This window comes from Triturus cristatus, chromosome 7, assembly GCF_964204655.1.
Source record: "Triturus cristatus chromosome 7, aTriCri1.1, whole genome shotgun sequence".
NCBI classification, from domain to species: Eukaryota; Metazoa; Chordata; class Amphibia; order Caudata; family Salamandridae; genus Triturus; species Triturus cristatus.
The window spans coordinates 1,808,329,272-1,808,401,360 of record NC_140590.1 but is presented as its reverse complement, the minus strand read 5'-3'; positions in this window follow the sequence as shown (position 1 = coordinate 1,808,401,360).

Below are 72,089 nucleotides of genomic sequence, written 5' to 3'. Positions count from 1 at the left end.
CACTTCGTAGTCACTGCACAGTAACATTATTAATCTTGTTTTTTCTAAGTTTTCTGATCATCATAACTAGTGTACTGCTTCATATGTATTACCCTATTTCTAAACGTGCTTACAATGTTACTGCTGAACATTCTTTTAGCGAATTACCCCCGCATGAGTTGTTCTATAGATTTGCGCTGCGCAACAACACTTTCATTAATATGTTACATCATTCTCATCAGACCAGCAATGCTACCAATTGTTGGATATGTGGCCGACTCCCTCCCTATCAGAATTATAAGGGAGTTCTGCCTCTCTTTCCATATCCGTTCACACACAATGGCTCCTGTGGAGCATGGTTTAGTTTGATTAATTCCTTAGATTCAAATTCAGTAGTTTATCAAGACAATTGGGTATGGGGAAACCTGAACCTAGTTTTACTTAAAGTCTGCTACCCTAACAAGGAGGGACTTCCCAAAAGAACAGGAACTGATCTAGAAAATGAAGTATATGGATTAGGTAATTTTACACTTAACCTCATGATCCTGAATGTTGAATCCGAAGCTGCACCAATTTTGCCCGCTATGTCAGTATTTCCAGTTAAAGGTGAATTATGTGTAAGAAAGAATGGTTCAATACATATGGGCCATAGTAAATGCACCACTGTAATAGAATTCAGTGATCAAGGCAAGTCTGCATTTAGAGCTTCCCGTCATTCCTACTTCGTATGTGGTCAGACTGCATATATACGTCTACCCCTAGATTGGGATGGTACCTGTTACATCGCATTCCTTCTGCCACCTGTTTTCCTAGCCCCTCCTGATTATCACAGAAATACCCATTTAGTACACAATAGACAACAGAGAGATCTCCCGATTGTCGATTACACTGAAACGGCATGGGAACAATATACAGATTTCAATAAAGGTTTCTTTCCCTATATAGGTACAGTCACTAATAGTAAGCTGATACGTAGATTAACTAGAACCCTTGAAGCAGTAGTAAATGAAACTACTTCCGCCTTAGGTGACTTAACAGAGGAGCAGTCTGCGATGCGGATTGTTGTTCTTCAAAATCGTCTTGTCCTTGACGTCATCCTGGCTGATAGGGGCGGAGCTTGTAGGGTCATCGGATCAAGTTGCTGTGTTTTCATACCAGAAAACTCGCCGTCAGTATATAAAGCCATAACTCGCCTTCATAAGATTGTAAGCCAGATACACCAGAGCCCAGGCACCTGGACTTGGTCCAGTTGGTTCTGGAGCATGTTGTCAGCCTGGGGATGGAGGATCCTATCCTTCCTAGGTATTAGCTTTCTCATTCTATTCAGTTGCTGCTTATGTCTACAATGTGGACCAGCGATTTGTGGTCTGTGTGCCACATCGTGTATTCCACCTCCAAGTTTTCGCTCAAGATCCCGGAAGAAGAAAGAAGAACAAATGATGCTATATGAACAGATCGATGGATTGATGAAGATTGATATCTCCTGAGGGTCCGTAGGGGACAAGGAGGGAATGAGGAAATATGAATTTCGTGATCAGTTATGTCCCCTATCTTAGACCCCAACGGCTCCATGTATATGTTACAAGTACATGTATGTTCCCTCCAGTTCCAGTTATGAAGACGCAAACACATGTGCGTCCATCGTCAACATGTCCTCTTTTAGATCCGCCATGAATGGGCCGGATATTCTATTCCTAAGTATGAAAGGCCACCGACTTTATATGGCTCATTTACTCCATTTTGCAGTTCAGGCGAGTAGGCCCTGAATTCTACCATCAAGCCTTTTCCTGCCTTCTACCTCTGAAAGCTCCAGTCTGAGCTCGCATCTGTATTCATGAACTTTGTCCTACTCCCTGCGCGGCTAACGGTGCCTGACTCGGCCTGTTCGCCTGCCAAAATCTGTATTTCACCTTCAAGATTATCTGCTCCGCTCCTCATCCAATACATTCCTGTCTAGTAGTTTAGGTAAACATTTTTTCAGCTACCGAGCAAGGGGCCCGGTTTCTCTGTCCTCATACGAGTAATTCATAGCTCTGTTACCATGAAAGATTTCTGCCCCCTCGCATCTCACGTAGACACTTAGACGCTTGTACACGCACTCTCAGTCAGTATAGAATAGATTTCATCCGAGAGACCTTTCCTTTTGGATAACACAGTTCTTTAAACATAGGATATTAGATATGATTTGGGATTAGGTTGACTTGACCCCCCAGACTTCTGTCTCCACATGTAGAGCTAAATGTCAAGTCCCCTTCACCCTCTAGTTGCACGTCAATCACACGTCATGCGGCTGCGCGCGCATCTCTGTCAAGTATTTCTGCTGACATTACAGGATTCTCTTATGGATCCACCCACTTGTGACATCATGTATAAATGACGTTTTCTAAGTTACGCCTATATGTCCGCCTTTTTTGGTTACGTATGCATATTTTTATCTATCTTATCAACTGTTACGCCTCCTGCATCTGTTTTCACTGTAATGGACTTCTTATAAAAATGATTACCTGTCAATAATGTATTGCCTTCCCTTCCTGAACCCCTGTGGTGATGGAATACGATGCCTGCAGTTCGAACTGTAATTCCTTTGTAGAGGAATAAAGCCCTTTAGAACCTCTAATACCACGGGTTCTGCCTCTTATTTTACTGAGTTATTCTTACTAGATTTTACTGCATCAAAAATAGTATCGGTAATTAAAATATTTACCACAAATTCACAGTGCCCCAGTGTGTAAAGCACCCCACCTGGCCATTGCATATATTGCATTGGTATAGAATTCACAGTGCCCCAGTGTGTAAGGCACCCCACCTGGCCAGTGCTTCTATTGCTTTGCTATAGAATCCACACTGCTCCAAGATTTAAGGCACCCCACCTGGCCAGTGCTTCCATTGCATCGGTATAGAATTCACAGTGCCCCAGTGTGTAAGGCACCCCACCTGGCCATTGCATATATTGCATTGGTATAGAATTCACAGTGCCCCAGTGTGTAAGGCACCCCACCTGGCCAGTGCTTCTATTGCTTTGCTATAGAATCCACACTGCTCCAAGATTTAAGGCACCCCACCTGGCCAGTGCTTCCATTGCATCGGTATAGAATTCACAGTGCCCCAGTGTGTAAGGCACCCCACCTTGCCAGTGCTTCTATTGCATCGGCATAGAATTCACGGAGCCCCAGTGTGTAAGGCACCCCACCTGGCCAGTGCTTCTATTGCATTGGTATTGAATTCACAGTGACTCAGTGTGTAAGGCACCCCACCTGGCCAGTGCTTATATTGCATTGGTACAGAATTCACAGTGCCCCAGTGTGTAAGGCACCCCACCTGGCCAGTGCTTCTATTGCATTGGTATTGAATTCACAGTGCCCCTGTATGTAAGGCACCCCCACCTGTCCAGTGCTTCTATTGCATTGGTATAGAATTCACAGCGCCCCAGTGTGTAGGGCACTCCCACATGGCCAGTGCTTCTATTGCATTGGTGTAGGATTCACAGTGCCCCAGTGCGTAAGGCACCCCCACCTGGCCAGTGCTTCTATTGCATTGGTATAGAATTCACAGTGCCCCGCTATGTGAGGCACCCCCACTTGGCCAGTGCTTCTATTGCATTGGTAAAGAATTTACAGTTCCCCAGTGTGCAAGTCACCCCAACTGGCCAGTACTTCTATTGCATCGGTATAGAATTCACAGTGCCCCTTTATGTAAGGCACCACCACCAGGCCAGTACTTATATTAAATTGGTATAGAATTCCCAGTGCCCCTGTATGTAAGGCACCCCCACCTGGCCAGTGCTTATATTAAATTGGTATAGAATTTCCAGTGCCCCTGTATGTAAGGCACCCCCACCTGGCCAGTGCTTCTATTACATTGGTATAGAATTCACAGTTCCCCAGTTTATAAGGCACCCCCACCTGGCCAGTGCTTCTATTGCATCGGTATAGCATTCACAGTGCTCCAGTGTGTAAGGCACCCCACCTGGCCAGTGTTTCTATGGCATTGTTATAGAATTCACAGTGCCCCAGTGTGTAAGGCACTCCCACCTGGCCAGTGCTTCTATTGCTTTGCTATAGAATCCACACTGCTCCAAGATTTAAGGCACCCCACCTGGCCAGTGCTTCTATTGCATCGGTATAGAATTTACAGTTCCCCAGTGTGTAAGGCACCCAACCTGGCCAGTGCTTCTATTGCATCGGTATAGAATTCACAGTGCCACAGTGTGTAAGTCACCCCCACCTGGACAGTGCTTCTATTGCATCGGTATATAATTCACAGTGCCTCAGTGTGTAAGGCACCCCACCTGGCCAGTGCTTCTATTGCATTGGTATAGAATTCACAGTGCCCCAGTGTGTAAGGCACCCCACCTGGCCAGTGGTTATATTGCATTGGTATAGAATTCACAGTGCCCCTGTATGTAAGGCACCCCCACCTGTCCAGTGCTTCTATTGCATTGGTATAGAATTCACAGTGCCCCAGTGAGTAAGGCACCCCACCTGGCCACTGCTTTTATTAAATTGGTATAGAATTCCCAGTGCCTCTGTATGTAACGCACCCCCACCTGGCCAGTGTTTCTATTGCATCGGTATAGAATTCACAGTGCCCCAGTGTGTAAGGCACCCCACCTGGCCAGTGCTTCTAATGCTTTGCTATAGAATCCACACTGCTCCAAGATTTTAGGCACCCCACCTGGCCAGTGCCTCTATTGCATCCGTATAGAATTCACAGTGCCCCAGTGTGTTAGGCACCCCACCTGGCCAGTGCTTCTAATGCTTTGCTATAGAATCCACACTGCTCCAAGATTTAAGGCACCCCACCTGGCCAGTGCTTCTATTGCATCGGTATAGAATTCACAGTGTCCCAGTGTGTAAGGCACCCCACCTGGCCAGTGCTTCTATTGAATTGGTATTGAATTCACAGTTCCCCAGTGTGTAAGGCACCCCACCTGGCCAGTGTTTCTATGGCATCGTTATAGAATTCACAGTGCCCCAGTGTGTAAGGCACCCCACCTGGCCAGTGCTTCTATTGCATCGGTATATAATTCACAGTGCCTCAGTGTGTAAGGCACCCCACTTGGCCAGTGCTTCTATTGCATTGGTATAGAATTTACAGTGCCCCAGTGTGTAAGGCACCCCACCTGCCCAGTGCTTCTATTGCATTGGTATAGAATTCACAGTGCCCCTGTATGTAAGGCACCCCACCTGGCCAGTGCTTCTATTAAATTGGTATAGAATTCCCAGTGCCTCTGTATGTAAGGCACCCCCACCTGGCCAGTGCTTCTATTGCATCGGTATAGAATTCACAGTGCTCCAGTGTGTAAGGCACCCCACCTGGCCAGTGCTTCTAATGCTTTGCTATAGAATCCACACTGCCCCAACATTTAAGGCACCCCACCTGGCCAGTGTTTCTATTGCATCGGTATAGAATTCACAGTGCCCCAGTGTGTAAGGCACCCCACCAGGCCAGTGCTTATAATGCTTTGCTATAGAATCCACACTGCTCCAAGATTTAAGGCACCCCACCTGGCCAGTGCTTCTATTGCATCGGTATAGAATTCACAGTGCCCCAGTGTGTGAGGCACCCCACCTGGCCAGTACTTCTATTGCATAGAATTCACAGTGCCCCAGTGTGTAAGGCACTCCCACCTGGCCAGTGCTTCTATTGCTTTGCTATAGAGTCCACACTGCTCCAAGATTTAAGGCACCCCACCTGGCCAGTGCTTCTATTGCATCGGTATAGAATTCACAGTGCCCAAGTGTGTAAGGCACCCCACCTTGCCAGTGCTTCTATTGCATCGGTATAGAATTCACGGTGCCCCAGTGTGTAAGGCACCCCACCTGGCCAGTTCTTCTATTGCATTGGTATTGAATTCACAGTGCCCCAGTGTGTAAGGCACCCCACCTGGCCAGTGCTTATATTGCATTGGTATAGAATTCACAGTGCCCCTGTATATAAGGCACCACATCTGGCCAGTGCTTCTCTTGCATCGGTATAGAATTCACAGTGCCCCAGTGTGTAAGGTACCCTACCTCGCCAGTGCTTCTATTGCATTGGTCTAGAATTCACAGTGCCCCAGTGTGTAAGGCACCCCCAGCTGGCCAGTGCTTATATTGCATTGGTACAGAATTCACAGTGCCCCTGTATGTAAGGCACCCCCACCTGTCCAGTGCTTCTATTGCATTGGTGTAGGATTCAAACTGCCCCAGTGTGTAAGGCAATCCCACCTGGCCAGTGCTTCTATTAAATTGGTAGAGAATTCCAAGTGCCCCTGTATGTAAGGCACCCCCACCTGGCCCGTGCTTCTATTGCATTGGTATAGAATTCACAGTGCCCCGCTATGTGAGGCACCCCCAATTGGCCAGTGCTTCTATAGCATTGGTATAGAATTCACAGTTCCACAGTGTGCAAGGCACCCCACCTGGCCATAACTTCTATTGCATCGATATAGAATTCACAGTGCCCCTGTATGTAAGGCACCCCCACCAGGCCAGTACTTATATTAAATTGGTATAGAACTCCAAGTGCCCCTGTATGTAAGGCACCCCCACCTGGCCAGTGCTTCTATTAAATTGGTATAGAATTTCCAGTGCCCCTGTATTTAAGGCACCCCCACCTGGCCAGTGCTTCTATTACATTGGTATAGAATTCAAAGTTCCCCAGTGTATAAGGCACCCCCACCTGGCCAGTGCTTCTATTGCATCGGTATAGCATTCACAGTGCTCCAGTGTGTAAGACACCCCACCTGGCCAGTGTTTCTATTGCATCGGTATAGAATTCACAGTGCCCCAGTGTGTAAGTCACCCCACCAGGCCAGTGCTTATAATGCTTTGCTATAGAATCCACACTGCTCCAAGATTTAAGGCACCCCACCTGGCCAGTGCTTCTATTGCATCGGTATAGAATTCACAGTGCCCCAGTGTGTAAGGCACCCCACCTGGCCAGTACTTCTATTGCATCGGTATAGAATTCACAGTGCCCCTGTATGTAAGGCACCCCACCTGGCCAGTGCTTATATTGCATTGGTATAGAATTCCCAGTGCCCCTGTATGTAAGGCACCCCCACCTGTCCAGTGCTTCTATTGCATTGGTATAGAATTCACAGTGCCCCAGTGTGTAAGGCACCCCACCTGGCCAGTGCTTCTATTAAATTGGTATAGAATTCCCAGTGCCTCTGTATGTAAGGCACCCCCACATGGCCAGTGCTTCTATTGCATCGGTATAGAATTCACAGTGCCCCAGTGTGTAAGGCACCCCACCTGGCCAGTGCTTCTAATGCTTTGCTATAGAATCCACACTGCCCCAACATTTAAGGCACCCCACCTGGCCAGTGTTTCTATTGCATCGGTATAGAATTCACAGTGCCCCAGTGTGTAAGTCACCCCACCAGGCCAGTGCTTATAATGCTTTGCTATAGAATCCACACTGCTCCAAGATTTAAGGCACCCCACCTGGCCAGTGCTTCTATTGCATCGGTATAGAATTCACAGTGCCCCAGTGTGTAAGGCACTCCCACCTGGCCAGTGCTTCTATTGCTTTGCTATAGAGTCCACACTGCTCCAAGATTTAAGGCACCCCACCTGGCCAGTGCTTCTATTGCATTGGTATAGAATTCACAGTGCCCCAGTGTGTAAGGCACCCCACCTGGCCAGTGATTCTATTGCATTGGTATAGAATTCACAGTGCCCAAGTGTGTAAGGCACTCCCACCTGGCCAGTGCTTCTATTGCTTTGCTATAGAGTCCACACTGCTCCAAGATTTAAGGCACCCCACCTGGCCAGTGCTTCTATTGCATCGGTATAGAATTCACAGTGCCCCAGTGTGTAAGGCACCCCACCTTGCCAGTGCTTCTATTGCATCGGTATAGAATTCACGGTGCCCCAGTGTGTAAGGCACCCCACCTGGCCAGTTCTTCTATTGCATTGGTATTGAATTCACAGTGCCCCAGTGTGTAAGGCACCCCACCTGGCCAGTGCTTATATTGCATTGGTATAGAATTCACAGTGCCCCTGTATATAAGGCACCACACCTGGCCAGTGCTTCTCTTGCATCGGTATAGAATTCACAGTGCCCCAGTGTGTAACGCACCCCACCTGGCCAGTGCTTATATTGCACTGGTACAGAATTCACAGTGCCCCAGTGTGTAAGGCACCCCACCTGGCCAGTGCTTATATTGCATTGGTATAGAATTCACAGTGCCCCTGTATATAAGGCACCACACCTGGCCAGTGCTTCTCTTGCATCGGTATAGAATTCACAGTGCCCCAGTGTGTAAGGCACCCCACCTGGCCAGTGCTTCTATTGCATTGGTCTAGAATTCACAGTGCCCCAGTGTGTAAGGCACACCCAGCTGGCCAGTGCTTATATTGCATTGGTACAGAATTCACAGTGCCCCTGTATGTAAGGCACCCCCACCTGTCCAGTGCTTCTATTGCATTGGTGTAGGATTCAGACTGCCCCAGTGTGTAAGGCAATCCCACCTGGCCAGTGCTTCTATTAAATTGGTAGAGAAGTCCAAGTGCCCCTGTATGTAAGGCACCCCCACCTGGCCCGTGCTTCTATTGCATTGGTATAGAATTCACAGTGCCCCGCTATGTGAGGCACCCCCAATTGGCCAGTGCTTCTATAGCATTGGTATAGAATTCACAGTTCCACAGTGTGCAAGGCACCCCACCTGGCCATAACTTCTATTGCATCGGTATAGAATTCACAGTGCCCCTGTATGTAAGGCACCCCCACCAGGCCAGTACTTATATTAAATTGGTATAGAACTCCAAGTGCCCCTGTATGTAAGGCACCCCCACCTGGCCAGTGCTTCTATTAAATTGGTATAGAATTTCCAGTGCCCCTGAATTTAAGGCACCCCCACCTGGCCAGTGCTTCTATTACATTGGTATAGAATTCAAAGTTCCCCAGTGTATAAGGCACCCCCACCTGGCCAGTGCTTCTATTGTATCGGTATAGCATTCACAGTGCTCCAGAGTGTAAGACACCCCACCTGGCCAGTGTTTCTATTGCATCGTTATAGAATTCACAGTGCCCCAGTGTGTAAGGCACCCCACCTAGCCTTTGCTTCTATTGCATTGGTATAGAATCCACACTGCTCCAGGATATAAGGCACCCCACCTGGCCAGTGCTTCTATTGCATCGGTATAGAATTCACAGTGCCCCAGTGTGTAAGGCACTCCCACCTGGCCAGTGCTTCTATTGCATTGGTATAGAATTCACAGTGCCCCAGTGTGTAAGGCACCCCACCTGGCCAGTGATTCTATTGCATTGGTATAGAATTCACAGTGCCCCAGTGTCTAAGGCACTCCCACCTGGCCAGTGCTTCTATTGCTTTGCTATAGAATCCACACTGCTCCAAGATTTAAGGCACCCCACCTGGCCAGTGCTTCTATTGCATCGGTATAGAATTCACAGTTCCCCAGTGTGTAAGGCACCCCACCTGGCCAGTGCTTCTATTGCATCGGTATAGAATTCACAGTGCCACAGTGTGTAAGTCACCCCCACCTGGCCAGTGCTTCTATTGCATCGGTATATAATTCACAGTGCCCCAGTGTGTAAGGCACCCCACCTGGCCTGTGCTTCTATTGCATTGGTATAGAATTCACAGTGCCCCAGTGTATAAGGCACCCCACCTGTCCAGTGCTTATATTGCATTGGTATAGAATTCACAGTCCCCCTGTATGTAAGGCAACCCCACCTGTCCAGTGCTTCTATTGCATTGGTATAGAATTCACAGTGCCCCAGTGTGTAAGGCATCCAACCTGGCCAGTGCTTCTTTTAAATTGGTATAGAATTCCCAGTGCCTCTGTATGTAAGGCACCCCCACCTGGCCAGTGCTTCTATTGCATCGGTATAGAATTCACAGTGCCCCAGTGTGTAAGGCACCCCACCTGGCCAGTGCTTCTAATGCTTTGCTATAGAATCCACACTGCTCCAAGATTTTAGTCACCCCACCTGGCCAGTGCTTCTATTGCATTGGTATTGAATTCACAGTGACTCAGTGTGTAAGGCACCCCACCTGGCCAGTGCTTATATTGCATTGGTACAGAATTCACAGTGCCCCAGTGTGTAAGGCACCCCACCTGGCCAGTGCTTCTATTCCATTGGTATTGAATTCACAGTGCCCCTGTATGTAAGGCACCCCCACCTGTCCAGTGCTTCTATTGCATTGGTATAGAATTCACAGCGAACCAGTGTGTAGGGCAAACCACATGGCCAGTGCTTCTATTGCATTGGTGTAGGATTCACAGTGCCCCAGTGCGTAAGGCACCCCCACCTGGCCAGTACTTCTATTGCATCGGTATAGAATTCACAGTGCCCCTTTATGTAAGGCACCCCCACCAGGCCAGTACTTATATTAAATTGGTATAGAATTCCCAGTGCCCCTGTATGTAAGGCACCCCCACCTGGCCAGTGCTTATATTAAATTGGTATAGAATTTCCAGTGCCCCTGTATGTAAGGCACCCCCACCTGGCCAGTGCTTCTATTACATTGGTATAGAATTCACAGTTCCCCAGTGTATAAGGCACCCCCACCTGGCCAGTGCTTCTATTGCATCGGTATAGCATTCACAGTGCTCCAGTGTGTAAGGCACCCCACCTGGCCAGTGTTTCTATGGCATTGTTATAGAATTCACAGTGCCCCAGTGTGTAAGGCACTCCCACCTGGCCAGTGCTTCTATTGCTTTGCTATAGAATCCACACTGCTCCAAGATTTAAGGCACCCCACCTGGCCAGTGCTTCTATTGCATCGGTATAGAATTCACAGTTCCCAAGTGTGTAAGGCACCCCCACCTGGCCAGTGCTTCTATTGCATTGGTATAGAATTCACAGTGCCCCGCTAACGGAGGCCCCCCCACCTGGCCAGTGCTTCTATTGCATTGGTATAGAATTCACAGTGCCCCTGTATGTAAGGCACCCCCACCAGGCCAGTACTTATATTAAATTGGTATAGAATTCCCAGTGCCCCTGTATGTAAGGCACCCCCACCTGGCCTGTGCTTCTATTAAATTGGTATAGAATTTACAGTGCCCCTGTATGTAAGGCACCCCCACCTCGCCAGTGCTTCTATTACATTGGTATAGAATTCACAGTTCCCCAGTGTATAAGGCACCCCCACCTGGCCAGTGCTTCTATTGCATCGGTATAGCATTCACAGTGCTCCAGTGTGTAAGGCACCCCACCTGGCCAGTGTTTCTATTGCATCCGTATAGAATTCACAGTGCCCCAGTGTGTAAGGCACCCCACCTAGCCTGTGCTTCTATTGCATCGGTATAGAATCCACACAGCTCCAGGATATAAGGCACCCCACCTGGCCAGTGCTTCCATTGCATTGGTATAGAATTCACAGTGCCCCAGTGTGTAAGGCACCCCACCTGGCCAGTGCTTCTATTGCATCGGTATAGAATTCACAGTGCCCCAGTGTGTAAGGCACTCCCACCTGGCCAGTGCTTCTATTGCATCAGTATAGAATTCACAGTGCCCCAGTGTGTAAGGCACCCCACCTGGCCAGTGCTTCTATTGCATCGGTATGGAATTCACAGTGCCCCAGCGTGTAAGGCACCCCCACCTGGCCAGTGCTTATATTGCATTGGTATAGAATTCACAGTGCCCCAGTGTGTAAGTCATCCCCACCTGGCCAGTGCTTCTATTGCTTCGGTATAGAATTCACAGTGCCCCAGTATGTAAGGCACCCCGCTTGGCCAGTGCTTATATTGCATTGGTATAGAATTCACAGTGCCCCAGTGTGCAAGGCACCCCACCTGGCCAGTGCTTATATTGCATTGGTATAGACTTCACAGTGCCCCAGTGTGTAAGGCACCCCACCTGGCCAGTACTTCTATTGCATCGGTATAGAATTCACAGTGCCCCTGTATGTAAGGCACCTCCACCTGGCCAGTGCTTCTATTACATCGGTATAGAATTCACAGTTCCCCAGTGTATAAGGCACCCCCGCTTGGCCAGTGCTTCTATTGCATCGGTATAGCATTCACAGTGCTCCAGTGTGTAAGGTACCCCACCTGGCCAGTGTTTCTATTGCATCGGTATAGAACTCACAGTGCCCCAGTGTGTAAGGCACCCCACCTAGCCTGTGCTTCTATTGCATCGGTATAGAATCCACACTGCTCCAGGATATAAGGCACCGCACCTGGCCAGTGCTTCTATTGCATAGGTACAGAATTCACAGTGCCCCAGTGTGTAAGTCACCCCCTCCTGGCCAGTGCTTCTATTGCATTGGTATATATTTCACAGTGCCCCAGTGTGTAAGGCACCCCACCTGGCCAGTGCTTCTATTGCATTGGTATAGGATTCACAGTGCCCCAGTGTGTAAGGCACCCCACCTGGCCAGTGCTTATATTGCATTGGTATAGAATTCACAGTGCCCCAGTGTGTACGGCACCCCACCTGTCCAGTGCTTCTATTGCATTGGTATAGAATTCACAGTGCCCCAGTGTGTAAGGCACCCCACCTGGCCAGTGCTTATATTGCATTGGTATAGAATTCACAGTGCCCCAGTGTGTAAGGCACCCCACCTGGCCAGTGCTTATATTGCATTGGTATAGAATTCACAGTGCCCCAGTGTGTAAGTCACCCCCACCTGGCCAGTGCTTCTATTGCATCGGTATAGAATTCACAGTGCCCCAGTGTGTAAGGCACCCCACCTGGCCAGTGCTTCTATTGCATTGGTATAGAATTCACAGTGCCCCAGTGTGTAAGGCACCACACCTGGCCAGTGCTTATATTGCATTGGTATAGAAGTAACAGTGCCCCAGTGTGTAAGGCACCACATCTGGCCAGTGCTTATATTGCATTGGTATCGAATTCACAGTGCCCCAGTGTGTAAGGCACTCCCACCTGGCCAGTGCTTCTAATGCTTTGCTGTAGAATCCACACTGCTCCAAGATTTAAGGCACCCCACCTGGCCAGTGCTTCTATTGCATCCGTATTGAATTCACAGTGCCCCAGTGTGTAAGGCACCCCTCTTGGCCAGTGCTTCTATTGCATCAGTATAGAATTCACAGTTCCCCAGTGTATAAGGCACCCCACCTGGCCAGTGCTTATATTGCATTGGTATAGAATTCACAGTGCCCCAGTGTGTAAGTCACCCCCTCCTGGCCAGTGCTTCTATTGCATCGGTATATAATTCACAGTGCCCCAGTGTGTAAGGCACCCCACCTGGCCAGTGCTTCTATTGCATTGGTATAGAATTCACAGTGCCCCAGTGTGTAAGGCACCCCACCTGTCCAGTGCTTTTATTGCATTGGTATAGAATTCACAGTGCCCCAGTGTGTAAGGCACCCCACCTGGCCAGTGCTTCTATTGCAACGGTATAGAATTCCCAGTGCCTCTGTATGTAAGGCACCCCACCTGGCCAGTGCTTCTAATGCTTTGCTATAGAATCCACACTGCTCCAAGATTTAAGGCAACCCACCTGGCCAGTGCTTCTATTGCATCGGTATAGAATTCGCAGTTCCCCAGTGTGTAAGGCACCCCACCTGGCCAGTGCTTCTATTGCATCGGTATAGAATCCACAGTGCCCCAGTGTGTAAGGCACCCCCACCTGGCCAGTGCTTCTATTGCATTGGTATAGAAATCACAGTGCCTCTGTATGTAAGGCACCCCCACCTGGCCAGTGCTTCTATTGCATCAGTTTAGAATTCACAGTGCCCCAATGTGTAAGGCACCCCACCTGGCCAGTGCTTATAATGCTTTGCTATAGAATGCACACTGCTCCAAGATTTAAGGCACCCCACCTGGCCAGTGCTTCCATTGCATCGGTATAGAATTCACAGTTCCCCAGTGTATAAGGCACCCCCACCTGGCCAGTGCTTCTATTGCATTGGTATAGAATTCACAGTGCCCCGCTAACGGAGGCCCCCCCACCTGGCCAGTGCTTCTATTGCATTGGTATAGAATTCACAGTGCCCCTGTATGTAAGGCACCCCCACCAGGCCAGTACTTATATTAAATTGGTATAGAATTCCCAGTGCCCCTGTATGTAAGGCACCCCCACCTGGCCAGTGCTTCTATTAAATTGGTATAGAATTTACAGTGCCCCTGTATGTAAGGCACCCCCACCTCGCCAGTGCTTCTATTACATTGGTATAGAATTCACAGTTCCCCAGTGTATAAGGCACCCCCACCTGGCCAGTGCTTCTATTGCATTGGTATAGCATTCACAGTGCTCCAGTGTGTAAGGCACCCCACCTGGCCAGTGTTTCTATTGCATCGGTATAGAATTCACAGTGCCCCAGTGTGTAAGGCACCCCCACCTGGCCAGTGCTTCTATTGCATTGGTATAGAAATCACAGTGCCTCTGTATGTAAGGCACCCCCACCTAGCCTGTGCTTCTATTGCATCGGTATAGAATCCACACTGCTCCAGGATATAAGGCACCCCACCTGGCCAGTGCTTCCATTGCATTGGTATAGAATTCACAGTGCCCCAGTGTGTAAGGCACCCCACCTGGCCAGTGCTTCTATTGCATCGGTATAGAATTCACAGTGCCCCAGTGTGTAAGGCACTCCCACCTGGCCAGTGCTTCTATTGCATCGGTATAGAATTCACAGTGCCCCAGTGTGTAAGGCACCCCACCTGGCCAGTGCTTCTATTGCATCGGTATGGAATTCACAGTGCCCCAGTGTGTAAGGCACCCCCACCTGGCCAGTGCTTATATTGCATCGGTATAGAATTCACAGTGCCCCAGTGTGTAAGGCTCCCCACTTGGCCAGTGCTTATATTGCATTGGTATAGAATTCACAGTGCCCCAGTGTGTAAGTCACCCCACCAGGCCAGTGCTTATAATGCTTTGCTATAGAATCCACACTGCTCCAAGATTTAAGGCACCCCACCTGGCCAGTACTTCTATTGCATCGGTATAGAATTCACAGTGTCCCAGTGTGTAAGGCACCCCACCTGCTCAGTAATTGTGTGGCAGGGGTATAGAATCCACAGTGCCCTACGTTGTAAGGTACCCCCTCCTGGATAGTACTTGTCTCGCATCAGTATACAATTCACTGTACCCCAGTGTGTAAGGCACCCCCCCGTCCTGGCCAGTACTTGTATTGCACCCTATCCAATCCACAGTGCCGAAGTATGTAAAGCCCCTTCCTAGGCCAGTACCTTTAAGGGGCAGTGTGACATGCACTATCCCCCTGTCAGTTTATGTAATGCCCTCATATATAATGCACTATCACAGGATATTATCCGCAGGGCTCCAGGGCTGTTTACATCTGCCTCACATGCAGCTGGGGCGGCGCAGTGTGTGAGTCGCCAGAAGCCTACATTGAACTCAGTGGTACTGATGCTTACGTTTCCCCTTAAGCTGATGGGCGCTGTCTGGGGTGCATCTGACAACAGTTTCTTCTCTGTCTTTTTATGGTTTTCTCTTACAGTATCTATTCTTACATGGTCTGCATGTGCGGCGACAAACAAACAAGGCCAATGTGTATTGCATGGTCCGAGGCTGTGCGTCTCATACTCTGCATGCAAAGTCCCATGAACGTCTATGTCGTACCTCGGCATGCAATGCCACTGAACTGAGCTGCTGGGCCTCTCCCAATATTTAATGTCTCATCGAAACAAAAGTCCATGTAATACTTCAGCATGCACATGCCACAAAGATAGTCTGCTACACCCCTCCATGGGTGATGCCCCAATGTGCAATGCCCTGTCCCAATGTCAGTCTAGATACAAATGTAACACCTCTAGGCTGCTATTCCCCAATATGTAGAGAGGGAGACTGCAACGCGGGCGGTGCGCGTTTGCAAAGGGGATTGAAGTGCCTCTCTGTGAAGTTCTTTCACCGGCGGTGCATGTTGCAAGTGGAGTGGAAGAGCGGCACTTAGGGTTTTCCCAGGGGCGGCACTTAGGGTTTGCCCACAGGCGGCACTTAGGGTTTGCCCACAGGCGGCACTTGTAACCAGTGGAGTGAAAGCCCCGCACTGTGAGCTTCCCACACCGGCGACGATGAGGTGAAGCAAAACCAGCGATGGAACTTACTTGCAGGATCTTTGATGTCCCTCGACCTCTGGGAGAGCAGGGGGCAAGATAACACGTCATTGGAGAGAACTTAAGGGTGCGATGGATGGCAGCAGGCCACGAGTTGCATGCCAGCACATATCGGTAGGGTGTAGAGTGGCCATCTCTCCTGAGCACAGCATGAAGCACGCAGCAGCCGAACTCACACTACAAGTCCTCCAGTGGCAGTTCCCTCCTGAGGCATAAGAGATTCCTCTGACAATGTGAAAAGCTTGGTTCCAGTGATGTTCAGATGCCAGTCCATAGGTGTCTCTGCTCTACTGAGGTCTGGCCCCAGTACTAATAACCTGAAATGCCTTTAAGGTGGGGCTAGATCAAAGAGTCCCTTTTGGAATTCACATGCCCGCCTTCAATCCAGTCCTGTCTGCCTGATGACCCCGGGAGGTTTATTGGTATTTCTAGTGGGAGCAGGACTCTGGCTATTCAAAGCACGTGGGTCAGCTCCATTCTTCTTCTTCTGCCCAGGAAGACCCTCCAGATTTCAGAGGTCTGCCCTGTAATTGAGTGCCCTGTGTTGTATGACTGTCTATGGGGAATACCAAGATGTGTCTGCCACCCACATCCCAGATGTGTGTTGGAGGCAGGCTGTAAGGCTCACAAGAGTTAGGAGCAGCAGTGTCCACTTTATAGCAGTCAGGAATGGCAACTGGAAAGTATTTCAATTACTCCCCATGTTACTCTACGAGAGGAGCAGGCCGCACAGCGGTGCAAAGGAAATGAAGTGTTAATCACTACCAGGGCATGTAACACACATGGTACCTGTTCTATCTCTCACCCTCATAACACCCTGCCCTCAGGATCACTTAGGGCCTACCTTGGGGGCGACTTAGGTGTACCCAAGAGAGAAGTACAGAACTTGGCAAGCAGATTCAAGTCATCTGCGTGCACAGGTCCTCCAATAGCAGACCTGAGACAGGGTTGAAAGGTTATATGTGTGGCTGGCACAATCTGTGCTGCAGGCCCACTCGTAGCATTTGATGTACAAGCCCTGGGTATATGGTACACTACTGCACAAGGGATGTACAGGTAATTTAAATAGGCCAATCAGATTTACACAAATTATTAGCATGTTTTAGAAGAGCGCATGCACGTTAGCAATGCATGACAGTGGTAAAGTTCCCAGAATCCTAAGGCCAACAAAGAGAGAGTTATAAAACCAGGAGGTAAAAGCAAGAAGTTTGGGGAAACATTACCCAAAGAATGCAAGGTCGAACAATGCACTAGCCATATGTCAGTCTATAGAAATACCTCAGCAGGCAAGAACCAGAAAACTAGGCTGCTAAGCCTCTCCATGTGTAATGCCAGAACATGTAATGCATTACTCCCCAACTAGTATGTGCAGTGTGTGAGTGTGTTAACAATTATCCTTAGGTCAGTGTCCATAAACACCTCCAGGGCTCCCACAGTTTTTTGCCTTGCCCCAACTCCTTTGATGGGCTCCTTTAGCTCCTCCTGCACAAGATAATGTGCAGCTGCCCAGACTCACAGAGCATCCGGAGCATGCTACAGCTGTCTCGCTGCCTTTGTCTTTACTCTTGTTTTCAGTTTCTTCTTTATCCTTTTGTTGCTCTGGCTTGCTTTTTAGTTTACACTATTACACCTTCTTCTTTCATTGTCACTCAGATTTCTCTTTCTCACCTTTTGTTTCACTACTGTCTTTTTCTCAGTCTTACCCATGTTTTCTTAACTTTACTCTTCCAGGATTCTTGTCTATCTTCTGTTCCCTGTTCTATTCTATCACTCTTTCTTTATTCTGTCCCCTTTCTCACTTTTTTCTCCCCATTATCTTGTGACTCAGTTTCTCCATCCTTATTTTCTTCCCTACATCTTGTCACGTCTCTTGCTTTCACCCTCCAGTAATCATTCTCTGTTCTCCTAGTGTCTCTTTTTTTCCTCTTCCTCTTCTCCTTCTCTTTCTATCCCTCCTCTTCTCCAGTATTTACCTATGCTCTTCTCCCATGTGCACTATGTCACTTATCACCTGCTGGACTGTGTTGCGTACTTTCTCTGTTCCTTGTGCCTGCTCGGCTCACTCAGAGCAAAGGAACTGCAGATGTGGGGAGGTCCTGAGCTGGAGCTCCAGTGGTCTGAGAGAGAAAGGGTGTCAGTCTGCAGGACTTTAATGAGTGTAATTCTTGTGAGTTGGGTACAGTCTGATGGAGCACCTATTCTGAACAGTTCTTTACAAGGCTTTAAGGCAGGGCTTATTTGAGCCGGTGGTTTCTGGTGTTCGGGACGGGCATTCAATTGTCAACACCAGTGCTTGTGATAGTCGGCCACATGCTGCCGCTGTCTGGCTCATTTATAGATGCCCACAACAATGGTTGGTTCAAGCTGTAGTGCCCCCCTGACGAGAGTCCTGTCACTCATTTTATTGGAGTTAAACATTGCTAGGAAGGAAGTCCTTTGAGCCCTGAAAGCAGCCACCACAGCCTCCACCCAGCAGGAAAGTCCCCTGTATGGCAGTGGTCCTCAGACTTTTTGCCTGTTTGTCCTGCTGTTGCCTTTGGCTCATCATGCCCTGGAATGCTGGAGAGGAGTGGGTAGCAGGACAATCACAGTATCTGTCTTAAACTTGCAAACTCCTTACCACATTTCCAATGATGCCAAGCAGTACACTGTTCTGTGACACCCTCGGACAGCTCTAGATGAAACACACGACAAGTAGCATCCTGGGACATTTGTCCCTACTTCTTACTTCATACATATGTGTTTTAAAATCCCAGGCTGCACATTTCACAGATGCCACTTGCACCCTTGCTATGTTAGGCACCTTTTGTCAAACCTCTCTTTTTGTCCTTCCGCGCACTGCATGCTGGGTATTGAAGCCCTTACCTAAATAGAAATAAAACCAGACGGCCCAAAATGCACAATGTTGTTCTCTAGTAAAAGTTCCATTGGTAAATGTGCTAAAAATAACAATGAACCCCTTGTCAGACAGAAGGATTCCCCGCAAGGAAGGTGTGTCCTGAGCACATGGAAGATTCAGGTGCAGTCTTTGGGAATGGAAGCCATGGTGATCTGGAAACACTAAGGGGCATATCATCAAGCACGCCGTTAAAATTATCGCCGCTTTAGCGGCAGAAAACTGCCGCTAAAGCGGCGATAATGGGCTTGATAATATGCCGCAGAGAATTCCAATAGAAAACCATGTTCTGGTGTCAACATGGGCTTCTATGGGACTTCTCAAGGCGATAATTTTAACGCCGTCCTTGATACTATGCCCCTAATTGTATCATATCACCATCGTGTTCTTGCTGCAGCCACCCAATAAGCGATCCGCTTCCCACACTAGCCATAGCGCCCAGAAACTGACGAGTAGTAAAGTGTGGCTTATGAGATGAGCTTCTCGCTAAGAAACCTCAGGGTGTTCTTTTTCCTATTTCCTATTCTTTTTATGTGCTTTGCATTCGGGGACTGGTTGTTTTGCTTTTTTATAATCAATATAAGATTACAAATTAGAGAAAGTAATTAAAAAATACAGGTCTCCTAAAATCTCTCACATTTCACTTGAGACCTTCACTCAAGTCACTGCCAATGCTTTGGAGCAGAGTTTTGAAAAATGTGTGGCTGATGCTGCAGCATTTGATAAAACATTGTGAATGCACGAGATTTTATGTTTTCCATCGCTAACAGAGTTCTGGGGTTGATCAAATTCCCTTTAATTGGTGCTACAGCCTGGCAAAGAGATGGGCGTTCTCTCACAGTGCTCCCGTCACAACTGGCGTGATCTCGGCCCCTGTGAAACATGCTTGGGAGAGAAGCTCTTGCCAACGGCCTTCAGGCCACTGAGGACACATAAGTACCACCAAGTGCGATAGGTCGTTTGATAGGAGTGAAAACACTGGCAGGTCCCAGGGGCGTGCCACTGGCCCCTGAGCCCCTGTGGTCCCTGGGGAGGAAAGGGGCCACCCCACCGTTCAGGTTTCCCCCAACTCTTCAGGGGGCCCCGCTCAGATCCTGAATATGTTAGAGACATGTGAGACCCAGTGGCCCATGCATCATATACTTATGGGCTGGGGGGCTCTCATTTTGTTTTCTGTCGCTGTGTGTTCGGGTTATGCTTGTCAGGTTAGACACTGATGCTGGCTACAGGTAATGGCTTCAGTCGTTCATCTGGGGAGATGGAGGGTCCTGTTGTCCTTTGCTTTAATTAGGGCCAATGACAACCTTGATACGCCCCAGCCTCTGCGAAATATGATGTCGAATGAGCAATTCTATCTTTGAGCCCTTCTGCAATAAATTAGGATTTTGTTGTGGGATTTCTTCTCATAAAACCATTTAAGTGAAAATGGAAGTGCCTGAGATAAAGCATAAAGGCAATACCTAAATGTGCCACAACTCTATTTCCTGAGAAACAGGCTAGAATGGCATGACAGAACTGATGAGATGGATCTGTGACTGAAATCTGTTTGAGAAGATTACAAGATGCTTGTCAAAGAAGGACAATATAACTGTATGAAATACTCAGATTTTAGACTCAGGAGACCAATTGGTAATAAAATGTCTCCATCAATGAAACTATCCATGGATTGAGCGAGTGAGGGCTGCTTGTGTGGTTATGAATAAACAAAAGTCTCTGCATGCTGTGGGGAATCAAGACTTGTGTGTGGTATGGTCAGATCTGTCTTTGGTGGTCTTCAACCAGAAATCAAAAGGCATGTGATCTACCAGGCTAAGGGCTTGATCTAGAGATCAACAAATGGATTACTCCATCACAAGCCCGATGGATAGCCCGTCCGCAGTATTACAAGTGACATAGGATGTAATGCGCTTGTATTATGGTGGACGAATTATCTGTCACATTTGTAATGGAAGAACCCACCCAGACAATGACCATTGACCCTGCATGGGTAAATTTACTAAAAAGCCATGCAATGCAGTGCAGCATTGCGTGAAAAGGAGAGATGGGTCCCTGCCATATATACTAAAATATAGCATTGCTGCGGTCTCCCCCAGCACGGGTAGACTTTATGATACCCTTCTAATACAAACTGCCACGCTTGGCCATAGTTCATAAAATTTCCTACTTTGTATGTCTGCTTTTCCTACAGCAGACAAGCGACATTTGAAAAGATTAGAAAGAAAAAAATGCTCTCCGGGCCCAATTCACAGAACTAACTTAAGACAAAATACTAAACTTACTACCATTCACTCATTTTGCCATTCACAGATGGCACTTACTCATTGATGAGTAAGTGTCTTCTGTGAATACCAAAATGGTAGTAAGTTTAGGATTTTGTCTTAAGTTAGTTCTGTGAATCAGGCCCTCCATCTTTAGGCCTGCCTCAAGGAGGTTTACATTTTGGGACCAAAGCTCTGTCTACAAAAGATAGTTCATAAGCGTTTGCTCAAAAAAGCAGGGGGGACTTCATGGGGTAAACCACATAACACCCATAGGATGCCCCTGGAAAAATAGCGAGCACAAAGTGACGCACGGTGCTACTTTGCATCACTTCAGGGCCACTTGCCACCACAAAACACGATTTGCACTGGAAAGTAAATCCAAATTCAACACTTCACCTTTAGTGACAATATACTGGTGCAAGGTGTTGATAAATCTGGTCTGCAGTTTGTAATGTGATGGGGTGCATGGCAAATTATCAACTAATATATATGTTGAGTGATATGATAATACCGTAACACAAATATCAACAACCAACATTTTTAGGGTAGTAAGTGTATGTTGCTAAGTATACATTTACTGTTCCTATCTACACATTTTGTTCATGGTTAATATACAAAACAAATCTATTCTTAATATTATACACTTACCTTGTCCATATGTTGGTTGTCATTTTGCAAATGATATTAGGGTGTGATGATACACAGTGCTCAGCCTCCTGGCACGGCCCTCTGATGATGTCCATGCTACACATACAAGAGAGGGAGTCGTGTGTGCCTCCACTGGCCATAGGACTTGATCATTTTCAGATTCCAGCTCTCAAAAATATGCAAACCCAGAAGTCTCAGCTTCACAGAGAGGGAGAAAATATTTCTACTGAAGCAAGGGGCTTGGGCGAACATGTCAACCTGGAGCAGCAAAGTCCATGGATAGCAGAGCAACCTCACCATTGAATGGAGTGGAGTGACCAACTCCAGCTCTTGGTGAGCAGAAACCAATGTGGGTGAAATGGAAATGGCAATGAAAGATCTAAAAATGTATTCTTGCAGTAAAAGCAGCGGGAGCCTATAAGCACTTTCCTCAGATGATCAAAAGACAGAGCAGTGAGAAGTTACTGTAGGTGCACCTCATATCTGCAGGTCCCTGCCGGCATTCAGTAACCTCCAGAAGCAGCTCGCGCAGCCCAGATGATGACACTGGTTCGACCATTGCTGCTACATTTCTTATGGTGACAATATCCTTCCTGCAGATCAGTATCTTGTACTTAAGCGTGACAGTCAAAAGGGAATTAGGCCAGAGCTGCTGAACATGGAAATAGTTTCACATAATTTCCCCGCGCCTACCAACAATTCATGCGCCCTTGTGCAATGCAACTGGTGTTTATGTCAAGCATTCCATACCTTTGGGTTGAGGTTGCGCTATAGAAAGCTGAAAAAAAAGTATAAATGTCCCAGGAGAGCATGAGGGATGTTGGTAGTGTCAATTCAGAAAGTACAGGGTGTGTCTGCTGAGAGAAAAGCTGACATGACACTTTTTCTCATAGGTTTTTTCTGAGTAGAATAGTGTTAAGTGTCTGAAAATCAATTGGCCGGAGGGATTTGCAAGGGGGGTAATGGTCTGTGCAGCTGTAAGTGTTCAGGTGTTTGCAGACAAAAAAGTCCAGTTCTGGAAACATTGAACCCAATGTAACCAGGTGTGGATCCTCACCACAGGTGTAGGGGGGGTTGGGCACCGGCGTAGCTTCAAGGGGTGTTTGGAGTGTTACACCACCCTGATAAATGTATTAGTTAATAAAGAGTTGGGGACAGGATGTTTCAGTCGTGTATGGTAAAATATGTGTCAGATTTCACTGGGAATATTTAAATACTCACTCAGACAAAAACATAAAACACACACACTCTGTTTTGAAGGTCTTAAAGCATGGGTATTTTGCAAAATACTGTGTCTGAGGTACCCCTCACAATCTACACTCCTTCTTCTTTGAACTGGCCCTTAAGCTCCCTCATGCGCTGCTTCTCATATAACGATTAACAAGATATGCCAGTGTGATTGTCAGAAAAGCTGAAGCTCAACTCCCCCCTGACTTACTGACCAAACTACACCGCTGGGGCTGCTGGCAAAGGCATCGGCCTGACCCATGCCCTAACCACCACGGACTCTCTTCCAAAGGGCAAACACTCCAGAGCTGAACCGTCTGTACCAGCGATAGGCACTACCTACTCAACGCAGGTGGTAAATGTCTCTGTCTCAGGGAAAACTTTGCTTTAAAGAACCTGGTAATTTTAGATCGAGCAAGTTATTCCCCAATGTGGGGAGTTTAACTCACCATCTGCATTAATACATGGTTAGATACCAGCCACAGTTAGAAGGAACTCAAAACTGGGGTCAAAGTGTCAGCTGATTGTGCAAAATGCAATCTCTTCTGTGCTGCTTCAATCAGAGAAGTGGTCAAACTATTGACCATATGTACATAACAGCTGATGTATTTACCTTCATCTTAAATGTCAAAGATTCCCAGCAACAGGGGCCTGGGCAGATGCACATTGTTCTCCAGTACATATTCTTTACTGCAGAAAGTCTGCATGGAGTGACCATTGGAAAGGAGACGATGAGCAGTGACTCCCCAAAAGGTGCTTTGTGACCTCCGACAATGGTAGAAACTTTATTGTTGCTTAAACCTTCGGACACGATTCATAAACCCTATGGTGCACATGTCCCCAGATGTTTTGAAGAAATTTGCCAGAGAGATCTGCCTGCATGCAAGGCTTTCCCTTGCATGTTCTGTTCTTGTGCCACAGTCACCCCAGCAGCTGCCATTTATCACAGACTGCAGGCTCACTTTTCAGATGCTGTGTCACATGTATTCAGATTGCAATGTCTCATGGTGTATACATCAGTTACATCACAGCACTGGAAGAAACTCGCAGTACATCAATTTGCATTGGTGGCCGGCACAGATCAGGGGTGGCAGGGCGGGGGAGGGAATGTAAAACCAAATAAATTCATAAAACATACCTTATCGCACTGCGTCTCTACCGTCTCTCCTCCTCCTCAGGACTCAGCTGGAACAGGAATTAGGAAGCACTCAGGCTCCCCTGACCAATCACAATGCTGCAACGCAGTGTTGTGATTGTTCTGAGTGCTGTGGTTTGGCGCTCAGCCAGGGAATAGGGGCTTGGGCATGTTCTCCATGCAGGCTGTAATGCAGCCTGCATAGAGAACACGCAAAGTGTACATGACTGTTTGGCCAGCCCTCTTGGGCCGACCAAGCATTCATGTGCACTTGGAGTGGACAAACCATTCCTCCCCTGCCACTCTCTGAGAAAAGAGCAGTCCTGTCTGCCCTGGCTGCAAAGCATCAGGCACCAATAAAATGATAATAAAATTCAATTATTCCCATTTTAATTTTCTTTTAGTCACACTGCTTAAAAGCAGTGGGGCGACGCGTCTCCGCCTCAGCAGAGGAGCAGCTGCAGTCCCTTCGGCACTAGCTGATAACCATTGTTGTGTGAAGAGGCCAAGAGAATGTCAGGAAGTGAGCTTCATACCTAGCACATTGATGCCATTAGTGCCTTTGCTGGACAGGAACCTGTTCCAAAGTGATCTAAACATGACTTTGCTGGTGACATGGATGTCCATCATCTGGTGGGAGGACATCTGCCTGCTGTGTGTGGGTGCAGACATAATAATGAGCAACACTGAATGAGTCTTTACACCGATCCCTTAACAATACTGTTAATATCACTTGTAAAAAAATCCAAAAATATGAACATTGTAGAAGGTTAGCATCAAAATGGACTAAAACACTTACTGTGCGAACACCGTCATCAAAGGATTGCAAAGTCGTACAACTTTCGAGAAGAAGGAGGCATGCATAGAAGAGGAAGGGGAGAAGGATCATACTCTTTTGAGGACACAATACATGTAAACTTGCACACTACAGAAGAGGATCCATGGTATTCACCATGATGTGTTTTCCATCCTCAGTGCATCTCTCTCCCTTCTTCTCTCACCTGCTTATATGAAGCTGGAGGCAGCATTCACTCTGTGAGAAGGTCTTCAGAGACACAGTCCCTGGAGCTCCAAGGGCCAGATCTACAACTGCAAAGTGTCAATTATTTTCTTAGCACAATTAGCATGATGTGTCCTTGTAATTGAGGGGTCCCAGTGTTAAGGCACAGTTCTCAGGACAGCAGGCAGATGATGTCCTTTAAGTGTCTTGTTTATGCTTACATTCATTAGTAGCCATTGTCTTGTGTAGAGCTCACCATTATTGACTGTGTATAATGAACACCTGAATGATCTTGACCGGTCTTCAAACTATGTTAGACACATCAGTAAGGTTGCCGGAAAAGGTTTTACTTGGGTGACCTTCAAAGCTCACACTGCTGTACTATAGGAGAGGTCATTTATTTGCATCTACACAAAGATATAGAGAGGATTGAGAATGACTCAAGGGGATGAAGTTATGCAGCTCCTTGGCAAACAATGCCCCAATATTTGTTATGGCAGAGTCATCAGAAGTAATATCATGCTTTCCTCAAATCCATGTAGGTGCAGTGACACACCACAAATATGATCAGAAGTGAGTTGAAGGTGTTCATACAGTTCAAGAGGCTAGATGTGCTATTTGCTACTAAAGTCTCCTCAATGCTCCTGGGTAGATGATCAATAAGCAAAGAGCTCAATATGAGGCATGGCATGGTTGAAATTCAATGCGTAATCACACATTCATCACAGGTGTAACATCACTTTAATTAGGCCTGGGTGTACTTCATGAAGTGACAAAAAAACTCTGCAAAGCTAGGCCGAGTTCCGTCAGCGGCAGAGTGAGTCACCTGGTAGCGTTTGCACTGATTATTAGTACCGACTGTTTGTCCGGTGCTGTAAAATCAGTGTGAACAGCAACTGACACAGCGCAAGAGGGTGTTGCTTCTTTCTGCTGCTCAGGTAGACGTTCTACTTCAGTGGCAGCTTCTGTAATGTGAACGTAAGGTTTCTTAACACAAGTGGTAGTAACCACCCGCGCTGAGACATCTCGCTGAGAAGTGGTCTAGAGTTGATTTTACTCACTCGCTCTCGACAACTTACCGTTGGCGAGCGTGAGTGTGGAAATAACTCCTCTCCACATAGCAGAGCAGAGTTTTTCGGATCTCTGCAAGCTCCATAGATCTCGGACTGTGGACTGGTCTAGTTGTCAGCATGTCACAGCCACTCCCTGAGGTCAGGTTTTCACGCACATCACACCCATCCGGGACAGGCTCACAGGCCATGTGACTCCCCCAACATATGAGGCAGAGATGTCACATTCTTCTCTGCCTTTTGGTGACTGGATGACGGACGCTCCGCGGTTCTCAATCATAAAGGGCCCATGAGTTGTTGCGCACAGGGTTAGTGGCGCCCGAGGCCTTGCGGCCGTCACGGGACTACCACCAGCTGGCGCTGACTGGGGTTGCACAGGGTTAGTGGCACCCAGAGCATTGCGGCAGGCACAGGCACCCCACCAAGGGACGGTGACTTTGGGTGCACTGAGTTAGTGGCACCGTAAGCTGCTGAGTGGGTGTGCAGCCTGCGATGATGCCCGGTTCCGGCGGTCCGGACAGCTCAGGTATTGTGTGCCCTGCTGGACCGTAGTGTAGGCCAGAGCCAGCAGCCAGCGCGGGCCTACCTCCATGTGGTGTCGCTTTCAGGATCCCAGAATTAGTGGTACCCATTGGGCTAAGCGGGTGTGTGCAGCCTGCGATGATGCTGGGTGCACTAGTATGTCCTCTGCCATGGAGTAATCAAGACCCAGCACCAAATGTGAGACCTGGTGGCCTGCGGAGCGGGGTTGCATGGTGTGGAGGGTGCCATGTCCGTGGGCCCCTGGCTTGTGGTTTGCAGCGGCACATGGTGGGACCTTCTGTCTGCACACCGGTGGCGGAAGGTGAGCAGTGAGGCCTGGGTGTGCATGGGCGGGAATGCTCCAATGGATGGCGGGAAGGGCTGGGGTGACTCTGCCTGAGTGTGCATGGGCGGGCAGGCGATGTTGTCTTGTGCACTTGTGTGTTCTGTGCCAATCATGTATCTGGAGTCTGTTTCAGATGACGGCTCTGTCTCAGATGTGTGACCTGGTGTACTGATATACATACCGGCAAGTGGTTGGAGACACACCAGTGGCAGCAGGTGAGCAGTGTGGCCTCAGTGCGCAGGGGTGACACTCTCTCTTTCTCTACCCCTCTCTAATTCTCTCTCTCTCTCTCCCCCTCTTTTCTTCTCTATCTATCTCTCTCTCTTCTTCTCTCTCTCTCTCACCCGCTCTCTTCTCTCTCTCTCTCTCTCTCTCTCGCCCCCTCTCTTCTTCTCTCTCTCTCTCCCTGTCTCTTCTTCTCCCTCTCTCTCACCCTCTCTTCTTATCTATCTCTCCCTCCCCCCCTCTCTTCTTATCTTTCTCTCTCCCTCTCTTCTTCTCTCTCTCTCTTGCTCCCCCTCTCTTCTTCTCTCTCTCTCCCCCTCTTCTTATCTCTCTCTCTCTTTCCCCATCTCTTCTTCTCTCTCTCTCTCTCTCCCCCTCTCTACTTCTCTCTTTCTCTACCTCTCTTCCTCTCTCTCTCCTTCGCACTATCTCTGTCCTTTGATGTGCGCAGAACACACCTTCTCATCATGATTTTTGTCTTGCAGGCTGTGACCTATGGATTGTCCTGAGCGGAGCTGCCATGTGTTTTCATTAAATTTCAGTTTTCGTTTTAATAATGTTTCATTTGTTGCTTCGTAAGTGAATGTGTGATGCTCATTTTTGTGAAGACACATGCATGTCACCAGTTGTGATTGTGCGACATCAAGCGGATTATTTTGTACATGTTTAGGTGTAGCTGATGTGGCATGTCTTTGCTCGTGGGGCTGCCGGGGAGGGGGGGTCCTGGGGTGGTGGCGGCGGGTGTTGTTGCCCTTTCGGCCCTCCGGGATGCATGTTCAGTTGCCCGGGTGCATCTGTTGTTCTTCAGGTGTTGCTCTGGGTTGTGCGCCCTTTTGTGGTGCAGGCTGTGGTCTAGCTTTGCAGCAGGTCAGAGCAGGTGTCATTTTCCTGCTGCTAACATGCCTTATTGCCTGTTTTGTGTTCTTATCGCAGTTCTGTCTGGTCGTTGTGAATGTTGTGGACTGGTGTTGTCCTGGCTTTTGGCACGGGAACACCTACTCTGCTTCTCATTAGCGATAGTTGTGGGGGTCATCTGTGGCGATGTTTTTGGCGGCTGCTATCGCGGGTAAACTGGTGCTGTGGGCTGTTAACACCAGCTTGTGATTGGGGTGAAAAGGTTATCGCAACTTTGGCTGCGATAAAGTGCCGTTAACCCAGCGAAAGATCCTTGTAAATATCCCCCTTGGTTTTGTAACTCGATCTCTATTTAGAAAGTTAGCTTTTTTGTGATTTGGTGTAAATACGTCGTTTTTAAGAATTTAAGGATCAAAGTTTATAGCTATGTTGACAGATGGGCTAAAACTTAAAAATGCAAGCTTTCTGATAAAATAAGGTTTGAGCGCACTGATTGACTGGCTGCAATGTGAAAAGAAATGTTGCCGCAGCCATTACAGGACTCAGGAACTTGATCCCTTGTCCTGAATTTGTTTTACAAAAAGGACATAGGGGGTTGTTTAGGGATACCCTGACCCCTACACCTTGAAGAGGCATTCCAGAAGGGATTTCATCGAGCAAATATTTTTGTTGTTGTTGAGCAGTCCTGTGCAAGTATATCACAGGGCTTGCAAAAATGTTTAAAAAGACGCCCCCCCCCCAATTTTCTTTAATTGCCCTTGGAGTGGTGCAGGGTCAAGAAGTTAGTACAATTTTTTTTTTTGCTGAGGGGGTAAAGTACACACTTGTTCCAACTTTGGCTACAGGGACCTCATTACCCAGGTGCTACTACTTTCACTATCTTGGGGACCCTATACCCTAGGGCAGAGTGATAATTTCAGGAACAGTGCTCTGCCCCCAAGCTAAGCTATTTATGCTTATGGGCGAGTTGTAAACTCCACTCCTCCTGAGTTTTTCATCACACAGAGAGCTAGACCACCCCCCGGCGAGATTTCTCAAAGCGAGCAGTCGTGGCAGGTCGCTACAGCTTTCATTGGGAAAGCTGCCAATGACATTGATACAACTGCTTCTCAAGTATAAAATCTGCTTGTTCAGCAGAAAGAAGCAGCACCCTCTGGGCGCCACATGGTCCCATTTCCCCTAATTGTAATGTGTGAGACAAGCTCCCAGTGCTAAAATTCAGCACGAGTAGCTAGACGTACCAAACCCCTCTGCTCTTGGAATTATGCAGAATCTCAAAGAGTTTTTAGGTAACTCCGTGGAATTCTCCATAGTGAAACTCTTCAAGTTCTGCCACCCCTAGTTGTACTCCAGCTGGATGGGAGACAAGGGTGCTCCCACCTGACAGGAAGGCAAAGAAATGTAGTCAACTCCTGTACGGCCCCAGAGGATAGTGGCTGCATGTGGGGAGCTGGTTTTGCCACAGGAGCCTTGAAGGTCTTGAAGCTTTCTAGTGGTTCACCACCAATGTGGTAAGCTGTGGGTGACCTGCAGGGGACAGGGGAATGGCTATGATTGCCCCATAATTTCCTGTGCAGGCTTATTTGGACGTTTCTTTCACCATTTTGGTGACCCAATCTTGGCAGCAGCAATAGCAATATGAAAATATTGATTAAATGAACTGTATATTTTCTGGGGACTTTATGATGTGTTCACTGGAAAATTGAACTGGAGCTTTTGCTGTTCAGCTACAGGTTTCAAGATTCCTTGTGGTTGGTGTTATGGCAGTATTATGTGGCATGAGGAGTGCAAAAGAAAGACTTTGACACATGTTGAATGTTGTTTTGAAAAAAACTGCTGCATTTCAATGTTTATTCACATACAGTGCAATGTTTGTTAATGATGAAGAGTGTCTTTAAATATGGTTGCGGTTTCTATTGGTTTTGACATTGAGTTTTGACATGTGATTAATATTTTATTAAGGTAGAGATCTCTTGGCACGAAGCAAATAGGCCTGCTTTTTATATATTTATGACCCCTTGACAAAGCCAGTAGCCCTGCCTTATTTAAAATAACACCCCTTTATATTATGTTATTGCATCTTGCATACAATGGAGAGGTTGTTATTATGGGGATCTTGCTGTTCATTAACAGTTTCCCTAAAAGTATTTACAAGTACAAGTAGGGCTTAGGAGATGGAGACTGCAATGGAATTCACTCTTGTGAGTGCTGGAAAGCTGTAGCACCACATGGAATGGACCTGGGTTCAACATCTTTCTCCACAGGCCACCAACTGCTATCTCCCATAATGACACAATCGAGGAAGAAGCGCTTCTGGAGCCATCGGTCTGCTAAGCCAGTATCACTGCATTCACCAGGAATGTAACATGAAAGGGATAGGGAGAGGGGATTGAATGTATATGTGTGTGATAGTGAGTGACAATGTGGGACTGCAAATGTGTAAGTGGATATATGCCTACAAATGGGTGAGAGGACGTCTATGGGAGTTAGGCCTACCCATTCATAATGTGACTGATCTATGACATAGTGCAGCCATTCCTAGTGACATGTTGTGTATGTTATGTTATGGTATGTTATTTATAGAGCCCAAAATCACCGGTTAGGTCTCTTGGCGCTATTTCAGCAAAAAAGTAGCTGGTTTCATAATAGTAATAGGTTTGCTATCGTTGCAGAATACTGACCCATTCCTGGACTATCTGTGGCCCTTGCTAACAACATGTTAGTAATCCCTTGTATTGTATATGTCCACCAGGGAAATTTGTGTGCATTCTTTAAGTCATTCAATATTTACTGTATGAGTGGTGTCTCATCGATCACATGCTATGGCTATTCCTATTACAAAGCTGAGTATTGTGTGTAATATCAGCTCATCAGTGACATTGTGTGCAGTCTTGGTAGTATTCTGACTAGACCTGCAAATAGAGCCTAACCAATGATATGTTCTTTGGCACTGGCTATTCCACGATGAATATACCTGCATTATAGTGGCCCACTTTGACATTGGGAGGGAAGATATAGCTATCCATTAAATTAATGGACCATTTGAAACATGTGTGTGAATTCTTGCACACATGGTCATTATGCCTCAAGCATTTATGGTATACATCAGGGACATATTTTGGGCATTGTATGCTGGCTAGCATGGCATAATAATGGAGCACCGGTGACATATTTATGGACAGCCCTGGTGATATGCTGCCTTTCCTAGCCGTAATTGCAGCCCCTTAGTGACATATTGTTAGCACTCTTGGTAACATCAAATGCTGGCTATGCCTGGATAACATTGTCCCACCACTCTCACACTCACAGCCACAGCAGGGTGTATAGAACTGGGAAATTACATTTATTATGAGAGCCCAATCGATGTACCTCTAGTAATATACTAAATGGTTGCCTTTGAAATTATAATGAAGCCACTTTTGTGTCAAGTAAAAAAAGGTATGTTTGTGGTTTAGGCTCCACCAAAAAGAAGTTAAAAAGCTAAGAAGGAAATGTGTCCCATATTTTAAATTTAAATAGTGAATGTGAAGGATAAGTGTGTTACACGAAAGTCTATGACAATTTCAAGTTTGTGAGGAGGCATCAGTATGTGGCCCACAGTATACTATGGACACTTGTAATTCAGTGTTGGGGGACATGCATTAGAAAGCCATTGTGATATATGCGAGCTGTTGTGACCAGAAATGACACTGCTACTAACACTTCAGCATCTATCTAGTCATTAGCATCAAGGATTTAATAGAGGCTCACAGAAAAAGAAATTAAAATGACTAAATTCAGGTCAAAGATTTATTTAAAAAAACATTGAATGTATAAAAACATGGATGTTTTAATCTGTATGTTTGTTAATAAGGAAGTGCAGATGTGCTTTGCTTTATACAAGCATATGAGAATAGTGATGAACATATAAAACCAACGTCAAAACCTACATGGTAAATTGGGCAGCAGGAGTGTCCATGTGGTGTGTACCTCATATTGTAATCTGGGCAGCGGGGGTGTCCATGTGGTGTGTACCCCATGGTTGTAAGATAGAGGCACAACTCTATAAACCATGTGTGCCTCTACCACGCAGCCTTAACCACAAATGCATCTTAACTATGCATTCCTTTACCACGCATGCCTTTACCATGTAATTTCGGGGTAAAGGCATGAATGTTAAAGGGATATGCATGGCTAAGGTTGTGACCCTCTCCCCTGTACTAAGCTACAAACCCACCCCCCTGCCCCCCTCACCACCTTAAAGTTCAAATAACCCTACCCCTCCAAACCCCTATGATGTCCCTAACCCTTAAACACTACCTCGACCTCCTACCACCCCCTTGCGCTTTCCCTACATCTTTCCCAACCCCTTCCACTGATTTTAGGCAAACCCCTATTTTAAAAAACTGGCCGACCTCCAGCCCTGAAAACTACCCCTATCGCTGAAAACTAGCCCCAAATGACTCCAAGCCCTGAAAACTACCTCCGACCCCCAGCCCAGAAAACTACCCCAACTCACCCCCAGCCCAGAAAACTACCTGGACCCCCCAGCCTACAAAACTACCACTGACCCACCACCAGCTCAGAAGAGTACCCCCAAACCACCCCACAAAACCACGACCCAACCCCAGACGAGAAAACTACCCACGACCCATCCCCAGTCCAGAAAACTATCCCCATCTCACAAAACTACTCTGATCAACTCCCAGGCCTGAAAACTACCCCTGACCCAGCCCAGAAAACTACCCCAACCCATCCCAGCCCAGAAAACTACCCCCAACCCACCCCCAGCCCAGAACTACAACCGAGCCCCACTTACCTCACCGCAGATCTCTTCGTGCAAGGTCTTTCTGCTTCCATCCCCAGCAGCCAGCAGCCAGAACGTGCATTGCCTTAACCACATATATGTGTGTTTAAGGCATATGCATGGTTAAGGCAAGCATGGTTTAGCTTGCAGAGTCAGAACACTCTTGGTTTAGACCACGGTGTTCCGACTGTTTCCCGTGCAAAATATTGTAATCTGGGCAGCAGGAGTATCGGTATGGTGTGTACCCCATTTTGAAATCTGGACAATGGGGAATGTCAATGTGGTGTGTACCCCATATTCTAATCTGGGCAGTGTGGAGTGTACCCAACATTGTATTCTATGCCATCACTAAAACCAACCTTCATATTGAAAGTTGTGAATCAATCACTTTTCTTTCTCATATAAGATGAACAGAACAGTTTGATTTTTGCTTCTTATAGCCAGCCTTTCAATCACTAGCCATCAAATGTCAATCATGCAAAAATAAAAATAAAATGAGATACCTGTTTATTGGCACGTTTACCAATCTAAATCATAATTTTGTGTTCATCAGCAAATACCTTGGTCGCAAGCTTGGTCATACCAACACCACATTGTTTCATGTACATTAAATGAGCTAGGTGATTTTATGGTGCTACATTCCCTATGTTTTACCTGCTTCCCATGCCAAAGAAAGAGAGGTATTTTTAGCCGAGCTGGATTCTCTGGGACAAACATGCTCAAAATCACACCACAAGACAGAAAATACCCACCCAAATCAATACATTTAAAACCAAAGATCTAGAGCACATTATCAAGGAGCTTGTAACCATGACTCAACCACTCCTGAAGTTGGACATTTTATTACATGCAGGTTTTTGTAATGATAAATAATTTCACTGATTTGATTAACACCATCGGCAAAATCACAAAACATTTTTGACTGAGCCTATTTTATGTCCTTGCTGGTAAGGTAAGGTACTTCCTTGTTCCAAACACATTTAATCATTGTATAATGAAAACAGACTGCTACAGCTGGTGATGTGTAATAAGAACATTTGCGAACATTTGGTGTGTGAAGATGTTGCAATTATGTCTTCTGTTGTTTTTTGTACTGCTTTCTGTTTGTGCTGCATTGTTGCAATCTTATTGTGTTCTGTACTTGCTGTGTTGTGTTGCGTTTTGAAAAATTTATTGTGATGTGCCCTTATATGTTTTGACCCTCTTGTTGTAATGTTTTGTTGACCTTATTGTAATATGTTGAGTTGTTTACATTAGAAATGTCAACAATTGTTGCTATGTTTCCAGACAAATGCTGTGCATGCCTTGCACGTTCACGTGACAGGCAATCACTTAACACACTCTAAGGAGGAGAAATAGGAGTGTTCCAGTTCTTCAACCTCATACAACAGAAGTCATCCCAAAATTAGAGCAACAAAGTGCAAACTTTCAGAATTAGTATCAACACTCCTGTAAATTCTTCACAAGTTGCCCACAGGTCCCCAAACTTTCAAAAAATTACAAGACATGATCCGTCAACACATGGACAGGTCTTTAAATGAAAGAAGGGCTTTCCCACTTCCAGTCAAAAATCAGTTCCATCTGGTTTTGCAGGGTCATAGATCTTGGGAACGTATCTCGTGAGACCCAATAAAAGAAAAGCTTCTAGTTTGTCAGAATCAGGGATTCCTTGCATCTTCTGAAGGCAGGCTGGAATTATCTAACAGGCAGTCTTCTTGATGCATCCTATGTTCCAGGCAGCACTCTGACTTGAGAGTGCTTGGAATGTATTTATAATTTTAAAGATCATTGATTTAAAAATATTCCTTAGTTAATCAACAATTTATAACATAATCTCATACTTTATTTTCAAGCAGAATCACCCATTTTCTCTTTTCTGATGATGAACTATGGTAAAAATAATCCAACAATGACTTGTGGTCCAGTTTCTCCCCTGATGGAGGGCTAGATTCTTGCCTGTTTCCCTCCCTCTGTGACTAGCCCATATGTCAGTCTTGTCTTGCCCCTCCAAGCTCAAAGCCAAAAAAACCTTCCTGGGACCTCATCTTCTCCCAAAGAATCTGGTCTGTGAGCACAGTGAGATTAAAGGGGGCAGTGGTGCAGCCTCCATTTGACCAGTAGCTGCTTAAACAGGTGTGTGATGAGGACAGCTATATTTGACAAAAGTCTGTGATACAGGAGAGGGGCTAGTCATGCAAACAAAGATCTGTTACAGATCCATACCATTCATGGTTTTACAAAATTACGATAGCACATAATTGTAGCTACAGTGGATGCAAACAGAGGAAGGTGTATCACAACCACGCCCAAAAAAATATTAACTGACTTATTATTGATAATTAGCTGTTGTTAGATGCCATTTCCATCTTTCTCTAATCTGATAGGATATTGAACCAGCTCACATTTATCAATATATGCACTACAGCAGTATCACTGAAATCATTTGTATGTTTGCCCAATTTATTCTTTTAAACATGCACCTGAGTTCCGCTACCATATGTTATATCTGAACGGATTAAATTAGGGTTTAATTTCAAAATGCATTGTTATACTAGACTTTATCTACTACTAAACGTAAAGCTTCAAATTAAACAACACAGGTCACTTTGCCTTTGAACACAGTCCCCATGTGCAGTGTACCATTGCTGCTTCTCAGCTCATGTACTAGGGTTGGCTCCACATATGAGTGGAGAAAGGCATCACTATGGCTCATATGTGATATGTTTTTTATGCAGACTGGACTGTTATTGCTCATGTATGGCTGGCTTGCTAAAGTGTCTCTCATGCCAGCTAATTGTTCTAACAATTTCTATAGTTTTGGGAAAAGCACATGCAGTGAGGGCTGCTGAGCAGTCACTCATTCTGCGGTTATAAGAATTATCAGCTTTTTGTATCTTCAAAAAATGAAAGGATTCATTTTCTACATTCATCGCAAGAACACAGTAGTTATTGGTTTGTTTTAAGGCCCCTTTCCTGAGCCTTATTAGGTCCTGAGACCCAATCCCCCTATGGCCTTCTTTTGATCTTAAATTGGAATGGACCACATGACAACCCTCCCACAGCCTTATTAGGCTCTGGGACCCTATCCCCCATGGAGTTTATTGATTAAAGTGGAGGGGTTGCGTGTTCCCCCTCCTGAGCTTTATTAGGCCCTAAAAACTAAGCCTGGGCAGAGTTCGGGGAATTCTGCTCTACGTGGAACTCTGTGAAGTGTAAAAAAACCTCCTCCGCGCTACTCAGAGCTCTGTACTGTGCAATCATTGCAAACGACACCAAGCACAGAGCAAGCGGGCACTGCTTCCTTTTTGCTGCAGGCGTAGATTTTTTACTCGAGTGGCAGCTTTCTCCACACGAATGGACGGTTTCTCAACGCGAGTGGTCGCAAGCATACATGACCACTCTCAATGAGAAATCTGACCACCCGTGTTGAGAACTTTTGCCGGGAGGTTGATTTTCCACGCCCACGCTTACCAACTTAGCATTGACGATCACAAACAAGGAAAAATCTCATCCGGAGGTGAATTTCCTCACTCGCGCTCGTCAACTTGATGTTGATTAATGTGAGTGAGGAAAAAACTTCGCTACGTGAAGCAGAGTTTTTCAGAACTCTGCGAGCTCAGAGGAACGCTGAGTGTGGAAAACTCAGCAAACTATGTGAGCGGAGCTGAGTTCACCACCCAGGCTCACTAAGGACCCCAACTATGAGGGCTGATTTCTTTAGGGGAGGAGGGCAGCCTGACCCTCCTTCCAGAGCCATATTAGGCCCTGGAAACCACATAGGCCACAGCTAAAAAACACAAAGAAAGATGAGGTATGAGGCAATGGTGACTGCACCTATCATCCAGTGGAGTTATAGTCAATTACTATTCTTAGGGTGCTAAGGATCTGAGGCTCAATACCTCTAAACTTCCTAAGGTACAATATCCTACAAATCTTTAGCAAAACAATATGATCCAGGACTCCAATCAATGTCCATCAAATATAGTATTAAGTGAAAAAAAGTTTCAAATCCATTCAGCAGGTCTTGTTTCAGTTTTCTTTATTGAATTTTTTCTTAAAACGACAGTAGCCAACGCGTTTCGTCCCTAAGGACTTCTTCAGGGCTACAAAAAAGTGTACATAATATACATTATATTTAGTATATTATTTACAATTAAAACAATATATATACAATTATTGTGATTACTGTACACAAAAAACACAATGTGATTAAGCTAAAACCCATACAAAAACTTTTGTGTACCTTGATTTGTTTAAGCAAATCTATACAATCCATAAACTTCCATGCTATATGGACAATCGAATGAACACGGGTCTGGTGTTTATTTTATATTGCTCTCTCTAATACAAAATTGTGTAAGAGACATCTTAGTACTAGATTTCTGGCTTGTATGACAGTTCTGTGCTATGTTAAGGGGTCAGCCCAATATATATTGCCACCAACTAGTGTCAAACTCTTATACGTGCTGGATTACTTCCTTTTGTTGTGTGTTTTTTCAATATTAGGTTAATTTATTACTATCTCTATTTTTCATTTTTTCTAGGCTTTGGTAATATATATATATAGTCACTGAAAAAACCATAGGTTTCAGGCACGTTATAGTTAGGAATTAGCATTTAAAAAACCTTAGAAATTCACTGAAAAAACCATAGGTTTCAGGGGTGTTATAGTTAGCTGGACTTTTCGCTCGTACAAAACCATTGAAATTCCCCTGTTATAGTTAGTTCAGCTAACTATAACTCGCACGCCCGCAATGCACTTCTGATGACGTCACATATTACATAACTCATGACATGGTCAGTGACATCACTCATGACATCACTGATGACATCTCAAATGACATCACTGATGACATCATCCTTGTAATAGAGTGGCAGACCTCCTCTCCCCCTAATATAACCTTTGATACACACATTCAAAAATAGAAACTACAATTTTCAAAACAATGGACATACCAATATCAGTTACAACAACCTGTTCAGTAATTCTAAGCTCCACATACACATCCACTCATTCACCAACAGTCCTATACAGTCACTCATACATGTACTCACTCATCATATGTACTCATACAAATATACATCCTGTTACACAACGCCACTCATCCATAGAGTTACTCACACACATAGTCACTCATGCTAATAAGGAATCAAACATCCATTTTCTTGCATATACAGTTATACACACACCACCACACTTACTTCTACGGAAACTTACACATACTTAGTCTTTTAAACAATCACTTATAGAAACACATACTTATTCATACAGGAACTCTTTCAATCTCTCACTCTCACATATACTCACTTATATACACCAATAGTCACATATACTAGTTTAAAACATATGTAGTTAGTCATAAAGACACTATTGACACAGTCATTCACTCAATAACACACCCATGCACACACTCATCCACCCATACAGTCCTGCACACATGCTGTCTTCAACACATACAAACAGTGAGTCACTCATTCATGCACCTATGCACTACGTAATACCCCCCACCAAACCATACAGACACTCAGACACTCATACTGATACTCAAAAAAACAACTAATAACCTATATCGACACTCATGTAGCTACTCACCAAACGATGCAGCCACTTATACACAAAGTGAGAGACTGATACAGATATTTACATATTTAAACATTACTCACTAAGCCATATATTCACTAAGATACACTTAATCAGTCAGTTATACAACCAATTTTTCAAAAACAAATCATCAATTTAGACACTTATATACCCATTTATTCTTCCATCAACCTTGAGATATACATATATAAAACATATGTAATTTTCAGAAAAACACACATTCACAGGATGATGTCATCAGTGATGTCATCAGTGATGTCATTTGAGATGTCATGAGTGATGTCACTGACCATGTCATGAGTGATGTAATATGTGACGTCATCAGCAGTGCATTGCGGGCGCGCGAGTTATAGTTAGCTGAAATAACTATAACGGGGGAATTTCAATGGGTTTGTATGAGTGAAAAGTCCAGATAACTATAACGCCTATGAAACCTATGTTTTTTTCTGTGAATTTCTAAGGTTTTTTAAATGCTAATTCCTAACTATAACGTGCCTGAAACCTATGGTTTTTTCAGTGAATTTCAAAGGTTTTTTAAATGCTAATTTCTAACTATGGCTACAGAGATAGGACATGTGAAGAAAGAAGAAAAAACGCACAGAAAGAAAAAAAAGAAATGCAGAAAGAAGCAACAGAAGTCCTCAAAGATGAAGAAAAGTGCAGGAAGAAGGATAACATGCAGAAATAACAAACAGAAGAGCAGAAAGAAGCCTTGTTGCAAAATCATCCTGTACCCTCAGCTTTTTCAGACGGATACTGGTGTTAACTGTTATGTTATGTTACGCATTTTTATAAAGCGCACAGCTGCCCCAACGAAGGGGCGTCCCGGCGCTAACCACAAAAATCCAGAGGGAGGAAGGCGGAGATCAAGCCACAGGGAAAAGGTAAGTCTTGATAGCTTTACGGAATGTGGTCTGAGTCTGACTAACCAGTCCTAGAGCCAGTGCTATTGAAGTACTGGGTATTTTAGTCCCAGCGGTGCAGGGGCACACACCCTATGACTTCTGGGTTCTTCCCTGTTCCGGACCTACAGAAACACAGAGTCTTCTGGGTGAAGTCAAAGATCGTTTATTGGCTGCAGACCAATTACAGGTATCCTAGAAGTACAACAGCGTGTATGTTCTCAGGAGACTGCTGCAAATCATAGAAACGGACTTCATCTTAAATACAGTTTTCCCTGCCTCAGGCATACATTCCTAGGTTTTATGACACGGTCATCACAAGTATACATTACAAACGAAAAAGCAGAGTCATGATGACCATCCCACATTCCAGTTCGGCCAGCCCACAATCATTTACAGAGTAAGGCTCAGATCCCACATCGGATATCAATAGGCCCCCCAATAAACATGAGCATCTCCTGTTTTGGGAAACAAGTCATAAAGCAGGAACAGTCAGGTGTGAAAGAGATTAGCCGGGGGCTCGTGTAGAATGAAAGGGTTTTATGACGGGTCAAGCCCTGATACTAATCACAGGTGGCCGGAGGAAGGGGAGCTCGTGAGACCAGTTTGACCCGGGGCAGCAGAGCCAGCTGCCCAGGTCACAGAGAAGTCAAAGGAAAAGTCCATGTACTGTGAGGCCCGTATTTGCTCCATTGTAGCCTATGTGAGGGCAACTATAAGATGGCCACTGATGCAAAATGGAACCCGCGTAGTGATGCAAAATAGCGTGTACATAGTGCATTAATAGCTAGAACGTCATATAAAGCACTTGTACATACCGCATTAACCATTTGCGGTTCGCCAATACCGGAATAGACAGGGGTAGGGCCCTGTCCCCTACGCGGTCTTGAATATTAAAGTACGACAGACCCTCCTTTTGCCCTTACATAGGCAATAACTATACTCATCTTAATCCGAGTCCAGGTCGATGTTCACAAAGTCATGGAGATGTTGCTGTAGCATCATCCTATTACTTAGCTCGTCCCTCGAAACAGGTTTCCTTACACATAATTTAGCACAGAGGCCACATATCGCAGGAGCACACTGTATACACAGACAAAACAGGAAAAGGATCGCTAAGATCATTCCAATGACCATCAGAACTTTCCAACCCCAGGCAGATATCAGTTCCCAGAACCACCCCACCAGTGACCAATCTCCCTTATCCACGTGTATGGATTCAGATATTTTATGGAGTTTGGAGATGGCTTGATATACTGCTGTAGCGTTGTCTGGTATGAAAATGCAACAACTGGATTGGATGACCTTACATACCCCACCGCGGTCTGCAAGAATAACGTCTAGAACCATGCGGTTCTGCAAAGTCATAAGGCGATCCGCTTGGAGCTCAGCTGTCAAATTACCAAGGGCACCAGCCGTTACATTGACAGTGGATTCAACCACACGAGTCAGCTGTCTCAGGTTCCTACTATTGACCATAGGTCCCCAAAACGGCAGGAAACCCAAGAAGAAGTCTCCTGCTTCCTGACCGGCAGTGTCCTCCTTACTAATCACGCCTCTCACAACTCTGGTCTTGTGATAGTCAGAGGCAGCAGTAAATGTTGGCGGTAGCAGGTTCGCAATATAACATGTGCCCGAGAAATCAGGGGGCAACCATGTATATGCTCGATCTTTGCAGATGAAATATGTGCCCTTGGCAGCCAAAAACGCAGGGGAAAACTGTGACGGGAAAGTGTACGTTTCAGTACAGTCACTTCTTCCCAGCTGAGCTCTAGGGTTCTGACCATTACCCTGTAAGCAGAACCGACCCATGTGGGGTACGACCCAGATTGGGGATGAGATTTTTCGCTGTCTTTCACCCAGACTAATACTATACCCCGTTGCGTTCCATCCTACATAAGGTCTTAATTCTTCCTTGGGTATGGACGAGTATGCATCGATATTTCTGCTCATATCGGCAACTCCTTTCACCAGAGCCTTATTATTGGTGATAGGCCTGATGGAACGCGGTTGTCGAGGGGAGTACGTGTCTAGAGCATAGAGAAACATAGTTTGGAATGCCCATGACGATCCATTGTAACTAAATGGCAGCACCAAATAGGGAATACCCTTATTAATGGTATGTGGCATTAACCCACACACCCAGCAATTGGTCGTATTCATTACTAGTTGGTGCTGGTGCAAGAGCTGGATAAACGAGTTATTTACAAACTCTGATCGTCTGGTTTGCTCGTGCTCAGGCAGGGGGTAAAAAGAGTGAGAGGAGGTAGTGGAAAGAGGTATAGGCTGTTCAGTGGGTGCAATGGGCTTTTGAGCGGAGAAAAATACAAATCCTACGATGAACATTATCATACTACATAGTATAAACAGACATAAAAACACAAAACATTTACTTTTCATTATCGTACATATTCTTGCTTTAAAGTTCATTTCCTCAGCGGATCTCTCCATCTTACAAAACTCCATCCTCTAATCGTGCCGCTCGCGGTGGGTGAGTTTCTTCTGCTAAGGAGTCCGCCTGTCAGTCCAGGGAAACGCCCTAGACCAACCAGAACCGTTGACCTAACGTCTTCGGCCTGTACCCCAAAGTCTTGGCACCGCGACCCTGCGGCAGAACCCGGATGGTGGTTCGAAAAACAAAAATCAAGAAAGTCCTTCAGATGGGAGGGCTGAAATGCCAAAAAGGAAATAGTAAGGAAATCTTTATTTGTCCATGGGCCTTGGTCTCAAATTATAGCGGAGACGGGCAGGTGCCGTTTGGTCTTGGAACAAAAGTTCAGGCTCTGTGGTGTTCAGTCGATTTGACAGTGGCACAGCCTCTTGCAGAATATTGTCACTCTCTTGGTCGGCGATACCCTCCTGGACCCACTGGTCATATGGCAGAGGCAAGGGGACTACTTTACAGTGGGTGCCATGGATCCAGTGTTTCTTCCCCTTTACTCGCACCGCTGATCTTGTGGATAAAAGGACAAGGTGAGGGCCGATCCAACGAGGCTCGTCGTTGCTCTTGCTCTGGAAATTTTGGACCAGCACCCACGAGCCAGGGTTGATAGGGTGTCCAGGAGCTTCAGAAGCTTGGGGAAGAGTATCATGTACCTGTTGGTGCAAAACACGCAGTTTAACAGTCAAATCATACAGGTAATCGAGTAGTACTGGATGCTCGATCTCACTAAATTTCGTAGGCCTCGGTACACCCCATACGTTGGCCGGGCGGCCAAAAACCACTTCATAAGGACTAAGTCCCACTCGTGAGTGTATGGTCATTCTGGTGGACAAGAGTGCTAAAGGCAGAGCGTCAGGCCATTTAAGACCGGTGCTCGCCTGTATTTTGGCCAGTTTAAGTTTTAGAGCGCCATTGTAGCGCTCTACTAATCCAGCTGATTGGGGGTGATTTGCAGCGTGGAACTTTTGCTTGATGCCTAACCCCTCACACACATTCTTCATCACTGTACCCACAAACTCACTTCCATTATCACACCACACCATTCTTGGCATTCCAAACCTAGGGAAGAATTCTTTCACAAGGGCTTTGGCTGTTGATAGGGCAGTGTTATCTTTCAGAGGATAAGCCTCTATCCATTTTGAGAAAGCACAAACAACCACCAATACATATTTTAGGTTGTTGCATCTTTCCATATGGATAAAATCCAGCTGCAAAACTTCAAACGGATATGATGGAGGTGCAAAATGACCAGCTGGAGTTGGGGTTCCCCTACCAGGGTTGTACTTCAAGCATACCATGCAATTCTTGACCACATTCTCTGCACACTTGGGAATCCCAGCATTCTGCCATACTGGAGCCAACAACTTACAAATTCCTTTCGTACTGATGTGTGCCATTCCATGTGCCATAGTAACCACTGGGAGCACATATGCGTCAGGCAACAACCATCGCCTATGTTCTGTCAGATCAATCCAACAACCATTCTCATCCAACTTACCCATACTTTCTCTCCACTTGCTTAATTCTTTCTCTGTGGCTTCAGCTTGAAGCGACTTCACACTCTCTATTGTGTTCTCACACATCCCAGCATCATCAACCCATCTTGCGGGGCCTGCAACATACATTCTAGTCTTCACATTCTGTGCTGTTTCTTTCGCGGTCTCATCAGCAAACGCATTCCCACGTCCAACGTCATCTGTGATTTTCCTGTGCGCACTGCATTTCATGATCGCAACTTGCAACGGTAGGGTCAGTGACTCAAGGAGATCATTCACCAACTTGCCATTCTGAATTTTAGCTCCATGTGAAGTCAGGAACCCACGTTCTTTCCACAATCGCCCAAAACTATGAGCCACGCCAAAGGCGTACTGGCTATCTGTGTATATATTCACTCTCATTCCTTCAGACAACACGCATGCTCTTGTAAGGGCGATTAATTCTGCTGCTTGGGCCGAATTATGTGGCACTCGTGCAGTTTCCACGACCGTGTGTAAGGTCGTGATAGCATATGCAGCAGTTGTGTCACCATTTAGGAGCTTAAAACACGAACCATCCACCCATAAAGTACCATCACACTCAGCCAGGGGAGTATCTTTTAAATCTACTCTCCCTTTCGTCTCTTCTTCTGTTCTGAACAGACAGTCATGTTGCTCAATCTCATCTGAGTCTGCTGGAATTGGCAATAACGTAGCTGGATTCAGTGTGTTGCATCTCTTTATGTGTATGTGATTTGCTAACAGTGTGAGCTCATAGCCTGATAATCGTGCACTAATCAAGTGTTGTGTCTTGGTCCTGTTTAATAATGTGTCTACAGCATGTGGAACCATAACGTACCAAATTTGTTGTCCATTACCAGACCAGCAGATTGTCGGATAGACATTGCTGCAGCAGCTGTCGCTCTCAGACAGCTTGGCAATGCCCTCGCTACAGGGTCCAAGGTAGATGAAAAATATGCGCATGGGCGCGGTCTGTCACCAAAAGGCTGTGTTAACACTGATAACGCACAACCATCTTTCTCGTGAACATACAATGTAAAAGGCTTGCTGTAGTCAGGAGTGCCCAACACAGGTGCTGAACACAATGCATTGCGCAATTCCACAAAACTTTTCTGGCACTCTTCAGACCATGGGATAGGATTCGGTGTGTCTTTGCATGTTAAGGCTAACAAAGGTTTTGCCAACAAGGAAAAATTTGGGATCCAGTGCCTACAGTATGAGGTAATGCCCAAGAAAGCACGCACTTCTCTCTGCGTTCTTGGCACACTCAACTGCGCAATGGCTTGAATTCTTTCTGGGGTCAGTTTCCTTCCCTCCTTCGATAAGAGATGACCTAAGTAGGTCACTTCTTGTCGACAATATTGCAGCTTTGAGAGAGACACTTTATGATGGAAAGCAGATAAATGGCGCAACAATGACAATGTGGCTTCTTTGCACATCTTTTCAGTATCCGCGGCGATTAGTAAATCGTCCACGTACTGAATCAGGATAGCGCCACTAGGTAAAACAAGTGCATCAAGCTGCGCTTTCAAAGCTTGACTGTATATCGATGGACTCTCACAGTAGCCCTGGGGAGCGCGTTTGAAGCGGAAGCTTCGGACTCCCAGACTGAAGCCAAAAATGTCTCTGCTCTCCTCTGCAATTGGGATGCTAAAGAAAGCATTCTTTAAATCGATCACTGAAAACCATGCAGCAGAGGCTGGAATCATCGTTAACAAGGCAGTTATATCAGGGACAACTGGAAACTGTGGCACAACAATCTTATTAACCTCTCTAAGGTCAATCACAAATCTGTAAACAGGTGGCTGTGAAGGGTCCGTTCGTTTTAAGACAGGTAAAATCGGACTATTGCAAACGTTGCCTCTTGTCTCTTCAATTACACCCTTATTAATCAAGTCGCTGACAATGTCTAACAATGCTTTCTGGCCTTCATTAGAGATCTTGTACTGGGGAATACGTGGCAGTCTGGCATTAGCCTTTAAAGTTACCACGTATGGCGGTATCTCCAAGAGGCCCACATCATTGGGACCAGTAGCCCAAAGGACATCCGGAAGGGATGACAATTCAGGTGGCATTGCATTTTTAGACAAGTACATCGGGGAAGTCACTTTCCTGCCTAATGTAAGTTGTACCCCTGACGGTGAACAATACAGTGTAGCATGCAATCTTTTCAACAAATCTAACCCTAGCAAATTATCACCACAACCTGTTGTTAGAATCAGGGGTGCTTTCAGCTCGCAAGGTCCAATAGAAAGGGACATGGGACTAGAAATCGGGTTCCTAACTGGGGCGCCAGAAAAACCTACTGAAACATTTATATCGCCAGACAAAGGTGCACCAGGGAGTTTTGAATGCATGATTGAACTCTTTGCAGCACCAGTGTCTAGCAGAAAAGGCTCCGTTACATTTGCTGTAGTCACCTCAACATACGGTCCGCTCTGATCCACTGGCACTGAAACAACTCCCTCTCTCTGCCTACGGCTGTCCTAGTAATCATTATTTTCTGCATCGTTGTCCTCCGCATAATAATCATTATTGTAGTACTGAGCTGTATTAGTAGCCGTGTTGGCTTGCTGATCAAAGCTATTGATGGCACTTTGAGGCGGAAGAGGACGCGCATTCTGGGGAGCATTTCCACGCCCTCTGCCTCTAGGAGCTTGCTGACCACCCCTCCCTCTGGCGCCATACATATTGCCGTTACGCTGCATCAATTTAGGGCAACTATATTTAAAATGACCTTCCTCTTTGCAGTATGAACATTGGTTGGGACCTACAGGGACACGTAGTTGATAATACCCATTCATTTGCTGGTTGTTCTGAAATTGTTGGGGTTGGTGATAGACACCTTGGGGTTGCCTATAATTATTCTGACCTCCACGTGGCGGATAGGCCTGCTGTAAAAGGACCTTTGTTTTTAGTTCTTTCGTTTTCTTTTCTGTTCTATCTTTTTCATCCTTGTCTCTATTCTCATAATACTGTGCAGTAGCCAGTATTTGCGCTGAAGAGGAAACAGCCCAAGAACTTTCTGAATCTTTTAACTTTTTACACAGGTCAGGAAGTAAATTCTGCACAAATTTGTCCACAAAGAACCGTTGGCCACCCTCGGTACTCATATCTTGCCCACTGTGGTCAATAAACGTTTCTTCGAACCTGGTAAAGAAGTCTGACACTGTCTCATCTTTCTTCTGCTTGCATGCAGATAGCTTATCCCAATTTACGCGCATCGCGGGCATTATTGTCTTCATATACGTGATGATTCTACCAGGCAGTTCAGCTATTAAAGGTTCTGGTTTCGCGCCACCAGTCTGTCTAGCGTCAGCGGCAATAATGTCAACCCATGTAGCACCTAGTTCTGCATCGTGATCTGCATTACGAATTGATCCCCATAGGGGCTGTGGAACAACATTACCAAACAACATGTCTATGTCAGCCAGATTCATAACGCATGACCCTGCAGTCTGTGACAACTCTTTATAATATCCTGCAGGGTTTTTACGGGGATCAGGCAATGTCTGCTTAAGCGCTAACACCTCAGAACGCTTCCATGGCACATGCACCCAAACACGCTGGAAATGCGCTGGCACAGCAGCGATACCGGCACCAGCATCAGCTGCAACTGCTTCCTTCCATACCGGGGGGAATTCTCTCATGGGGTATTGTCGCGCTTTTACCTTTTTTCCCACAAGGACATCTTGTTCAAACAATGACTGTTGACAATCATCATTCCTGAAAGACAATACAACCGCAACTGCTTTATCTACCTCACAATCCACAATTGTACCAGTTCCGAAATCAAACCTCACTCTACACAATTCCTGCGGGCTCGGGTCTTTACCATTATCCTCCAATTCCTCACAGAGAATTTCGCACATTTTCTCAAAGACATATCTCTGTTTTGGGGCATCCCATTGATGGAAAACGTTGACAACTGATTCCACACCATACAGTGAAGGGAAAACAATCCATCTACGCGCCATGCGATCTATTACCTTTTTCTCATCGGGGTTAGGCAATTGACTGCGCAATTGCTTACGCTGTAAACCAGGAGTCGCACCAGATGACTCAAAGAGAGGAGACATTAATGTAGTAACCACATTAGCTAAGCGCTGTCGCGCTGAAGGAGAAGCTGAGGCGAAAACAGGGGGAAAAACAGAGGGGAGAAAAGAGGATGCAGAAACAGGTACTGGAGTGGTGCAAGGAAGAGTATCAGGGGAGGCTGTCAATATGCTAGGCAAAGTCGCAGGAAGCGCGGGGGCAGTTGGAAACACAACTGGCGGCCCTTGAGAGTGCTGCGCTATAGGGATAGGAGCCGGCTGCAAAGCAGCTGGCGGTAGCGGCAAGGCTTGCAGTATATTGACTGGAGGTGGCATATTCACAAGCTGGGGAGGCGCCGTGGCATTTTGAGCATACGGGGGTGGCGAACTCAACAAATGCGACATCAGGGGATCTTTCTCCTTTTCTTCTAACTCATTCTGCTTAGAGTGTGGTAAAGCTGGGTAACATTTGTCGATCCCTAATTTACGCTGCCTGTGCAATTGCTCATTCATCTGCTCCTCCTCATTGTCTTTGAATTGTACAGCTGCTTGCATTACTGTCATACCTCTCTCTCTTTTATTCTTTTTTGCTAGCTTAATTTCCTTCTGTTTGGCTTCCTTTCGCCATAAGCGGAAAGAATCAAACATCGCCGGCCGGGCTTTCTTTTTAAACAATTTAATTTCCAAATTATCTTAAATATCGGTATCGAAACTACCATTTTGGGGCCATTTTAAAACACCGTCTTTTCTGGTGTAGTGGATCCATACTTCGTTATATGCAATGGGGCCTATGCCATGTTTTACATAGAGCTCATAAGTTGGAGTTCCAACCGGAGGAACCGGACATGATTCCTCCAGCTGGAAATCTCTTCCACAACCCAAACAGAACAGTCTACCAAATATTCTAGAACCAGGCATCTTCGCTCACTAGTCTAGATCCAAACCTCAAAGGATTATCGCTTACGATAGTTTCGTGAATACACGAGTCCTCTGGCTTTGGCGTTTGCAAACTCCAAATTACCAAATAAAACGATCCCGAGGGATACCTAACAAATGGGAGACGCTCCACTTATACTTAACTGAATATTGCTGATCGATGGCGTCACCAGAAGACTCTCTCGATTGTTTCGCTCTCTCAAACTCGTCAAGGGTCCAAAACAGGTCGATTAATAAGGGCAGCAGTCCTTCGTAGCCGTCGGGACGCGTAGAACCTCGCAGAAAAGACTTTCGGACCACGTTGACATGCAGGGGTCGATGAAGTGGAGGCCTTCCTCCGGAATTTCCACACGAAGCTCCTCACGAACCTCTGGCTTGGACTGGTACCACTAAAATCGTCCCGAGTTGGGTGCCAAACTGAAGTACTGGGTATTTTAGTCCCAGCGGTGCAGGGGCACACACCCTATGACTTCTGGGTTCTTCCCTGTTCCGGACCTACAGAAACACAGAGTCTTCTGGGTGAAGTCAAAGATCGTTTATTGGCTGCAGACCAATTACAGGTATCCTAGAAGTACAACAGCGTGTATGTTCTCAGGAGACTGCTGCAAATCATAGAAACGGACTTCATCTTAAATACATTTTTCCCTGCCTCAGGCATACATTCCTAGGTTTTATGACACGGTCATCACAAGTATACATTACAAACGAAAAAGCAGAGTCATGATGACCATCCCACATTCCAGTTCGGCCAGCCCACAATCATTTACAGAGTAAGGCTCAGATCCCACATCGGATATCAATAGGCCCCCCAATAAACATGAGCATCTCCTGTTTTGGGAAACAAGTCATAAAGCAGGAACAGTCAGGTGTGAAAGAGATTAGCCGGGGGCTCGTGTAGAATGAAAGGGTTTTATGACGGGTCAAGCCCTGATACTAATCACAGGTGGCCAGAGGAAGGGGAGCTCGTGAGACCAGTTTGACCCGGGGCAGCAGAGCCAGCTGCCCAGGTCACAGAGAAGTCAAAGGAAAAGTCCATGTACTGTGAGGCCCGTATTTGCTCCATTGTAGCCTATGTGAGGGCAACAATAAGATGGCCACTGATGCAAAATGGAACCCGCGTAGTGATGCAAAATAGCGTGTACATAGTGCATTAATAGCTAGAACGTCATATAAAGCACTTGTACATACCGCATTAACCATTTGCGGTTCGCCAATACCGGAATAGACAGGGGTAGGGCCCTGTCCCCTACGCGGTCTTGAATATTAAAGTACGACAGACCCTCCTTTTGCCCTTACATAGGCAATAACTATACTCATCTTAATCCGAGTCCAGGTCGATGTTCACAAAGTCATGGAGATGTTGCTGTAGCATCATCCTATTACTTAGCTCGTCCCTCGAAACAGGTTTCCTTACACATAATGTAGCACAGAGGCCACATATCGCAGGAGCACACTGTATACACAGACAAAACAGGAAAAGGATCGCTAAGATCATTCCAATGACCATCAGAACTTTCCAACCCCAGGCAGATATCAGTTCCCAGAACCACCCCACCAGTGACCAATCTCCCTTATCCACGTGTATGGATTCAGATATTTTATGGAGTTTGGAGATGGCTTGATATACTGCTGGAGCGTTGTCTGGTATGAAAATGCAACAACTGGATTGGATGACCTTACATACCCCACCGCGGTCTGCGAGAATAACGTCTAGAACCATGCGGTTCTGCAAAGTCATAAGGCGATCCGCTTGGAGCTCAGCTGTCAAATTACCAAGGGCACCAGCCGTTACATTGACAGTGGATTCAACCACACGAGTCAGCTGTCTCAGGTTCCTACTATTGACCATAGGTCCCCAAAACGGCAGGAAACCCAAGAAGAAGTCTCCTGCTTCCTGACCGGCAGTGTCCTCCTTACTAATCACGCCTCTCACAACTCTGGTCTTGTGATAGTCAGAGGCAGCAGTAAATGTTGGCGGTAGCAGGTTCGCAATATAACATGTGCCCGAGAAATCAGGGGGCAACCATGTATATGCTCGATCTTTGCAGATGAAATATGTGCCCTTGGCAGCCAAAAACGCAGGGGAAAACTGTGACGGGAAAGTGTACGTTTCAGTACAGTCACTTCTTCCCAGCTGAGCTCTAGGGTTCTGACCATTACCCTGTAAGCAGAACCGACCCATGTGGGGTACGACCCAGATTGGGGATGAGATTTTTTGCTGTCTTTCACCCAGACTAATACTATACCCCGTTGCGTTCCATCCTACATAAGGTCTTAATTCTTCCTTGGGTATGGACGAGTATGCATCGATATTTCTGCTCATATCGGCAACTCCTTTCACCAGAGCCTTATTATTGGTGATAGGCCTGATGGAACGCGGTTGTCGAGGGGAGTACGTGTCTAGAGCATAGAGAAACATAGTTTGGAATGCCCATGACGATCCATTGTAACTAAATGGCAGCACCAAATAGGGAATACCCTTATTAATGGTATGTGGCATTAACCCACACACCCAGCAATTGGTCGTATTCATTACTAGTTGGTGCTGGTGCAAGAGCTGGATAAACGAGTTATTTACAAACTCTGATCGTCTGGTTTGCTCGTGCTCAGGCAGGGGGTAAAAAGAGTGAGAGGAGGTAGTGGAAAGAGGTATAGGCTGTTCAGTGGGTGCAATGGGCTTTTGAGCGGAGAAAAATACAAATCCTACGATGAACATTATCATACTACATAGTATAAACAGACATAAAAACACAAAACATTTACTTTTCATTATCGTACATATTCTTGCTTTAAAGTTCATTTCCTCAGCGGATCTCTCCATCTTACAAAACTCCATCCTCTAATCGTGCCGCTCGCGGTGGGTGAGTTTCTTCTGCTAAGGAGTACGCCTGTCAGTCCAGGGAAACGCCCTAGACCAACCAGAACCGTTGACCTAACGTCTTCGGCCTGTACCCCAAAGTCTTGGCACCGCGACCCTGCAGCAGAACCCGGATGGTGGTTCGAAAAACAAAAATCAAGAAAGTCCTTCAGATGGGAGGGCTGAAATGCCAAAAAGGAAATAGTAAGGAAATCTTTATTTGTCCATGGGCCCTGGTCTCAAATTATAGCGGAGACGGCCAGGTGCCGTTTGGTCTTGGAACAAAAGTTCAGGCTCTGTGGTGTTCAGTCGATTTGACAGTGGCACAGCCTCTTGCAGAATATTGTCACTCTCTTGGTCGGCGATACCCTCCTGGACCCACTGGTCATATGGCAGAGGCAAGGGGACTACTTTACAGTGGGTGCCATGGATCCAGTGTTTCTTCCCCTTTACTCGCACCGCTGATCTTGTGGATAAAAGGACAAGGTGAGGGCCGATCCAACGAGGCTCGTCGTTGCTCTTGCGCTGGAAATTTCGGACCAGCACCCACGAGCCAGGGTTGATAGGGTGTCCAGGAGCTTCAGAAGCTTGGGGAAGAGTATCATGTACCTGTTGGTGCAAAACACGCAGTTTAACAGTCAAATCATACAGGTAATCGAGTAGTACTGGATGCTCGATCTCACTAAATTTCGTAGGCCTCGGTACACCCCATACGTTGGCCGGGCGGCCAAAAACCACTTCATAAGGACTAAGTCCCACTCGTGAGTGTATGGTCATTCTGGTGGACAAGAGTGCTAAAGGCAGAGCGTCAGGCCATTTAAGACCGGTGCTCGCCTGTATTTTGGCCAGTTTAAGTTTTAGAGCGCCATTGTAGCGCTCTACTAATCCAGCTGATTGGGGGTGATTTGCAGCGTGGAACTTTTGCTTGATGCCTAACCCCTCACACACATTCTTCATCACTGTACCCACAAACTCACTTCCATTATCACACCACACCATTCTTGGCATTCCAAACCTAGGGAAGAATTCTTTCACAAGGGCTTTGGCTGTTGATAGGGCAGTGTGATCTTTCAGAGGATAAGCCTCTATCCATTTTGAGAAAGCACAAACAACCACCAATACATATTTTAGGTTGTTGCATCTTTCCATATGGATAAAATCCAGCTGCAAAACTTCAAACGGATATGATGGAGGTGCAAAATGACCAGCTGGAGTTGGGGTTCCCCTACCAGGGTTGTACTTCAAGCATACCATGCAATTCTTGACCACATTCTCTGCACACTTGGGAATCCCAGCATTCTGCCATACTGGAGCCAACAACTTACAAATTCCTTTCGTACTGATGTGTGCCATTCCATGTGCCATAGTAACCACTGGGAGCACATATGCGTCAGGCAACAACCATCGCCTATGTTCTGTCAGATCAATCCAACAACCATTCTCATCCAACTTACCCATACTTTCTCTCCACTTGCTTAATTCTTTCTCTGTGGCTTCAGCTTGAAGCAACTTCACACTCTCTATTGTGTTCTCACACATCCCAGCATCATCTACCCATCTTGCGGGGCCTGCAACATACATTCTAGTCTTCACATTCTGTGCTGTTTCTTTTGCGATCTCATCAGCAAACGCATTCCCACGTCCAACGTCATCTGTGATTTTCCTGTGCGCACTGCATTTTATGATCGCAACTTGCAACGGTAGGGTCAGTGACTCAAGGAGATCATTCACCAACTTGCCATTCTGAATTTTAGCTCCATGTGAAGTCAGGAACCCACGTTCTTTCCACAATCGCCCAAAACTATGAGCCACGCCAAAGGCGTACTGGCTATCTGTGTATATATTCACTCTCATTCCTTCAGACAACACGCATGCTCTTGTAAGGGCGATTAATTCTGCTGCTTGGGCCGAAATATGTGGCACTCGTGCAGTTTCCACGACCGTGTGTAAGGTCGTGATAGCATATGCAGCAGTCGTATCACCATTTAGGAGCTTAAAACACGAACCATCCACCCATAAAGTACCATCACACTCAGCCAGGGGAGTATCTTTTAAATCTACTCTCCCTTTCGTCTCTTCTTCTGTTCAGAACAGACAGTCATGTTGCTCAATCTCATCTGAGTCTGCTGGAATTGGCAATAACGTAGCTGGATTCAGTGTGTTGCATCTCTTTATGTGTATGTGATTTGCTAACAGTGTGAGCTCATAGCCTGATAATCGTGCACTAATCAAGTGTTGTGTCTTGGTCCTGTTTAATAATGTGTCTACAGCATGTGGAACCATAACGTACCAAATTTGTTGTCCATTACCAGACCAGCAGATTGTCGGATAGACATTGCTGCAGCAGCTGTCGCTCTCAGACAGCTTGGCAATGCCCTCGCTACAGGGTCCAAGGTAGATGAAAAATATGCGCATGGGCGCGGTCTGTCACCAAAAGGCTGTGTTAACACTGATAACGCACAACCATCTTTCTCGTGAACATACAATGTAAAAGGCTTGCTGTAGTCAGGAGTGCCCAACACAGGTGCTGAACACAATGCATTGCGCAATTCCACAAAACTTTTCTGGCACTCTTCAGACCATGGGATAGGATTCGGTGTGTCTTTGCATGTTAAGGCTAACAAAGGTTTTGCCAACAAGGAAAAATTTGGGATCCAGTGCCTACAGTATGAGGTAATGCCCAAGAAAGCACGCACTTCTCTCTGCGTTCTTGGCACACTCAACTGCGCAATGGCTTGAATTCTTTCTGGGGTCAGTTTCCTTCCCTCCTTCGATAAGAGATGACCTAAGTAGGTCACTTCTTGTCGACAATATTGCAGCTTTGAGAGAGACACTTTATGATGGAAAGCAGATAAATGGCGCAACAATGACAATGTGGCTTCTTTGCACATCTTTTCAGTATCCGCGGCGATTAGTAAATCGTCCACGTACTGAATCAGGATAGCGCCACTAGGTAAAACAAGTGCATCAAGCTGCGCTTTCAAAGCTTGACTGTATATCGATGGACTCTCACAGTAGCCCTGGGGAGCGCGTTTGAAGCGGAAGCTTCGGACTCCCAGACTGAAGCCAAAAATGTCTCTGCTCTCCTCTGCAATTGGGATGCTAAAGAAAGCATTCTTTAAATCGATCACTGAAAACCATGCAGCAGAGGCTGGAATCATCGTTAACAAGGCAGTTATATCAGGGACAACTGGAAACTGTGGCACAACAATCTTATTAACCTCTCTAAGGTCAATCACAAATCTGTAAACAGGTGGCTGTGAAGGGTCCGTTCGTTTTAAGACAGGTAAAATCGGACTATTGCAAACGTTGCCTCTTGTCTCTTCAATTACACCCTTATTAATCAAGTCGCTGACAATGTCTAACAATGCTTTCTGGCCTTCATTAGAGATCTTGTACTGGGGAATACGTGGCAGTCTGGCATTAGCCTTTAAAGTTACCACGTATGGCGGTATCTCCAAGAGGCCCACATCATTGGGACCAGTAGCCCAAAGGACATCCGGAAGGGATGACAATTCAGGTGGCATTGCATTTTTAGACAAGTACATCGGGGAAGTCACTTTCCTGCCTAATGTAAGTTGTACCCCTGACGGTGAACAATACAGTGTAGCATGCAATCTTTTCAACAAATCTAACCCTAGCAAATTATCACCACAACCTGTTGTTAGAATCAGGGGTGCTTTCAGCTCGCAAGGTCCAATAGAAAGGGACATGGGACTAGAAATCGGGTTCCTAACTGGGGCGCCAGAAAAACCTACTGAAACATTTATATCGCCAGACAAAGGTGCACCAGGGAGTTTTGAATGCATGATTGAACTCTTTGCAGCACCAGTGTCTAGCAGAAAAGGCTCCGTTACATTTGCTGTAGTCACCTCAACATACGGTCCGCTCTGATCCACTGGCACTGAAACAACTCCCTCTCTCTGCCTACGGCTGTCCTAGTAATCATTATTTTCTGCATCGTTGTCCTCCGCATAATAATCATTATTGTAGTACTGAGCTGTATTAGTAGCCGTGTTGGCTTGCTGATCAAAGCTATTGATGGCACTTTGAGGCGGAAGAGGACGCGCATTCTGGGGAGCATTTCCACGCCCTCTGCCTCTAGGAGCTTGCTGACCACCCCTCCCTCTGGCGTCATACATATTGCCGTTACGCTGCATCAATTTAGGGCAACTATATTTAAAATGACCTTCCTCTTTGCAGTATGAACATTGGTTGGGACCTACAGGGACACGTAGTTGATAATACCCATTCATTTGCTGGTTGTTCTGAAATTGTTGGGGTTGGTGATAGACACCTTGGGGTTGCCTATAATTATTCTGACCTCCACGTGGCGGATAGGCCTGCTGTAAAAGGACCTTTGTTTTTAGTTCTTTCGTTTTCTTTTCTGTTCTATCTTTTTCATCCTTGTCTCTATTCTCATAATACTGTGCAGTAGCCAGTATTTGCGCTGAAGAGGAAACAGCCCAAGAACTTTCTGAATCTTTTAACTTTTTACACAGGTCAGGAAGTAAATTCTGCACAAATTTGTCCACAAAGAACCGTTGGCCACCCTCGGTACTCATATCTTGCCCACTGTGGTCAATAAACGTTTCTTCGAACCTGGTAAAGAAGTCTGACACTGTCTCATCTTTCTTCTGCTTGCATGCAGATAGCTTATCCCAATTTACGCGCATCGCGGGCATTATTGTCTTCATATACGTGATGATTCTACCAGGCAGTTCAGCTATTAAAGGTTCTGGTTTCGCGCCACCAGTCTGTCTAGCGTCAGCGGCAATAATGTCAACCCATGTAGCACCTAGTTCTGCATCGTGATCTGCATTACGAATTGATCCCCATAGGGGCTGTGGAACAACATTACCAAACAACATGTCTATGTCGGCCAGATTCATAACGCATGACCCTGCAGTCTGTGACAACTCTTTATAATATCCTGCAGGGTTTTTACGGGGATCAGGCAATGTCTGCTTAAGCGCTAACACCTCAGAACGCTTCCATGGCACATGCACCCAAACACGCTGGAAATGCGCTGGCACAGCAGCGATACCGGCACCAGCATCAGCTGCAACTGCTTCCTTCCATACCGGGGGGAATTCTCTCATGGGGTATTGTCGCGCTTTTACCTTTTTTCCCACAAGGACATCTTGTTCAAACAATGACTGTTGACAATCATCATTCCTGAAAGACAATACAACCGCAACTGCTTTATCTACCTCACAATCCACAATTGTACCAGTTCCGAAATCAAACCTCACTCTACACAATTCCTGCGGGCTCGGGTCTTTACCATTATCCTCCAATTCCTCACAGAGAATTTCGCACATTTTCTCAAAGACATATCTCTGTTTTGGGGCATCCCATTGATGGAAAACGTTGACAACTGATTCCACACCATACAGTGAAGGGAAAACAATCCATCTACGCGCCATGCGATCTATTACCTTTTTCTCATCGGGGTTAGGCAATTGACTGCGCAATTGCTTACGCTGTAAACCAGGAGTCGCACCAGATGACTCAAAGAGAGGAGACATTAATGTAGTAACCACATTAGCTAAGCGCTGTCGCGCTGAAGGAGAAGCTGAGGCGAAAACAGGGGGAAAAACAGAGGGGAGAAAAGAGGATGCAGAAACAGTTACTGGAGTGGTGCAAGGAAGAGTATCAGGGGAGGCTGTCAATATGCTAGGCAAAGTCGCAGGAAGCGCGGGGGCAGTTGGAAACACAACTGGCGGCCCTTGAGAGTGCTGCGCTATAGGGATAGGAGCCGGCTGCAAAGCAGCTGGCGGTAGCGGCAAGGCTTGCAGTATATTGACTGGAGGTGGCATATTCACAAGCTGGGGAGGCGCCGTGGCATTTTGAGCATACGGGGGTGGCGAACTCAACAAATGCGACATCAGGGGATCTTTCTCCTTTTCTTCTAACTCATTCTGCTTAGAGTGTGGTAAAGCTGGGTAACATTTGTCGATCCCTAATTTACGCTGCCTGTGCAATTGCTCATTCATCTGCTCCTCCTCATTGTCTTTGAATTGTACAGCTGCTTGCATTACTGTCATACCTCTCTCTCTTTTATTCTTTTTTGCTAGCTTAATTTCCTTCTGTTTGGCTTCCTTTCGCCATAAGCGGAAAGAATCAAACATCGCCGGCCGGGCTTTCTTTTTAAACAATTTAATTTCCAAATTATCTTAAATATCGGTATCGAAACTACCATTTTGGGGCCATTTTAAAACACCGTCTTTTCTGGTGTAGTGGATCCATACTTCGTTATATGCAATGGGGCCTATGCCATGTTTTACATAGAGCTCATAAGTTGGAGTTCCAACCGGAGGAACCGGACATGATTCCTCCAGCTGGAAATCTCTTCCACAACCCAAACAGAACAGTCTACCAAATATTCTAGAACCAGGCATCTTCGCTCACTAGTCTAGATCCAAACCTCAAAGGATTATCGCTTACGATAGTTTCGTGAATACACGAGTCCTCTGGCTTTGGCGTTTGCAAACTCCAAATTACCAAATAAAACGATCCCGAGGGATACCTAACAAATGGGAGACGCTCCACTTATACTTAACTGAATATTGCTGATCGATGGCGTCACCAGAAGACTCTCTCGATTGTTTCGCTCTCTCAAACTCGTCAAGGGTCCAAAACAGGTCGATTAATAAGGGCAGCAGTCCTTCGTAGCCGTCGGGACGCGTAGAACCTCGCAGAAAAGACTTTCGGACCACGTTGACATGCAGGGGTCGATGAAGTGGAGGCCTTCCTCCGGAATTTCCACACGAAGCTCCTCACGAACCTCTGGCTTGGACTGGTACCACTAAAATCGTCCCGAGTTGGGTGCCAAACTGAAGTACTGGGTATTTTAGTCCCAGCGGTGCAGGGGCACACACCCTATGACTTCTGGGTTCTTCCCTGTTCCGGACCTACAGAAACACAGAGTCTTCTGGGTGAAGTCAAAGATCGTTTATTGGCTGCAGACCAATTACAGGTATCCTAGAAGTACAACAGCGTGTATGTTCTCAGGAGACTGCTGCAAATCATAGAAACGGACTTCATCTTAAATACATTTTTCCCTGCCTCAGGCATACATTCCTAGGTTTTATGACACGGTCATCACAAGTATACATTACAAACGAAAAAGCAGAGTCATGATGACCATCCCACATTCCAGTTCGGCCAGCCCACAATCATTTACAGAGTAAGGCTCAGATCCCACATCGGATATCAATAGGCCCCCCAATAAACATGAGCATCTCCTGTTTTGGGAAACAAGTCATAAAGCAGGAACAGTCAGGTGTGAAAGAGATTAGCCGGGGGCTCGTGTAGAATGAAAGGGTTTTATGACGGGTCAAGCCCTGATACTAATCACAGGTGGCCAGAGGAAGGGGAGCTCGTGAGACCAGTTTGACCCGGGGCAGCAGAGCCAGCTGCCCAGGTCACAGAGAAGTCAAAGGAAAAGTCCATGTACTGTGAGGCCCGTATTTGCTCCATTGTAGCCTATGTGAGGGCAACAATAAGATGGCCACTGATGCAAAATGGAACCCGCGTAGTGATGCAAAATAGCGTGTACATAGTGCATTAATAGCTAGAACGTCATATAAAGCACTTGTACATACCGCATTAACCATTTGCGGTTCGCCAATACCGGAATAGACAGGGGTAGGGCCCTGTCCCCTACGCGGTCTTGAATATTAAAGTACGACAGACCCTCCTTTTGCCCTTACATAGGCAATAACTATACTCATCTTAATCCGAGTCCAGGTCGATGTTCACAAAGTCATGGAGATGTTGCTGTAGCATCATCCTATTACTTAGCTCGTCCCTCGAAACAGGTTTCCTTACACATAATGTAGCACAGAGGCCACATATCGCAGGAGCACACTGTATACACAGACAAAACAGGAAAAGGATCGCTAAGATCATTCCAATGACCATCAGAACTTTCCAACCCCAGGCAGATATCAGTTCCCAGAACCACCCCACCAGTGACCAATCTCCCTTATCCACGTGTATGGATTCAGATATTTTATGGAGTTTGGAGATGGCTTGATATACTGCTGGAGCGTTGTCTGGTATGAAAATGCAACAACTGGATTGGATGACCTTACATACCCCACCGCGGTCTGCGAGAATAACGTCTAGAACCATGCGGTTCTGCAAAGTCATAAGGCGATCCGCTTGGAGCTCAACTGTCAAATTACCAAGGGCACCAGCCGTTACATTGACAGTGGATTCAACCACACGAGTCAGCTGTCTCAGGTTCCTACTATTGACCATAGGTCCCCAAAACGGCAGGAAACCCAAGAAGAAGTCTCCTGCTTCCTGACCGGCAGTGTCCTCCTTACTAATCACGCCTCTCACAACTCTGGTCTTGTGATAGTCAGAGGCAGCAGTAAATGTTGGCGGTAGCAGGTTCGCAATATAACATGTGCCCGAGAAATCAGGGGGCAACCATGTATATGCTCGATCTTTGCAGATGAAATATGTGCCCTTGGCAGCCAAAAACGCAGGGGAAAACTGTGACGGGAAAGTGTACGTTTCAGTACAGTCACTTCTTCCCAGCTGAGCTCTAGGGTTCTGACCATTACCCTGTAAGCAGAACCGACCCATGTGGGGTACGACCCAGATTGGGGATGAGATTTTTTGCTGTCTTTCACCCAGACTAATACTATACCCCGTTGCGTTCCATCCTACATAAGGTCTTAATTCTTCCTTGGGTATGGACGAGTATGCATCGATATTTCTGCTCATATCGGCAACTCCTTTCACCAGAGCCTTATTATTGGTGATAGGCCTGATGGAACGCGGTTGTCGAGGGGAGTACGTGTCTAGAGCATAGAGAAACATAGTTTGGAATGCCCATGACGATCCATTGTAACTAAATGGCAGCACCAAATAGGGAATACCCTTATTAATGGTATGTGGCATTAACCCACACACCCAGCAATTGGTCGTATTCATTACTAGTTGGTGCTGGTGCAAGAGCTGGATAAACGAGTTATTTACAAACTCTGATCGTCTGGTTTGCTCGTGCTCAGGCAGGGGGTAAAAAGAGTGAGAGGAGGTAGTGGAAAGAGGTATAGGCTGTTCAGTGGGTGCAATGGGCTTTTGAGCGGAGAAAAATACAAATCCTACGATGAACATTATCATACTACATAGTATAAACAGACATAAAAACACAAAACATTTACTTTTCATTATCGTACATATTCTTGCTTTAAAGTTCATTTCCTCAGCGGATCTCTCCATCTTACAAAACTCCATCCTCTAATCGTGCCGCTCGCGGTGGGTGAGTTTCTTCTGCTAAGGAGTACGCCTGTCAGTCCAGGGAAACGCCCTAGACCAACCAGAACCGTTGACCTAACGTCTTCGGCCTGTACCCCAAAGTCTTGGCACCGCGACCCTGCAGCAGAACCCGGATGGTGGTTCGAAAAACAAAAATCAAGAAAGTCCTTCAGATGGGAGGGCTGAAATGCCAAAAAGGAAATAGTAAGGAAATCTTTATTTGTCCATGGGCCCTGGTCTCAAATTATAGCGGAGACGGCCAGGTGCCGTTTGGTCTTGGAACAAAAGTTCAGGCTCTGTGGTGTTCAGTCGATTTGACAGTGGCACAGCCTCTTGCAGAATATTGTCACTCTCTTGGTCGGCGATACCCTCCTGGACCCACTGGTCATATGGCAGAGGCAAGGGGACTACTTTACAGTGGGTGCCATGGATCCAGTGTTTCTTCCCCTTTACTCGCACCGCTGATCTTGTGGATAAAAGGACAAGGTGAGGGCCGATCCAACGAGGCTCGTCGTTGCTCTTGCGCTGGAAATTTCGGACCAGCACCCACGAGCCAGGGTTGATAGGGTGTCCAGGAGCTTCAGAAGCTTGGGGAAGAGTATCATGTACCTGTTGGTGCAAAACACGCAGTTTAACAGTCAAATCATACAGGTAATCGAGTAGTACTGGATGCTCGATCTCACTAAATTTCGTAGGCCTCGGTACACCCCATACGTTGGCCGGGCGGCCAAAAACCACTTCATAAGGACTAAGTCCCACTCGTGAGTGTATGGTCATTCTGGTGGACAAGAGTGCTAAAGGCAGAGCGTCAGGCCATTTAAGACCGGTGCTCGCCTGTATTTTGGCCAGTTTAAGTTTTAGAGCGCCATTGTAGCGCTCTACTAATCCAGCTGATTGGGGGTGATTTGCAGCGTGGAACTTTTGCTTGATGCCTAACCCCTCACACACATTCTTCATCACTGTACCCACAAACTCACTTCCATTATCACACCACACCATTCTTGGCATTCCAAACCTAGGGAAGAATTCTTTCACAAGGGCTTTGGCTGTTGATAGGGCAGTGTGATCTTTCAGAGGATAAGCCTCTATCCATTTTGAGAAAGCACAAACAACCACCAATACATATTTTAGGTTGTTGCATCTTTCCATATGGATAAAATCCAGCTGCAAAACTTCAAACGGATATGATGGAGGTGCAAAATGACCAGCTGGAGTTGGGGTTCCCCTACCAGGGTTGTACTTCAAGCATACCATGCAATTCTTGACCACATTCTCTGCACACTTGGGAATCCCAGCATTCTGCCATACTGGAGCCAACAACTTACAAATTCCTTTCGTACTGATGTGTGCCATTCCATGTGCCATAGTAACCACTGGGAGCACATATGCGTCAGGCAACAACCATCGCCTATGTTCTGTCAGATCAATCCAACAACCATTCTCATCCAACTTACCCATACTTTCTCTCCACTTGCTTAATTCTTTCTCTGTGGCTTCAGCTTGAAGCAACTTCACACTCTCTATTGTGTTCTCACACATCCCAGCATCATCTACCCATCTTGCGGGGCCTGCAACATACATTCTAGTCTTCACATTCTGTGCTGTTTCTTTTGCGATCTCATCAGCAAACGCATTCCCACGTCCAACGTCATCTGTGATTTTCCTGTGCGCACTGCATTTTATGATCGCAACTTGCAACGGTAGGGTCAGTGACTCAAGGAGATCATTCACCAACTTGCCATTCTGAATTTTAGCTCCATGTGAAGTCAGGAACCCACGTTCTTTCCACAATCGCCCAAAACTATGAGCCACGCCAAAGGCGTACTGGCTATCTGTGTATATATTCACTCTCATTCCTTCAGACAACACGCATGCTCTTGTAAGGGCGATTAATTCTGCTGCTTGGGCCGAAATATGTGGCACTCGTGCAGTTTCCACGACCGTGTGTAAGGTCGTGATAGCATATGCAGCAGTCGTATCACCATTTAGGAGCTTAAAACACGAACCATCCACCCATAAAGTACCATCACACTCAGCCAGGGGAGTATCTTTTAAATCTACTCTCCCTTTCGTCTCTTCTTCTGTTCAGAACAGACAGTCATGTTGCTCAATCTCATCTGAGTCTGCTGGAATTGGCAATAACGTAGCTGGATTCAGTGTGTTGCATCTCTTTATGTGTATGTGATTTGCTAACAGTGTGAGCTCATAGCCTGATAATCGTGCACTAATCAAGTGTTGTGTCTTGGTCCTGTTTAATAATGTGTCTACAGCATGTGGAACCATAACGTACCAAATTTGTTGTCCATTACCAGACCAGCAGATTGTCGGATAGACATTGCTGCAGCAGCTGTCGCTCTCAGACAGCTTGGCAATGCCCTCGCTACAGGGTCCAAGGTAGATGAAAAATATGCGCATGGGCGCGGTCTGTCACCAAAAGGCTGTGTTAACACTGATAACGCACAACCATCTTTCTCGTGAACATACAATGTAAAAGGCTTGCTGTAGTCAGGAGTGCCCAACACAGGTGCTGAACACAATGCATTGCGCAATTCCACAAAACTTTTCTGGCACTCTTCAGACCATGGGATAGGATTCGGTGTGTCTTTGCATGTTAAGGCTAACAAAGGTTTTGCCAACAAGGAAAAATTTGGGATCCAGTGCCTACAGTATGAGGTAATGCCCAAGAAAGCACGCACTTCTCTCTGCGTTCTTGGCACACTCAACTGCGCAATGGCTTGAATTCTTTCTGGGGTCAGTTTCCTTCCCTCCTTCGATAAGAGATGACCTAAGTAGGTCACTTCTTGTCGACAATATTGCAGCTTTGAGAGAGACACTTTATGATGGAAAGCAGATAAATGGCGCAACAATGACAATGTGGCTTCTTTGCACATCTTTTCAGTATCCGCGGCGATTAGTAAATCGTCCACGTACTGAATCAGGATAGCGCCACTAGGTAAAACAAGTGCATCAAGCTGCGCTTTCAAAGCTTGACTGTATATCGATGGACTCTCACAGTAGCCCTGGGGAGCGCGTTTGAAGCGGAAGCTTCGGACTCCCAGACTGAAGCCAAAAATGTCTCTGCTCTCCTCTGCAATTGGGATGCTAAAGAAAGCATTCTTTAAATCGATCACTGAAAACCATGCAGCAGAGGCTGGAATCATCGTTAACAAGGCAGTTATATCAGGGACAACTGGAAACTGTGGCACAACAATCTTATTAACCTCTCTAAGGTCAATCACAAATCTGTAAACAGGTGGCTGTGAAGGGTCCGTTCGTTTTAAGACAGGTAAAATCGGACTATTGCAAACGTTGCCTCTTGTCTCTTCAATTACACCCTTATTAATCAAGTCGCTGACAATGTCTAACAATGCTTTCTGGCCTTCATTAGAGATCTTGTACTGGGGAATACGTGGCAGTCTGGCATTAGCCTTTAAAGTTACCACGTATGGCGGTATCTCCAAGAGGCCCACATCATTGGGACCAGTAGCCCAAAGGACATCCGGAAGGGATGACAATTCAGGTGGCATTGCATTTTTAGACAAGTACATCGGGGAAGTCACTTTCCTGCCTAATGTAAGTTGTACCCCTGACGGTGAACAATACAGTGTAGCATGCAATCTTTTCAACAAATCTAACCCTAGCAAATTATCACCACAACCTGTTGTTAGAATCAGGGGTGCTTTCAGCTCGCAAGGTCCAATAGAAAGGGACATGGGACTAGAAATCGGGTTCCTAACTGGGGCGCCAGAAAAACCTACTGAAACATTTATATCGCCAGACAAAGGTGCACCAGGGAGTTTTGAATGCATGATTGAACTCTTTGCAGCACCAGTGTCTAGCAGAAAAGGCTCCGTTACATTTGCTGTAGTCACCTCAACATACGGTCCGCTCTGATCCACTGGCACTGAAACAACTCCCTCTCTCTGCCTACGGCTGTCCTAGTAATCATTATTTTCTGCATCGTTGTCCTCCGCATAATAATCATTATTGTAGTACTGAGCTGTATTAGTAGCCGTGTTGGCTTGCTGATCAAAGCTATTGATGGCACTTTGAGGCGGAAGAGGACGCGCATTCTGGGGAGCATTTCCACGCCCTCTGCCTCTAGGAGCTTGCTGACCACCCCTCCCTCTGGCGTCATACATATTGCCGTTACGCTGCATCAATTTAGGGCAACTATATTTAAAATGACCTTCCTCTTTGCAGTATGAACATTGGTTGGGACCTACAGGGACACGTAGTTGATAATACCCATTCATTTGCTGGTTGTTCTGAAATTGTTGGGGTTGGTGATAGACACCTTGGGGTTGCCTATAATTATTCTGACCTCCACGTGGCGGATAGGCCTGCTGTAAAAGGACCTTTGTTTTTAGTTCTTTCGTTTTCTTTTCTGTTCTATCTTTTTCATCCTTGTCTCTATTCTCATAATACTGTGCAGTAGCCAGTATTTGCGCTGAAGAGGAAACAGCCCAAGAACTTTCTGAATCTTTTAACTTTTTACACAGGTCAGGAAGTAAATTCTGCACAAATTTGTCCACAAAGAACCGTTGGCCACCCTCGGTACTCATATCTTGCCCACTGTGGTCAATAAACGTTTCTTCGAACCTGGTAAAGAAGTCTGACACTGTCTCATCTTTCTTCTGCTTGCATGCAGATAGCTTATCCCAATTTACGCGCATCGCGGGCATTATTGTCTTCATATACGTGATGATTCTACCAGGCAGTTCAGCTATTAAAGGTTCTGGTTTCGCGCCACCAGTCTGTCTAGCGTCAGCGGCAATAATGTCAACCCATGTAGCACCTAGTTCTGCATCGTGATCTGCATTACGAATTGATCCCCATAGGGGCTGTGGAACAACATTACCAAACAACATGTCTATGTCGGCCAGATTCATAACGCATGACCCTGCAGTCTGTGACAACTCTTTATAATATCCTGCAGGGTTTTTACGGGGATCAGGCAATGTCTGCTTAAGCGCTAACACCTCAGAACGCTTCCATGGCACATGCACCCAAACACGCTGGAAATGCGCTGGCACAGCAGCGATACCGGCACCAGCATCAGCTGCAACTGCTTCCTTCCATACCGGGGGGAATTCTCTCATGGGGTATTGTCGCGCTTTTACCTTTTTTCCCACAAGGACATCTTGTTCAAACAATGACTGTTGACAATCATCATTCCTGAAAGACAATACAACCGCAACTGCTTTATCTACCTCACAATCCACAATTGTACCAGTTCCGAAATCAAACCTCACTCTACACAATTCCTGCGGGCTCGGGTCTTTACCATTATCCTCCAATTCCTCACAGAGAATTTCGCACATTTTCTCAAAGACATATCTCTGTTTTGGGGCATCCCATTGATGGAAAACGTTGACAACTGATTCCACACCATACAGTGAAGGGAAAACAATCCATCTACGCGCCATGCGATCTATTACCTTTTTCTCATCGGGGTTAGGCAATTGACTGCGCAATTGCTTACGCTGTAAACCAGGAGTCGCACCAGATGACTCAAAGAGAGGAGACATTAATGTAGTAACCACATTAGCTAAGCGCTGTCGCGCTGAAGGAGAAGCTGAGGCGAAAACAGGGGGAAAAACAGAGGGGAGAAAAGAGGATGCAGAAACAGTTACTGGAGTGGTGCAAGGAAGAGTATCAGGGGAGGCTGTCAATATGCTAGGCAAAGTCGCAGGAAGCGCGGGGGCAGTTGGAAACACAACTGGCGGCCCTTGAGAGTGCTGCGCTATAGGGATAGGAGCCGGCTGCAAAGCAGCTGGCGGTAGCGGCAAGGCTTGCAGTATATTGACTGGAGGTGGCATATTCACAAGCTGGGGAGGCGCCGTGGCATTTTGAGCATACGGGGGTGGCGAACTCAACAAATGCGACATCAGGGGATCTTTCTCCTTTTCTTCTAACTCATTCTGCTTAGAGTGTGGTAAAGCTGGGTAACATTTGTCGATCCCTAATTTACGCTGCCTGTGCAATTGCTCATTCATCTGCTCCTCCTCATTGTCTTTGAATTGTACAGCTGCTTGCATTACTGTCATACCTCTCTCTCTTTTATTCTTTTTTGCTAGCTTAATTTCCTTCTGTTTGGCTTCCTTTCGCCATAAGCGGAAAGAATCAAACATCGCCGGCCGGGCTTTCTTTTTAAACAATTTAATTTCCAAATTATCTTAAATATCGGTATCGAAACTACCATTTTGGGGCCATTTTAAAACACCGTCTTTTCTGGTGTAGTGGATCCATACTTCGTTATATGCAATGGGGCCTATGCCATGTTTTACATAGAGCTCATAAGTTGGAGTTCCAACCGGAGGAACCGGACATGATTCCTCCAGCTGGAAATCTCTTCCACAACCCAAACAGAACAGTCTACCAAATATTCTAGAACCAGGCATCTTCGCTCACTAGTCTAGATCCAAACCTCAAAGGATTATCGCTTACGATAGTTTCGTGAATACACGAGTCCTCTGGCTTTGGCGTTTGCAAACTCCAAATTACCAAATAAAACGATCCCGAGGGATACCTAACAAATGGGAGACGCTCCACTTATACTTAACTGAATATTGCTGATCGATGGCGTCACCAGAAGACTCTCTCGATTGTTTCGCTCTCTCAAACTCGTCAAGGGTCCAAAACAGGTCGATTAATAAGGGCAGCAGTCCTTCGTAGCCGTCGGGACGCGTAGAACCTCGCAGAAAAGACTTTCGGACCACGTTGACATGCAGGGGTCGATGAAGTGGAGGCCTTCCTCCGGAATTTCCACACGAAGCTCCTCACGAACCTCTGGCTTGGACTGGTACCACTAAAATCGTCCCGAGTTGGGTGCCAAACTGAAGTACTGGGTATTTTAGTCCCAGCGGTGCAGGGGCACACACCCTATGACTTCTGGGTTCTTCCCTGTTCCGGACCTACAGAAACACAGAGTCTTCTGGGTGAAGTCAAAGATCGTTTATTGGCTGCAGACCAATTACAGGTATCCTAGAAGTACAACAGCGTGTATGTTCTCAGGAGACTGCTGCAAATCATAGAAACGGACTTCATCTTAAATACATTTTTCCCTGCCTCAGGCATACATTCCTAGGTTTTATGACACGGTCATCACAAGTATACATTACAAACGAAAAAGCAGAGTCATGATGACCATCCCACATTCCAGTTCGGCCAGCCCACAATCATTTACAGAGTAAGGCTCAGATCCCACATCGGATATCAATAGGCCCCCCAATAAACATGAGCATCTCCTGTTTTGGGAAACAAGTCATAAAGCAGGAACAGTCAGGTGTGAAAGAGATTAGCCGGGGGCTCGTGTAGAATGAAAGGGTTTTATGACGGGTCAAGCCCTGATACTAATCACAGGTGGCCAGAGGAAGGGGAGCTCGTGAGACCAGTTTGACCCGGGGCAGCAGAGCCAGCTGCCCAGGTCACAGAGAAGTCAAAGGAAAAGTCCATGTACTGTGAGGCCCGTATTTGCTCCATTGTAGCCTATGTGAGGGCAACAATAAGATGGCCACTGATGCAAAATGGAACCCGCGTAGTGATGCAAAATAGCGTGTACATAGTGCATTAATAGCTAGAACGTCATATAAAGCACTTGTACATACCGCATTAACCATTTGCGGTTCGCCAATACCGGAATAGACAGGGGTAGGGCCCTGTCCCCTACGCGGTCTTGAATATTAAAGTACGACAGACCCTCCTTTTGCCCTTACATAGGCAATAACTATACTCATCTTAATCCGAGTCCAGGTCGATGTTCACAAAGTCATGGAGATGTTGCTGTAGCATCATCCTATTACTTAGCTCGTCCCTCGAAACAGGTTTCCTTACACATAATGTAGCACAGAGGCCACATATCGCAGGAGCACACTGTATACACAGACAAAACAGGAAAAGGATCGCTAAGATCATTCCAATGACCATCAGAACTTTCCAACCCCAGGCAGATATCAGTTCCCAGAACCACCCCACCAGTGACCAATCTCCCTTATCCACGTGTATGGATTCAGATATTTTATGGAGTTTGGAGATGGCTTGATATACTGCTGGAGCGTTGTCTGGTATGAAAATGCAACAACTGGATTGGATGACCTTACATACCCCACCGCGGTCTGCGAGAATAACGTCTAGAACCATGCGGTTCTGCAAAGTCATAAGGCGATCCGCTTGGAGCTCAACTGTCAAATTACCAAGGGCACCAGCCGTTACATTGACAGTGGATTCAACCACACGAGTCAGCTGTCTCAGGTTCCTACTATTGACCATAGGTCCCCAAAACGGCAGGAAACCCAAGAAGAAGTCTCCTGCTTCCTGACCGGCAGTGTCCTCCTTACTAATCACGCCTCTCACAACTCTGGTCTTGTGATAGTCAGAGGCAGCAGTAAATGTTGGCGGTAGCAGGTTCGCAATATAACATGTGCCCGAGAAATCAGGGGGCAACCATGTATATGCTCGATCTTTGCAGATGAAATATGTGCCCTTGGCAGCCAAAAACGCAGGGGAAAACTGTGACGGGAAAGTGTACGTTTCAGTACAGTCACTTCTTCCCAGCTGAGCTCTAGGGTTCTGACCATTACCCTGTAAGCAGAACCGACCCATGTGGGGTACGACCCAGATTGGGGATGAGATTTTTTGCTGTCTTTCACCCAGACTAATACTATACCCCGTTGCGTTCCATCCTACATAAGGTCTTAATTCTTCCTTGGGTATGGACGAGTATGCATCGATATTTCTGCTCATATCGGCAACTCCTTTCACCAGAGCCTTATTATTGGTGATAGGCCTGATGGAACGCGGTTGTCGAGGGGAGTACGTGTCTAGAGCATAGAGAAACATAGTTTGGAATGCCCATGACGATCCATTGTAACTAAATGGCAGCACCAAATAGGGAATACCCTTATTAATGGTATGTGGCATTAACCCACACACCCAGCAATTGGTCGTATTCATTACTAGTTGGTGCTGGTGCAAGAGCTGGATAAACGAGTTATTTACAAACTCTGATCGTCTGGTTTGCTCGTGCTCAGGCAGGGGGTAAAAAGAGTGAGAGGAGGTAGTGGAAAGAGGTATAGGCTGTTCAGTGGGTGCAATGGGCTTTTGAGCGGAGAAAAATACAAATCCTACGATGAACATTATCATACTACATAGTATAAACAGACATAAAAACACAAAACATTTACTTTTCATTATCGTACATATTCTTGCTTTAAAGTTCATTTCCTCAGCGGATCTCTCCATCTTACAAAACTCCATCCTCTAATCGTGCCGCTCGCGGTGGGTGAGTTTCTTCTGCTAAGGAGTACGCCTGTCAGTCCAGGGAAACGCCCTAGACCAACCAGAACCGTTGACCTAACGTCTTCGGCCTGTACCCCAAAGTCTTGGCACCGCGACCCTGCAGCAGAACCCGGATGGTGGTTCGAAAAACAAAAATCAAGAAAGTCCTTCAGATGGGAGGGCTGAAATGCCAAAAAGGAAATAGTAAGGAAATCTTTATTTGTCCATGGGCCTTGGTCTCAAATTATAGCGGAGACGGCCAGGTGCCGTTTGGTCTTGGAACAAAAGTTCAGGCTCTGTGGTGTTCAGTCGATTTGACAGTGGCACAGCCTCTTGCAGAATATTGTCACTCTCTTGGTCGGCGATACCCTCCTGGACCCACTGGTCATATGGCAGAGGCAAGGGGACTACTTTACAGTGGGTGCCATGGATCCAGTGTTTCTTCCCCTTTACTCACACCGCTGATCTTGTGGATAAAAGGACAAGGTGAGGGCCGATCCAACGAGGCTCGTCGTTGCTCTTGCGCTGGAAATTTCGGACCAGCACCCACGAGCCAGGGTTGATAGGGTGTCCAGGAGCTTCAGAAGCTTGGGGAAGAGTATCATGTACCTGTTGGTGCAAAACACACAGTTTAACAGTCAAATCATACAGGTAATCGAGTAGTACTGGATGCTCGATCTCACTAAATTTCGTAGGCCTCGGTACACCCCATACGTTGGCCGGGCGGCCAAAAACCACTTCATAAGGACTAAGTCCCACTCGTGAGTGTATGGTCATTCTGGTGGACAAGAGTGCTAAAGGCAGAGCGTCAGGCCATTTAAGACCGGTGCTCGCCTGTATTTTGGCCAGTTTAAGTTTTAGAGCGCCATTGTAGCGCTCTACTAATCCAGCTGATTGGGGGTGATTTGCAGCGTGGAACTTTTGCTTGATGCCTAACCCCTCACACACATTCTTCATCACTGTACCCACAAACTCACTTCCATTATCACACCACACCATTCTTGGCATTCCAAACCTAGGGAAGAATTCTTTCACAAGGGCTTTGGCTGTTGATAGGGCAGTGTTATCTTTCAGAGGATAAGCCTCTATCCATTTTGAGAAAGCACAAACAACCACCAATACATATTTTAGGTTGTTGCATCTTTCCATATGGATAAAATCCAGCTGCAAAACTTCAAACGGATATGATGGAGGTGCAAAATGACCAGCTGGAGTTGGGGTTCCCCTACCAGGGTTGTACTTCAAGCATACCATGCAATTCTTGACCACATTCTCTGCACACTTGGGAATCCCAGCATTCTGCCATACTGGAGCCAACAACTTACAAATTCCTTTCGTACTGATGTGTGCCATTCCATGTGCCATAGTAACCACTGGGAGCACATATGCGTCAGGCAACAACCATCGCCTATGTTCTGTCAGATCAATCCAACAACCATTCTCATCCAACTTACCCATACTTTCTCTCCACTTGCTTAATTCTTTCTCTGTGGCTTCAGCTTGAAGCAACTTCACACTCTCTATTGTGTTCTCACACATCCCAGCATCATCTACCCATCTTGCGGGGCCTGCAACATACATTCTAGTCTTCACATTCTGTGCTGTTTCTTTTGCGATCTCATCAGCAAACGCATTCCCACGTCCAACGTCATCTGTGATTTTCCTGTGCGCACTGCATTTTATGATCGCAACTTGCAACGGTAGGGTCAGTGACTCAAGGAGATCATTCACCAACTTGCCATTCTGAATTTTAGCTCCATGTGAAGTCAGGAACCCACGTTCTTTCCACAATCGCCCAAAACTATGAGCCACGCCAAAGGCGTACTGGCTATCTGTGTATATATTCACTCTCATTCCTTCAGACAACACGCATGCTCTTGTAAGGGCGATTAATTCTGCTGCTTGGGCCGAAATATGTGGCACTCGTGCAGTTTCCACGACCGTGTGTAAGGTCGTGATAGCATATGCAGCAGTCGTATCACCATTTAGGAGCTTAAAACACGAACCATCCACCCATAAAGTACCATCACACTCAGCCAGGGGAGTATCTTTTAAATCTACTCTCCCTTTCGTCTCTTCTTCTGTTCTGAACAGACAGTCATGTTGCTCAATCTCATCTGAGTCTGCTGGAATTGGCAATAACGTAGCTGGATTCAGTGTGTTGCATCTCTTTATGTGTATGTGATTTGCTAACAGTGTGAGCTCATAGCCTGATAATCGTGCACTAATCAAGTGTTGTGTCTTGGTCCTGTTTAATAATGTGTCTACAGCATGTGGAACCATAACGTACCAAATTTGTTGTCCATTAC